The 72,089-nt window shown below is 42.8% G+C and overlaps 2 protein-coding genes across 2 annotated transcripts; one reads left to right on the forward strand and one right to left on the reverse strand.

Moving 5' to 3' along the window:
• The first annotated feature begins 5,839 nt into the window (after window positions 1-5,839).
• LOC139570909 (inhibitory synaptic factor 2A-like) lies at window positions 5,840-54,365 on the forward strand. Its single transcript, XM_071393225.1, has 4 exons — window positions 5,840-6,357; window positions 20,543-21,728; window positions 40,569-40,640; window positions 53,210-54,365. Exons 2-4 carry the CDS (start codon window positions 20,548-20,550, stop codon window positions 53,391-53,393), a joined length of 1,437 nt encoding a protein of 478 aa, XP_071249326.1. The 5' UTR covers window positions 5,840-6,357; window positions 20,543-20,547; the 3' UTR covers window positions 53,394-54,365.
• LOC139570908 (myb/SANT-like DNA-binding domain-containing protein 4) lies at window positions 28,233-31,973 on the reverse strand. The gene is made up of 11 exons (XM_071393224.1): window positions 31,583-31,973; window positions 31,217-31,287; window positions 30,953-31,129; window positions 30,801-30,862; window positions 30,632-30,718; window positions 30,503-30,544; window positions 30,261-30,434; window positions 30,146-30,181; window positions 29,493-30,047; window positions 29,100-29,211; window positions 28,233-29,005 (listed from the first exon to the last, which is right to left on the reverse strand). Exons 1-8 carry the CDS (start codon window positions 31,738-31,740, stop codon window positions 30,146-30,148), a joined length of 807 nt encoding a protein of 268 aa, XP_071249325.1. The 5' UTR covers window positions 31,741-31,973; the 3' UTR covers window positions 28,233-29,005; window positions 29,100-29,211; window positions 29,493-30,047.
• Window positions 54,366-72,089: the final 17,724 nt, after the last annotated feature.

Genomic DNA, 72,089 nt, shown 5'->3' on the forward strand with positions numbered 1-72,089 from the left:
ATTCAGACCCCTTGACTTTGTCCACATTTTGATACGTTACAGCCTGATTCTAAATGGATTTAATAAAACATTTCTCAGCAATCTACACACAGTGCCCCATAATGACAAAGCAAAAACAGGATTTTGACATTTTTGCAAATATATAAAAAAATAAAAAGAATAATAACTTATTTCCACAAGTATTCAGACCCTTTGCATTGAGCCAAAAAATGTTGCTCAGGTGCATCCTGTTTCCATTGATCATCCGTGAGATGTTTCTACAACTGAAGTCCACCTGTGGAATATTCTATTGATTGGACATGATTTGGAAAGGCACACAACTGTCTATATAAGGCCCCACAGTTGACAGTGTATGTCAGAGCAAAAACCAAGCAATGAGGTCGAAGGAGTAGAGCTCCGAGACATGATTGTGTTGTCATGACTACACGTGAGGATCACATTGGGTCAGATCAGCTTGGCAAGGGCTGACAATCACCAGATCCTCTCCCAGACCCTTTACTACCTCCACACACTGGTCAAACATTTTATGTAGCAGAGGACTCCCTGGCTCTCTAGAATTGGGATGGGAATGTCTTTGTATAGAGAGAGGTTTACCAGCCCAAAACTCTAGCATCCAAAAAGTGAACACTGGAACAATATTTCTAACATAAAGAATGTGGGAAATGGTCAGTGGGGACCTAAATAATAATAATGTTGCTTTTCATTTTGTGATGTAATTAAAAACTGTATGAACCAAATACTGTAACTTAGGAAGGACACCCCCTCTAGCGGTCAAGTTTCCATCCAATATGTTTTCTATGTGATATGACAATTAATGAAACTATTTTTTGTAAGATAGGAATGTGATTTTAGGAGTCACAAGAGATAACTTCTAATCATATCCTTTGCACATTAAGTAGCCACGCCCCGAATGAGGTCAGAGAGCTTGTCAGCGTGATGGAACTGCCCTTTTCGACATTGGTGCCTGACTAAGAATTAACAAATCATACCAGAAGACGTGAGACTGTGGTCCACACGTTGAAATCGTTAGAAACTCTGAAACTCTCAACCTCAACACTAGATGAGAAGATAACCTCACCTGCCAGACCAGGAAACGGGGAGTGTTAGCTACATGTGGGAAATGGTTGAAACAACACAAGATGAAGAAGATAAACTCACCAGACTACCTGAACATGAACAGATTGCAGCTGTCCGTGTAAAGGGGTTCAAACTCTGACTATCCACACAAGCTAAGAACAAGTTCTGAACAAAAACAGCCCATTGGAGACCGGACAACTAAGAAGGACATTGTGACATATGGTGGACAATCAGAGCATATACAAGTGGCATGTACAACGGCATTCAAACACGTAAATACATTCATTGCTTCTTATTCCAAAACGGGTGGCGGTTCGCATGCAAAGTATATGATTATTGTGAAGAAAGTCCTAGAATGTATCCATGATAAATGTCCTTTTTTCTCCATCTCTCTATTTTACTCACCCCCTTTTCCATCTCTGTGTAAAAAGCTGTAATAACTTGGTAGTCCACTAGGGAATTTTGTCTCATATAAGTGTGTATGTGTATTCTGTGTTATTATTTAGTTAGTTAGTAAATAAATGATTAAACCAACTTGTGTTTTACTGAATGATGAGCAACGTTTGGGGTTCCTGCAGATCCAAGAAGGTTACAACTGATCAGAATGAGACTGATATGAGGTAATGATTAATAAGTGACTGCTAGTGATATGTAACTTCTTCTAGAGTTTAATTTGGGAGACGGTAACTCGTTAAACAACTTCTTCCGTGTTTTCCCAAATGCCTAATGAGTTAATAGTTACATGGTTAATTGAATCGGGTAACAATTAAACATAGTTAGTGGATTAAATAAATCTCAGATTAACGAAAATCATGTCACGACAGTGTCAAGGAACAGATCTGGACAAGGGTACCAAAACATTTTTGCAGCATTAAAGGTCCACAAGAACACAGTGGCCTCCATCATTCTTAAATGGAAGAAGTTTGGAGCCACCAAGACTCTTCCTAGAGCTGGACGCCCCGTCAAACTGAGCAATCGGTGGAGGGAGAAGGGTCAGGGAGGTGATCAAGAACCTGATGGTCACTCTGACAGAGCTCTAGAGTTCCTCTGTAGAGATGGGAGAACCTTCCAGAAGGACAACCATCTCTGCAGTACTCCACCAATCAGGCCTTTATGGTAGAGTGGCCAGACGGAAGCCACTCCTCAGTAAAAGGCACATGACACCCCGCTTGGAGTTTGCCAAAAGGCACCTGAAGACTCTCAGACCATGAGAAACAAAATTCTCTGGTCTGATGAAACCAAGTTTGAAATCTTTGGCCTGAAGTTGATTTAATCAATTTAATCAATTTTGAAATAAGGCTGTATTGTAACAAAATGTGGGAAAAGCAAAGGGGTCTGAATACTTTCCGAAGGCACTGTATTCATTCAGAAACGGAGGAAGAGAATATCTAGCTTTTTACAACGGGTGGGTATAATCCTGAATGCTGATTGGTTAAAACTGCATTCCTGTCTGTGTCACGTTGGTATAAATGGGTCGAGAGACAGGCCCAGGAATGCGTAATAGGGGTTTTTATTTCCCAAATTACAGCGTGCCGTGTAAAGGCACGGAGGCGAAGACCCAACAAACACGTATACAAAACACAGGGTAGAAACCCAAACAAAAGAGCGAGGAGTACCTCGAATAAATACACAATCGCACAATGATTATCACACGGGACGAGACCCGTAATCATCTGCACAATATACTTGGCACGAAAGCCAAAACAACATAGCACAGGTACTCACACGAACCAAATGACATTGTAACAATAATCGACGGGACAATGGTGAACAAAGGTTACACTTATACAATTACTAATCAATGGGAATAGGGGCCAGGTGTGGGTAATGAAAGTTCCGGAGGGATCTGTGACAGTCGGTGTTTATTCTACAAGTTACCACCGGCTAAATCTATGACATTAAAATACCTATTTACTCTGTTCCATCTGACTGTGCGATCCACTGTCTCATCAGCCCAGCCAAGCAATGTATAAACTTGATCTCCACTATACAAAGTATTTAGACATTATCTCACATTTATTTTAGATGGGCAGGTAGCATTTCTCAGCCAGTCGAAATCATGAATTAGATGGCATCAGTTTAATGGATATATACAAAGAAATGTAAATTGAAAAAAGGTAACTCGAAATGAACTGCAGCTAGTTTGCAGTCTTTCCACCTTCAGTTTGAAGTGATTGTGTTAACTGTGTTGTTGGCTAGCTCTTCTGAACGATAGTGTCCTGACGAATGAGCAGATTTTCTATGCCAGGCGACATCACGCTTCATTAGCTCATTGTTATGGATGTATCCAAATACAGTAAATGTCCCACGTGACTGTAATTTAGCCATAGTTGGCTAGCTAGCATGCAAGGCATAAGAACGTTACGTCCATAGATACAGAACAAAAAGACTGAACGACTGGGTTGCGTCTCTAGCAACCAAACCGAACAAACGACCAGCCGACTTGGGTTGCAACCCTAGATTTGTGTCAGGACTATAGCTTGTGGAAGGATGAAATAGTATGAATAAATTCCTCCAAATACTGTTTTTAGTGAAAATATGTCAACCATTATTTGAATATGTTGGTAACCCGTTGTATAAAAGTGATAATGCACTGGAAAGACAACCCCCGTACAACCCCCGCATTATCACTTAATTATCATTAATCATTACGTTAGCTGCTGTCTCATCAACAAGAAGCAACTGTGACAACTTTAATCCTAACATTTAAAAAAATAAACGTTCCAATTGAGCAAAATCCACAATATATCCTTCCAAAGAAGGCCTGAGAAGCACCGGAGCCAGGCTATGGATCCGCAATCGGATCTATGGCCTAAGTGTGTCATATCAGTTTAGCCTGCACATGGCAGGCTGTATAGAAAACTCCCCTTTAGCAACAGAACGGACGAATTACCGCAACTTGCAGCCCCACAATGCGCAGCCCCAGTATATTCCATATTCTGTTGCTAGAATCTGCCATCAGTTCTGTGTAGGGAATATCTTTGAGATGCCCTAACCCATAGCAGATGTCTGCTGGAGATGTCGCATCAATCCATCAGACGAGCTATCCACACACACAGTTTTGGCCCCAGACATTGGGCTCTATACAGTAACATTGACCTCCGTAGCGGCCAAAAATACTCTTTCCCATCTTGTACTATCTACAATATGACAGCACCAGCAATTAGCTATCAACAGCTGGCAGACATGTCGACATTTGGTTAGTTTTACCTGTCTTATGTAGATGGAAGACATGAGCTAAATGCGGTAGCTCTATAGCTAGTTAACGTTAGCATCGAGGTACCAAGCTAGTTCTTTCACTTACCCTTATTGCTTTCATTCTCACTGAAGCCCGTGATAATTCTCGGTTTCTGCTGGTGCAGCTGGCTGTTTGAGATGCTTTAGAAGCCACATTGATGGTAGGGACAACATCTACTTTGAGAAGCAACTTCTTGATGAAGCCCTCCTTCCGTTGTTGATGACTGTGAAAGTTCTCAGGGATGAAATGTGCCCCTCAGATTGACGAGTAGATGTCCAATTTGCCCGCCTCATTCTCACACATTTTAAAGAATCTTTTCATTCACTGTGTGACGTTCACCACGGGGCATTGTGGGATTGTTTCCCGAAGTTAGTGCTGATTTGGAGAAAACCTCAAACCCAACTTTTAGAACAACATTACAATATTATAACAATTGATTTAAGAATTTGTCATTTGTGAATGTTTTCTTTGGGTGCTCTAAGTTACTATTATATGCATTCCTGGCATTGAGAAATAGGTGCTACACTCCCTTTAAATCAATAAGACAGCAGTCAGCAGATTACCATTCCGCCTCCTCCTCAGCTCTTTGCAAGACAAACGTTATTTGGAAAGGTTTTCTGCAGGTTGCTTACACAGGCAAAGCACAGGCAAACTTTTAGTCATACTGTCTGAGAGCTCTCACAGCAGTCACTTGTGGTGCCTTAGTGTCTCATTTCGGCTGTATTTCAACATTGTTATGCAGTAGCTTACCCAGCAGAGGAAAACAAAACATACAATGGTGGAGGATTTTATTGTTTTGAAGATCCTTTCCAATCGCATATCACCATCTTGATATATCACATATCACCCTCATGATATGCACACCACATTTCACTGCACAATATCTAGCGTGTATCACAGCCAACTGAGTTAAGTATTTCACAACCCACAGGCAGAATGGAAGTATTGCCTGTGCACTTACCTTGAATGCAGAGAAAAATAATAGAACACTTTACACCAATCAAGAACTCAAAGGGAGATGGGCTTTGATATACTGTAGGCGTTGTTTTTCTTGCTAGTATATGCAAATCCCAGTAACATGGTAACACGGCTGCAAGTCAAGTTCTCTTTGTGAGGTCAGCGATCAGCGGTAGACATGCAGAGTTGGATACAATTTATTAATTCTCCTTTTGTGTCCACATCTCTTCCTCTCTTGTTCTCTCCTTCCAGACTACATACTAATACTCTCTCAACTCCTCTCTCTCCCCCAACGTTTCCTCTCCCTCTTTTTCTTCCTTCCCCCTCTGTCTCTTCTCTTCTCCTTTCACAAACAGGGTGTCAGATATCTAAAAGTAACGAGGGAAGGAGACATCCAATTAAAAACACAATGCATTATTATTTCAGAGCCTTCCCCACAGGCAATCTGGGAAGCCGTTCAGATGATATAACAGCTCACCAGCCCCTATGCCACTACGCCAGCTCAGAAGACATGATAAGGAGGTTTTTACTGTTAATGCATGAGCTCACCAGCTGTGGCAACTATGGACTTTCCCCAGCAGCTTGCGCTTTCCCCCTCTCTCACCCTCCCTGGCTCTCATCCTCCCTCTTCCCCTCTCTCTTGCTCTCTCTCTCTCTCTCTCTTTCTCTCTCTCACTCACAAACACACACACTCCCAAATGCACAGGGATTGCAGCAGCAGCGTGAGATGGAGATCTCCGTTGCGTGTACTGTACGAGTGCCTATTGCCGGTGAGAGCAGGAGCACCAGCGGACGAGTGTCAGTGATGCTTGAATGAGGTGAAAGAGAGAGAGAGTCAGACAGAGAGAGAGAGAAGTAGGGAGGACTTCATTGTGGACCTTATGGGGTTGGAGGCAGTTTTTTTTCTATCCTGAACCTTTGCCGATGTGCCACAACTATCCAGCCGTCACTGCAGTGGCTGTCTCTTTGGTACCCTATCCTCTCTCTGGACGGAGCTCTCTATGCCACTACATGAATGGATATGCACCAGCTCAGTTGGAGATCTCTGCTTTCTCATCCTTTGCTCCACTGATTTGTTTCTCAAGGTAAGTGTTTAACACTTAAGTCTGTATAGTAATAACGATAGGAAGTTAATGTAGAAAGATAGGAGAACCTGCACTTAGTGTCAATTTATCAGCTTTGATTTGTCAAGATACAGCAGGTGCCTGAGTGGTTTGAATGTCTTTACTGTATTTGATCTGATATACTGTAGTGGTGTATGTTTGGTTGCTTTATTGTCTAGACGCTGATATGTGGAGGATTCAATGGGGGCATTCTAGCCAAGCAGTAAAAGGCTCACGATTTATCTGGAGAAAGCAATGATGTTGTCTTTATGTTATCTGTTTCACTTTTGGCTGATACTATCTTATTTCCTGTTTAGAAAGTGTAATGAACAGATTACTGGACAAGGAAATGTTCAGATGAATATTCAGTTAGATTTTACATATTGATTTAGTCTTGTAGCATTGATCAATTGCACTTAAGGGTTGACCATTATTGCTCTTTTCAATGGGCTAACACATGTGATCATTGGCATTGTATAATTCTTAGGGATATCAATAATAGTGCTCAAGTGCTTGTGACAGTGAGATGTAGTTGGTGTTCAGTGTTGAACACATACCATAGCTACAGTAGTGCTGCTGAAAGTACAGCGAGTATCATGAGCGATGGATGTGTTCCTCAAGGCTTCATGTGAGGAGGAGATGAGCATCCCACCTGGGACTCGCAACTTATCATGAGTAATGACGTGTGATCTTGACGCTCCCGGCAGAGCACTGCATCACATAGAGGGCAGATCAGATTTTCTCTCTCTCCTCTCTCTGTCTATTAAATACTGTTTCATAGTCATCCCACCCTTCTCTCTCTATAGCCCTGTTTATACCTGGTGCTAACATGCTAACATGTCCTGATCTTGTCCATATTCTGATTGTGCCCAAATTTTTGGGCAGGTGTAGATGATTAAAAGACGCATTGTGATCTGATCTTCCTGACCAGCTCCGGAGGTATTCAGGGATCCAATGTATCTGGATATCGATCAAGTGTAAACAAAGCTGGATGGTCAAGCCATTTAAATCATTATGCAAGCCTCTAAAATAATTGACAGGTAGCACCACTGATGTATTGCATCAATAATTGTCAATAATTCATATGAGGCAACAGGAAATCTGGTCACAATGCAGACATAGTGGATGGATAAGAGACACATTTTAATACCATGTGTTGATGTGACACTGATTGGATCATATTGATCAGATCACGAAATCCACATTAGCGCAAGGTGCAAACGGGGCTTCTGAAACCAGTTCAGAGGGTTTGTTCTCCCCCTGCCTCATTTCAAACCCATCTCTGTCTCTACAGAAACCTCTATCTTAGAAACCAGCTTATGGTGTGCCCAAACCATCTTCTATCCTAGGCCCCCATCTCTGTCTCTCTCAGTCTAATAAAATATTGTATTCTCCCTCGGCTCTGTTTTTGAGAAACCAACCACTTAGTTCCTTCATCCTTTTCTGTTGTTGGAGCAATTCAAATTATCTTACTCTTTCTTTGAAACATCAGTAGCCATACCCTCGTCAGTGAGTGAGTACAAAGGGTGGCTCACAGTAACCTGTAAATATGGTACAATTGGGCAAGGAACAGCTACTGTAAGGCATGGGAACATTAACCAATTTGCCATCTCACTCTCCCCTGCTTCCGGGAAACACCCCTCAGTTCCTCACAGCTCTCTCTCCCTTGTAACCATGTCAATGTGTCAGGTGTAATGCACTTCTCCTTGTCATGGCGATGCTAAACTTACTCTTCGGAAGATCCATTTCATAGCACTGGCTTTCAGTGAGCAGATGAGCAAATTGAGAACTTTTTAAAAGCTCCCCTACTCCTCTGTAAAATAAAGTGCTGTGCAGTGATGAATATTTTAAGCCAATGCCATAAAGCACACTGTCTCAGGTGTATCCTGCAGCCCAGCAAGTTACTAAGAATTCACCAGACAGACAGAACCGAGATATGAGGATGTGCATTACTGGGGGATACCTAGCCTATAACTTGGTGGGAGTGTAAAAAAATATATAATAAGTACCACACATATACCACCGTGTGTAGTATAGTATTCTACAGTATACAAAAAAATAATATAGTAAGTACTAAACATGATCGAGGGATACTGCAGTGTGGAGTATAGTATTCTACAGTATACTACAATTTGCTACAGAATTCTATAGTAAGTACTATAATATTCTATAGTAAACTGTAGTATTTTTTCATGTGGGGAAGGCCAGTATGATAATGATAAGAATTACCAATGATAATGATAAGAATTACCAAAAAGATACCAATTCTTACAGATGTCCCCACATCACTCACATTATTCTCAAATCACATATTGTGCAATGGATGGCGAAGTGCTTCTGATTAGGTAAACCTGCATGATCAAACAGTAGATACAAAGTACCCAACAAAGAGTTATGGCCCCTCCTCTTTTGGCATCCTAAATGGGCTTAAAAAAGGGTGCCAATATGCTATGCAACACACACATCTGGCGTGTGTCCTCAGATATTCCCAATTATAAACTGGGTGGTTCGAGCCCTGAATGCGGATTGGCTGAAAGCTGTGGTACTGTATATCAGACCGTATACCAAACATTTATTTTTACTGCTCTAATTACATTGGTAACCAGTTTATAATAGCAATAAGGCACCTCGGAGGTTTGTGGTATATGGCCAATATACCTCAACTAAGTGCTATATCCAGGCACTCTGCAATGCATCGTGCGTAAGAACAGCCCTTAGCTGTGGTATATTGGCCTTATACCACACCATCTCAGGCCTTTTTTTTCTTAATTATCTCTCTCTGTATAATGGGTTTTTCCAAGATGGTGTCATGGGGGAATTTGTGCGTTGGGGCAGTCGAGGCTCCTCAGAGGAGCAAGGGGAGGACCATCCTCCTCAGTGAATCAAATAAATAAATAGTGAAACATTAAAAAAGTTATATTTTTTTGATAATATTGAGAAACACCCTAGGTTTACAAGTAGCTTTTCCTTTTACCATTTAGTTACCAACGCCATATCATATTCTGCGATTAGGTTCTTCAGTAGATAATGCTAATGATCTTTAATCCACAAATAGAGTTGTGAAGTACTGTATGTTATACAAATGAAAAATAACAATTTCATGGTGCTGGGAGCAGTGCTCTGACTGTGCCGTACACACTCAGTAAAAAGGGTATGGTTAGAGTACAGTATTGTTCCCTGGGGTACAAAACGATCGAAATACACATAATGTACCTTCAGAGGTACACATAATGATCTCACATGGTACTGTTTGGTTCCTTTAAGGGTACATGTGTGGCAGTGGAGGCTCCTCAGAGCAGGAAGGGGAGGACCATTCTCCTCTGTGAATTTTATAAAAATAAAAATAGCGAAACATTAGAAAAGTTGTCTTTTTGAGATACAACTGTACTAAATATATTCACGTTACCAAAACATTGATTTTAAACACACTGTTTTTCAATGAAGGTCTACAGTAGCCTCAACAACACTCTGTAGGGTAGCACCATGGTGTAGCCGTAGAACAATTAGCTTCCGTCCTCCTGTGGGTACATTGATTTCAATACAAACACCAAGGAGGCTCAGGCTCACCCCCTTCCATATACTTACACACTAATTATGATAACTTCTGGAGGATGTCCTCCAACTTATCAGAGCTCTTGCTGCATGAACTGACATGTTGTCCACCTAATCAAAGTATCAGAGGATGAATATAGGACTGGAAGCATAAGCTACAGCTAGCTAGCACTGCAGTGTATAAAATGTGGTGAGTAGTTGACTCAAAGAGAGAGAAAAACAATAGATTTCTTAAAAAATGAAAGAGAAGCGAGAGAGGGAGAGAGAGAGGGTGATAAAGAGAGAGCTATCTATTAGTCTATATTTTTACTTTAACTTTCACTTACTTGTTTAGCATACTCAAACACCCGGCTCAAACAGAGAGGGATGCTATGTTAGCTAGCTGGCTATGGCTATCCAACACTGGCACTCTTCCAAGTCAAAGTACATTTTTGGTTGAATTTTTTTATTGCCACCGGGGCCCACCGGTGTAACTGCTAAGCTGCTTTATCACAAGGATGTAGGCTGTGTGTAGTGGTTAATGGTTATGATACGAAGGTTTGGCTTGGAAAGGTTTTTTCACCTGGCCACAGACAACTGATGTGTTGTGCACTGAAGACCACAAGCAAAGGGAAAAGGTGAGAGGAGGAGAGCATACAGATGTAAGAAGGAATTATACAACGAGCAAAGGGATCATACTGTTTGTATGTGGCTGCTATGAAAGTGAACTGTGTTTGTGTGTATTCATTCCGCCGATTCTATTGAAAAACATTTCTTATAAGGAAGCAAGCGTAATATAACGGGGATAAACTTACCTGAATTTGTCCAATAAAAACTCTTCTTTGCAACTGTTGGACTAATGATTACACTCTAGATCAGCTACATGTAGGCAAGAGTGTGCAAGACGGTATTGAATGTGTCACTGTTTGTCACCTTGACTACAAAAAAAACATCTCGACCTATGCTGTAAACTTTCAATCATGGGCTAGGTTGTATCAATGATGGGTATAGGGAAACTGTGAGTATAATGTACTAGCCTAAACCTATCAATGTTACATTGAGCTGGGTGAATGGAATATGAATGACAGCCATCCAATATGCTTAAACAGCACCAACCGCCACTGTGTTGGGGAATTAGTATATGGTGTCACAACATAAATATTATGGATTGTTATGATTTGATGCACTGAGAGAACATGCCTTGGCAGCAGATAGACAGCAAACTGCAAGTGAGATATGGGTTTCCATTCACTGATTATATGCATCACGTGTGCTGTGTCAAGGTCAATGCCATTGATAGTGCTGCTATCAATGCCTCTGTAATACCATTGCTATACCATTTATGAGAGTGGATAGGCTGCATTTTAATCCTACAAACACGCCTTATCAGGAGAGCTTGTCAATCACTACACCTCAAGAGAACCTCTCTAGAAGCATGTTCACATGCTGGAGCTGAATATCGTAAGTCAGCAATGTTATAGATTTGCTAGCAGGGATAGTGATACATTCATATATATATATATATATATATAACCAGCCAGCTCAGTCCTATGTTCAAAGAACTGACAGAAAACACTAGATAATTATGGCGATGACCACTCAATCATAGCATCTGATGTGGAGTTTTCTATCTAACATTTTTGTATGAAGAACTGAAGGGCAATTGTAACAGACCGCATGGTCTGCCAGAGTTCATAAGGAGATTTAAGAGGATTACTTTGCAATTTTAGAGTCAATGCATTATTCATAATCTCCTGTATGGTTGGGGCCAAACCAGGGAAGGACCTCTGGTCATTAGCAGCGATAGGTAGCCCTGGGAAGTAGGGAGTGAGTAGGAAGAGGAAAAGTAACTGGTTATTCAGAGGAGTTGTGGCAGTGACACATACTCAGTTGTCTTTAAAATTATCATATGACACTCCAGGTTTGCTCAAGAACCTCGAGGGAATGAGGATTTTTTAAATATACAGTATTTATTCTCTATGTGTGAATTAGCATTTAGCTTCTTTACATGCTTTGGCTTGTGTCTGAATATAAAGTAAGGACAACTTGAGAGGACTTTGTATGAATCTAGATACAATTCAAAGGTTTGAGATGGCTAGAAGAATATATCTAAAAAGGCTTCCCTTTCATCTGTAGTCTGAGATACAAAAAAGGTCATAATGTCTAGGCCACAAGGTGAAACACCTGGCACGATTCCCAACGCATTCAGTTGGCCCTTTTATCAGCCCTTGTCCAATGCTATCTTAAAACTTCGTATGGCTGCAATCCCGTTAACGGGATGATATGACAACAGCCAGTGAAAGTGCAGGGCGCCAACTTCAAACAACAGAAATCTCACAATTAAAATTCCTCAAACATACATGTATCTTATATCATTTTAAAGGTCATCTTGTTGTTAATCCCACCAAAGTGTCCGATTTCAAATAGGCTTTACAACGAAAGCACCACAAACGATTATGTTAGGTCACGGCAAAATCACAAAAAAACACAGCAATTTTTCCAGCCAAAGACAGGAGTCACAAAAAGCAGAAATAGAGATTAAATTAATCACTAACCTTTGATGATCTTCATCAGATGACACTCATAGGACTTCATGTTACACAATACATATATGTTTTGTTCGATTAAGTTCATATTTATATCCAAAAACCTCAGTTTACATTGGCGCCATGTTCAGAAATTCCTCCAAAATATCCGGAGAAATTGCAGAGAGCCACGACAAATAACATAAATACTCATCATAAACATTGATGAAAGATACATGTTTTACATAAAATTAAAGATACACTTGTTCTTAATGCAACTGCTGTCAGATGTCAAAAATCTTTACGGCAAAAGCACAATATTCAATAATTTGAGAACAGCGTTCCGCCACAAAAGGAAGCCATACTTTTACCCGCCAAATTGTGCAGTCAACAAAACTCATAAAAAGCATTATAAATCTTCACTTACCTTTGCTGATCTTCGTCGGAATGCACTCCCAGGACTCCCACTTCCACAAGAAATGTTTGTTTTGTTCGGTAATGTCCATCATTTATGTCCAAGTAGCTACTTTTGTTAGCGCGTTTATTACACAAATCCAAACGCTCGTGCAGGTCCAGCTGAACGTCGGACGAAAACTTCAAAAAGTTATGTTACAGGTCGAAGAAACTTGTCAAACTAAGTATAGAATCAATCTTTAGGATGTTGTTATCATAAATATTCAATAACGTTCCAACCGGAGAATTCCTTTGTGTCTTTAGAAGTGTAACGACAATGGGTTTATAAGCGCTGAAATCGACTCTGCCGCTCGAGCATGCTTTTGCGGCAGTCGATAGCACGCCAGACCTCGGGCTAGAAGTTCGAGGGTTCGAGACCTGCTCCCTGCCTGTTTCATTACAGAAGTAATGGAACGCAAGTCGATATCATGTGGAATGCGCGTGACCAGGACCTGGCTCTCTGCCAGACCACTGACTTATTCCCCTCTCATTCAGCCCCACATCACAGTAGAGGCATCAGACAAGGTTCTACAGACTGTTGACATCTAGTGGAAGCCGGAGGAAGTGCAAACAGGTCCATATCCTACTGTGTTTTCAATAGGCGATGAGTTGAAAATCGACCAACCTCAGATTTCTCACTTCCTGGTGTCAGGACCCGGTGCGAGAAACAGTCACTAAATCGGCAGAACTCAGAAGATGAGGCAGACACAGCAGTACTAGAGATGGTGGTTTAATAAAAAATAGATATCTTCCAAAATACAAAGAAAATCCACAAAGTGGTAAAAACAGCAAGGGAAAAACAAACCTCAAAAGACTAATCCAAAATACAAAAGAACAAAATCAGAGAACCTCTGGAAAATCCAACAAGAGAAAAAATATATGTTCACAACAAGGCTTGGGCTGGGGCTGGGTGCTAACATACAAACACTGAGCAAGGAACTGAGGAACACACAGGGATTAAATACTAACAAGGGAACGACATACAGGTGCAAACAATAATTAGAGCAAGGGAAAAACAAAAGGTACAAAAAAGGTGCAATGGGGACATCTAGTGACAAAAAACCAGAACAGTCCTGGCCAAAACCTGACAGAATCCCCCTCCTAGGAACGGCTCCTGACGTTCCTACCAGCCTTCTCAGGGTGGAGGGCCCTGAACTGACGAATGAGGTCAGGGTCCAGTATGTCCTTGGCAGGAACCCAGGAGCGCTCCTCGGGACCGTAGCCTTCCCAGTCCACCAGATACTGCCAGGACCGCTGCACCCGGCGGGAGTCCAGTATCCGGTGGACGGTATAAGCCGACTGGCCTCCGATGACACGGGGCGGAGGGGGAGGTCTGCCTGCCGGAATAAGGGGAGAAAAAACAACAGGTTTTAATAAAGAAATGTGAAATGTGGGATTGATTTTAAGGGATCTGGGTAAGTGCAGGCGAAAAGTAACGGGATTGACTCTCCTGGCAATCTTAAAGGGTCCGATGAATCTCTGGGACAGCTTGCGAGACTCCACCCGTAGCGGTAAGTTTTTTGTTGAGAGCCATACTCTCTGGCCGGGGTACAGGGTAGGACCGGGACGGCGACGTCTGTTGGCTTGTCGTTGGTACTGCTGTGAGGAACGCAGAAGATTAAGACGGGCCTTCTTCCACGTAAGCCGACAGCGTCTGATGAACCTCGAGGCTGAAGGCACTCTGACTTCTGCCTCCTGGTCCGGGAACAATAGAGGAGCATAGCCAAACTGACACTCGTGCGGGGATATACCAGTGGAGGAGGAGCACAAGGTGTTGTGCGCGTACTCAGCCCAAACAATGAAGGATGACCATGTGGATGGGTTGTTGGAAACCATACATCTGAGGGTGGTTTCCAGCTCCTGATTCATCCTTTCAGTTTGGCCGTTGGACTCCGGATGGTACCCTGAAGATAAACTGGCCGTGGCCCCTATGAGTTGGCAGAAGGCCTTCCAAAACCTTGAGGCGAACTGGGGACCTCTGTCGGAAACCATATCTTGCGGGATGCCAAAGACTCGGAACACATGGTTAATCACCAACTCAGCTGTTTCCTTGGCAGAAGGTAATTTGGTCAAGGGAACAAACCTGGCCGCCTTAGAAAACCTGTCGATGATGACTAGGATCGTAGTATTACCATGGGACGGAGGAAGGCCAGTAATAAAGTCCAGCGAGATATGGGACCAGGGTCGGTGGGGAATAGATAAAGGGTGAAGGAGTCCTTGAGGGCGGAGGTGAGAAGATTTGCCCTGGCAGCACACGGAACAGGCCTTGACGAAAGTGGCAACGTCTTCTTTTATGGTGGGCCACCAGAACTTACGCTGGATGAACTCCAAGGTGCGACCTACGCCCGGGTGACAGGTGAGGCGAGAGGAGTGCCCCCACAGAAGGACTTGGGACCTTGCTGCCTTGGGAACAAACAACCGATTAGCAGGACCTCCTCCAGGGCCCGGTTCGATGGCTTGAGCTTGTTTCACGGTATCCTCCACTTGCCACGAGATCGGAGCCACGATCTTAGCGGCAGGAAGAACAGTCATGTCAGTATCTTCTCGAATGGCAGGAGAGTAGACTCGTGACAAGGAATCCGGTTTGAGATTCTTCGACCCGGGTCTATAGGTGAGAATAAACTGGAATCGGCTGAAGAAAAGAGACCATCGAGCTTGTCTGGAGTTCAACCGCTTCGCCTGCTGGATATACTCCAGATTTTTGTGGTCCGTAAGCACTTGAAACGGTTGAGAAGCCCCCTCGAGCCAGTGTCTCCATTCCTTCAATGCCATCTTAACCGCTAGGAGTTCACGATCCCCCACATCGTAATTCCTCTCGGCCGGGGTAAGCCGGTGAGAGAAGAAGGCGCAAGGATGAAGCCTCTTGTCTTCACCCCTCTGAGACAGGACAGCTCCAACACCAACCTCTGATGCGTCTACCTCCACCACAAAAGGTTCATCCGCCGTCGGTAGTGTCAGGATGGGAGCAGAGAGGATGCGCTGCTTGAGTCCTTGGAAGGCCGTCTCAGCTTCTCTTCCCCACAGAAACCTTGTGTTGCCACCCTTGGTTAAAGCTGAGAGAGGGGCTGCCACCGAGCTGAAGTTCTTGATGAACTTGCGGTAGAAGTTAGTGAAGCCCAGGAAACGCTGAACTTCCTTAACGGACTTGGGGGTGGGCCAATCTGCTACCGCCCCTACCTTCTTGGGGTCCATCTGGACTCGACCGGGTTCCACTACAAATCCCAGGAACTGTACTCGAGAGGAATGGAATTCACACTTTTCCGGCTTAACGTACAAATGGCTGTCTAGGAGGCGTTTGAGCACTTGTCTGACATGCTTAGTGTGTTCTTGAAGGGAGCTCGAAAAGATGAGGATGTCATCCAAGTAAACAAACACGAAAATGTTAAGCATATCCCTAAGCACATCGTTTATGAGCGCTTGGAACACAGCCGGGGCGTTGGTCAGGCCGAAGGGCATCACCAAGTATTCGTAGTGACCAGTAGGCGTGTTGAAAGCGGTCTTCCACTCGTCACCGGGTTTGATCCGCACAAGATGGTATGCGTTCCGCAGGTCAAGCTTAGTGAAGACCACTGCTTCCTGGAGCAGCTCAAAGGCTGTGGCCATAAGGGGTAGCGGGTAGCGGTTACGGACGGTTATGGCATTAAGTCCCCGGTAGTCGATGCAAGGACGTAATCCCCCGTCTTTTTTGGCCACAAAGAAAAACCCTGCTCCCGCCGGCGAGGTGGATGGACGCATGAGGCCTGCTGCCAGAGCGTCCTTGATGTAGGTATCCATAGCAGCTCGTTCGGGAGGAGATAGGGAAAAGATCCGACCCCTGGGGGGGCAGGTGCCCGGAAACAGGTCGATGGGGCAATCGTAAGGTCTATGGGGTGGTAGTTTGGTGGCCCTCTGTTTGCTAAATACCGGTTTGAGGTCATGGTAACACTCGGGAACTCGGGACAGGTCGATGGATTCTAGAGACTCGGGAGGGGAACTCGGGGAACTTGGGAAGATACAAGTGGCTTGGCACGTAGGACCCCACTGCTTGATAGTGCCCACAGACCAGTCGATGTGAGGGTTATGGCTGTGAAGCCAGGGGTATCCAAGGACGAGAGGGAACTCTGAACACGAGGTCAGATGAAAGTTCATCACTTCCTGGTGTTGGGAAACTGAAAGACGCAAGGGGGTAGTGACACGAGTGACAAGTCCAGATCCCAAAGGGCTTCCATCCAACGTAGTAACCCTTATGGGGTCACTTAGAGGTTCAGAGGGAACGCCATTCTCCTTCGCCCAGACACCATCCATGAAGTTACCTGCGGCTCCAGAGTCTACCAAGGCTTGAAGGGGAAGCTCGTGGTTGTCCCAGGAAAGGGTAACTGGAATGAGCAGGCGGGAGTTGGATGGATGAGAGGAGGTTATGTTTCCCGTTACCGTCCTCCCAGGCCTGCACGGGAGAGTGCGTTTTCCCTGGAGCCCGGGACACGTGGAGAGGAAATGGCCCGGTTTGCCGCAATATAGACAGCATCGCTCCCTCATCCGGCGGTCTCTCTCAGCCTGGGAGATGCGTCCAACCTGCATGGGTTCCGGTGGAGTCAGCGGGGATAAAGGTGGAGACTCGGAGCTGGGACCGATAGGAGCTAGGGTGAGAGATCTACGGTTGAGCTCTCTCTCTCTCAGACGCTGGTCTATGCGTGAAGCCAACTTGATCAGGGACTCGAGGTTGTCCGGTGGTTCCCGAGTGACCAGTTCATCTTGGATGGTGTCGGAAAGACCCTTCAAAAAGCACACTGTGAGCGCCTCGTCATTCCAGCCACTCGCTGCTGCCACCGTGCGGAACTGGATGGCATAGTCCGTCACGCTGCGCCGACCTTGGCGGAGAGTCAGGAGCTGTTTGGCTGAGTCAGGACCGCTGGTAGGACCTTGAAACACTCGCTTGAATTCTTCAGCAAAGGTAGAGTAGCTGGCACAGCAGGGACTTTGGGCATCCCACACAGCAGTAGCCCAGGCTAGGGCTTTTTCCGACAGCAGGGTGATGATATATGCTATCTTGGACCGGTCGGAGGGAAATGACGAGGGTTGCAGCTCGAAGGAGAGAGAACATTGGGTGAAAAACCCCTTACAACCACTCGGATCACCTGAGAACCGTTGGGGAGGCGGCAGACGAGGTTCAGCCAGGGGGTTAACTGCCACGGGCACTTGAATCTGATGAACTGGAGCAGAAGCGGTTGCAGGAGAAAGTTGATCAGAAATCTGCTTTATGGAAGTCATCATCTCCGACAGAAGTTGAGAATGTCCAGCCATTAAGGCCTCTTGCTGAACCAGAGCAGCTTCGTGACGTTGGACAGTCCCCTCGTGGTGGGACAGCATGGGAAAAAAGTCCTGGGTACTGGCTGCCTCTGGGTTCATTTTAATGGCTCAGTGTTTCTGTCAGGACCCGGTGCGAGAAACAGTCACTAAATCGGCAGAACCCAGAAGATGAGGCAGACACAGCAGTACTAGAGATGGTGGTTTAATAAAAAATAGATATCTTCCAAAATACAAAGAAAATCCACAAAGTGGTAAAAACAGCAAGGGAAAAACAAACCTCAAAAGACTAATCCAAAATACAAAAGAACAAAATCAGAGAACCTCTGGAAAATCCAACAAGAGAAAAAATATATGTTCACAACAAGGCTTGGGCTGGGGCTGGGTGCTAACATACAAACACTGAGCAAGGAACTGAGGAACACACAGGGATTAAATACTAACAAGGGAACGACATACAGGTGCAAACAATAATTAGAGCAAGGGAAAAACAAAAGGTACAAAAAAGGTGCAATGGGGACATCTAGTGACAAAAAACCAGAACAGTCCTGGCCAAAACCTGACACCTGGTTGGATTTCTTCTCAGGTTTTTGCCTGCCATATGAGTTCTGTTATACTCACAGACATAATTCAAACAGTTTTTGAAACTTCAGAGTGTTTTCTATCCAATACATACTCATAATAATATGCATATATTATGACTGAGGAGCAGGCCATTTACTCTGGGCACCTCTGTGCACCTTTCATCCAAGCTACTCAATACTGCCCCTGCAGCCATAAGAAGTTAATATTGTGTGAGAAGTGAGAGGACCTGAAATACTGACAGACTCTCTTTAAAACGTTGGTAATGCGGCTTCCTTTCTTCCTTCTTTTATTCAGGTGACATTAGGGGTAGTGTGGTAGAATCAGTGTTCATATATTGCCCACATGGACAGAAGGCAATGCTAAGGCTAATACAGGCTCTTGGATAACTCCAAAATATTAATGACTTACATATGATTTTTCTACATAACTTCATAACCTCATTACAGTCTGTTTCATTATAAGCAAATTGTGTGGGGTAGTGCTTTGGACTTATAAGGAGTTTGAGATGAAAAAACAGTATGTCACCAAGCATATTGATGGATTGACTACGTCTCAAAATGATTGAACGTGATTGCGTTCAGAGAAGTGACTTTGCCATGAAGGGCCTGCATTTGTGTAGTAACAAATTCTGCATTTAGGTTTATTTATCACATAGTGTCTCATCGTATAAAGATGATGAACTAGCTCAGCTCTGATACTTCCTTTGAACACAATTTCATTCCCTATAACTGCTTTCCATGTTAGTCCGTTGGTAATGAAATCTAGTACAAATCTCGTACATTATTCCAATGATACAAAGTCAAACATGATTCAATGCAATACAGCCTCTTAAATACGACAGCTCTGAATGTGGAATATCTATAGAAATCTTTATTTGGCATAAGAAAAATAACATAAAATAAGTCTGTGTCTGTGTGTGTCTCATCTGTGACATAAATCGTGATCTCGTATAAATACATCTCTGGGCCCGGTTGCATAAAACATTTAAAGTTATCTTTTCCCTTAAAGTTTCATTAACTTTAAGTCAGTTGCACAAAACATTAAGGTGAATCCCCCCCTTAAATTTAGTGGCAAAGATAAGGATCCCCATGATTTACCTTAACTGCTTAATTCAGTATCGATTTCAATGTAAACGTCATTTGTGGAGTTGAATGTCGCTTTCATCTGCCCTGGTTACAAAAGGAAAACATTAACCAGCTAACTACTTACCTAAACAATGGAAGGTGCACAAACCATGGCTACAAAGCTAGCTGGCTAGTTAGCTATCCACTCTGTAAGCTAGCTTGATGTGCTAGAAAGAAATAGAAACAAGTTGAGAAAAAAGTAACTACAATAAACTTGGTTTATTATCTTCTGAAGCAATTTGGTTATCCTGTCTTGAGTGTAGAAGTTCTGTTCTGCTATCTCACAAAATACATGTAATCTCTTTGAGGAAACATTTAGTCAGTGAATCAGGCCGTCTCCATGGTAACCAGATACTCTTTCAGCCGTACATGCCTTCAAACTACAGTAAAACCCCTTAAGTATGCTCTTACCTAAGGGAATATTTGAGGGGATCTCTTTAACACCCTTAAACAATTATCTTATAATTGGGACAATTATTCCTTAAGGTGAACCCTTAAGGGAAACACTTAAGATGTTTTATGCAACTGGGCCCTGACAGTCTAGATGTTAGTTGCTCAGTAACAGAACAAAGAAAATAAAAACGATCTGCTGCCTAAAGTAAATGTACTGTGATTAAACCCCAGCATAATATGACATACACTGTATATTTCTCTCCTTTCTCCCAGAAACCATGGTGAGCAAGGAGAGCAGCAGGGTCGTGCTCTCCAACTCAGAGTCAGATTCAGAGACAGGCCCGTCACATAGCTTGGAGGCACAATACGGTCCTGACGGCAAACAGCAGGTGAAGAAGAGGAACAAAGCCTTACAAGTCCGCTTCAAGGATATCTGTGACGCCCAGAACGAGCAGCGGGCAGGGGGGCGAGGAGCAAGGTCCATTTCCTGTAAAGTGGCATACAGAAAGTACATGGCGATGCCTGCGCGGCGCTCCATCCCCAATGTGACTAAGAGCACGGGTGTCCAGACGTCACCAGACCTTACGAAACACTACCAGACTTTCCCCTTCGAGCGAAAGAAAGGACACACGATCAAACACACGGCCTTGGTGGAGGACTACAAGGGTCAAAACAATGGGTTTTTGAGTGACTTGAAAGGTCAGGAGGGGGCAGTGAGTTTAGAGGAGTGCTCGTCATCTCAGGGTGCAGGGAAGCATGTGCGGCAGACGCAGGCTCTGCTCCACCACAGGGACGACAGCAGTGGCACCGAGGATCTGTTATCCGGTGCCAACTGCGTAGACGGGCGTGCGTGCCCGGACCCCTCTCTCCTCACAAAGGACACAGAGTGCTTTGCAAATGACCCAACTCCCATGGGAGAGCCGGAGAACCAGGCTTCTGGCGTGAGGACCAAACACAAAGTATTATCCAAAGTGGACACGATGGGTGCCAACCCTTCCGCCAAACGCCAGTTGGCAAACTGCGAGGAACCCTTACAGGACACAAGATCAAAGGTCACAAGTCCTGTTGCCTGGAACTCCCTGACGCAAGTGGAGAGTCTAGGGCTAGGGAGTCCGTCGGCGCACCACAAACGCAAGAAGGCCATGCAGCCTAATGGACAACAGTCTCAGACACTGCCTCACCCCCACAGTGCTGGCTGCTCTGTGGTCAAGGTAAAGGCACATCAGTACCAATCAGGGACTTTACCAGCCCCAAGGAAAACACAGTCGGGCCTGGAGGACCAGGCTTGCCCCCCAGGACGGCAGGGTGCCTGTCAGCAGATAGTGCCCTTACCTGGGAATGGGGATATTAAGGGAAAGCTCCAGGCCATGGAAAACATCATCAGCTCCAGTCAGGAGACCATCAAAGTTTTACTGGGGGTCATCCAAGAGCTGGAGAAGGGCGAGGCTCAAAGAGAAGGGTGAGTTGAACCATCCACCATGCATCAAATGTGTCTAAATTCCTCAAGGTGGGAATTTGACTCCAGTTCTTACTTGACAGGAGGGTGGTTTAAAAATAAAATATATCGATTTTTAAATAATTCTTTTGCGGAATTGCCTTCTTGAACATATGAACTTGTGTCTTGATTACAAACTAGTATTTGATCTGTAAATATGGATACAAATGTTAAATTACGAGCCTAGTTTAGCCAAGGAGAAAGCACTGAGCTATGTAGGGAGAAAGACAGGATCCTTCCTGGTCAGCCATGATTGGCTGAGATAATGGAGGGGCTGAAGACGCCAAGAGATGAGTCCTGATTGGTCTGTCATGTCACATAACAGAATGGGGGCTTACATGGTCAGTTTATAGATAGTCTTGGCTATCACAGATTTTTGGAATGATATACAGTTGAAGTCGGAAGTTTACATTCTGTCACGACTTCCGCCGAAGTCGGCCCTTCTCCTTGTTCGGGTGGTGTTCGGCGGTCGACGTCACCGGCTTTCTAGTCACCATCGATCCATTTTTCAGTTTCGTTTTGTTTTGTCTGTATTATACACACCTGGTTTCAATTCCCCTTTCATGTTCCCTATTTAACCCTCTGGCTTTCATTTCTGTTTTGTCCGTGATTGTTTGTGCGTTAGTGGTTGTGGTTTATACGTTGTGTTTGTGATTATTTCCATTTGTGGAATTTTTGCCATTAATTTTGAGTAAAACACTGTGGTTTCGCTCAACACCTGTGTCCTGCGCTTGACTCCGATAATTCTCCGCACACAACCCTGACAGAATCACGGACCTCTTCAAATGGAGTCAGCAGGCGCAGCCAGACCTTCTCTACCAGTAGAGGAGCAGGTTCAACAGCACGCGACCATGTTGCATAGTTTAGGGACAGCCATGGATTGCGTGCTGCAAACTATAGACAGATGGGAGAGAGGAGGTCTCCCAGTAAATCAGACCCCAGCACCAACACCCGCACCTCTACCTACACCACCGTCCATCCCTCCACCGGTCGGACCCAGTGGGATTCGGCTCTCGCTCCCAGGAGCGTATGATGGAACAGCAGCCGGGTGCCAGGGGTTCCTCCTACAGCTGGAGCTCTACCTGGCATCTGTTCATCCGTCCCCTTCGGGATCCGAGAGGGTGGGCGCCCTCATCTCCTGTCTGACTGGTAAAGCCCTGGAGTGGGCCAACGCCATCTGGGGAAGAGAGGGTTCTACCCTGGATAATTATGATGACTTCTCTCGCCGCTACCGTGCAGTTTTTGATCATCCACCTGAAGGGAGAGCGGCGGGAGAGCGATTGTTCCATCTAAGACAGGGGATGAGGAGCGCTCAAGAATTTGCCCTGGACTTCCGTACTCTGGCCGCTGGTGCGGGATGGAATGAGCGGGCCCTGATTGATCATTACAGGTGTAGTCTACGAGAGGACGTTCGTAGGGAGCTAGCCTCCAGGGACACCACTCTCAACCTGGACCAGCTGGTGGATTTATCTATCCGGCTGGATAACCTGTTGGCCTCCCGCGGGCGTCTAGATCGGGGTCCGCCCATTCCATTACCCAGCTCCTTGGATCCAACCCCTATGGAGTTGGGAGGGGCTGCTAGGAGGGAGACCGGAGGGGGACCCACTCCATGTACCAACTGTGGACGCAGAGGGCACACTGCTGTCCGGTGCTGGGGTGTTTCTCCTGGAAGTCGAGGTAGCAGGCGGAGCACTGGTGGGTCGTCTCAGGTGAGTAGGCACATAACTCACCCAGAGCCTTCTGTTGCACACATGTGGTTACCTATAGAATTTCCTGAGTTTTCCCCACATCCCCAGCATAAGGCGCTAGTAGATTCAGGCGCAGCTGGGAACTTTATTGACCGCTCTTTGGCTCATAGCTTAGGGATCCCTATTATTCCTGTTGATGTTCCCTTCCCTGTACATGCCTTAGATAGTCGTCCTTTGGGGTCGGGGCTGGTTGGGGAGGTCACAGCGCCCATCGCTATGAGAACGCAGGGGGATCACGAGGAGAGAATTAGTCTCTTCTTGATCGACTCTCCTGCGTTTCCTGTTGTGTTGGGTCTTCCCTGGTTGGCCTCTCATGATCCGATTATTTCGTGGCAACAGAGGGCTCTCAAGGGATGGTCCTGTCAGTGTTCAGGGAGGTGTGTAGGTGTTTCCTTAGGTGCCACTACGGTGGAAAGTCCAAACCAGGTTTCCACCATGCACATTCCTCCCGAATATGCCGATTTGGCACTCGCCTTCTGTAAGAAGAAGGCGACTCAATTACCACCCCATCGACCGGGGGATTGTGCGATAGATCTCTTGGTAGACGCTACACTTCCCAGGAGTCACGTATATCCTCTGTCACAGGAGGAGACGGTGGCTATGGAGACATATGTCACCGAATCTCTGGGACAGGGATACATTCGGCCTTCCATCTCACCTGTCTCCTCGAGTTTCTTTTTTGTGAAGAAGGATGGAGGTTTGCGCCCGTGTATTGATTATCGCGCATTAAATAAGATCACGGTAAAATACAGTTACCCGCTACCACTCATAGCCAGTATGACCGAGTCATTACACGGGGCGCGCTTCTTCACAAAATTGGACCTCAGGAGCGCGTACAACCTGGTGCATATCAAGGGGGGAGATGAGTGGAAGACAGCATTTAGCACCACTTCTGGGCATTATGAGTACCTCGTCATGCCGTATGGGTTAATGAATGCTCCATCAGTCTTCCAATCCTTTGTGGATGAGATCTTCAGGGACCTGCACGGGCAGGGTGTAGTGGTGTATATAGATGACATTCTAATATACTCCGCTACACGCGCCGAGCATGTGTCCCTAGTGCGCAGGGTGCTTGGTCGACTGTTGGAGCATGACCTGTACGTCAAGGCTGAGAAATGTCTGTTCTTCCAACAGTCCATCTCCTTCCTAGGGTACCGCTTTTCAGCGTCAGGGGTAGAGATGGAGAATGACCGCATTTCAGCCGTGCGTAATTGGCCGACTCCAACCACGGTAAAGGAGGTGCAGCGGTTTTTAGGGTTTGCCAACTACTACCGGAGATTTATCCGGGGTTTTGGTCAGGTAGCGGCTCCCATTACCTCACTGCTGAAGGGAGGACCGGTGCGACTGCAGTGGACAGCTGGGGCGGACGGGGCGTTTGGTCACCTGAAGGCTCTGTTTACCTCAGCTCCCGTGCTGGCTCATCCTGATCCTTCCTTAGCATTCATAGTTGAGGTGGACGCGTCCGAGGCAGGGATAGGGGCTGTGCTGTCTCAGCACTCGGGTACGCCACCAAAACTCCGCCCCTGTGCATTCTTTTCGAAGAAGCTCAGCCCGGCGGAGCGAAACTATGATGTGGGGGACCGGGAGTTGCTGGCTGTTGTCATGGCCCTGAAAGCGTGGAGACATTGGCTTGAGGGGGCTAGACACCCTTTTCTTATTTGGACTGACCACCGCAATCTGGAGTACATCCGGGCGGCGAGGAGAATGAACCCTCGCCAGGCAAGGTGGGCCATGTTTTTTACCCGTTTTGATTTCACCCTTTCCTACAAACCAGGTTCCCAGAACGTTAAGGCAGACGCACTGTCCCGGCTGTATGATACTGAGGAGCGGTCCACAGATCCCTCTCCCATAATTCCAGCCTCTCGCCTGGTGGCACCGGTGGTGTGGGAGGTGGACGCGGACATCGAACGGGCGTCACGTTCAGAGCCCATTCCACCTGACTGTCCAGCTGGGCGTATGTACGTTCCGTTTGATGTCCGCGATCGTTTGATCTGTTGGGCTCATACGTCACCCTCCTCTGGTCATCCTGGTATTGGTCGGACGGTGCGCTGCCTTGCTGGGAAGTACTGGTGGCCCACTTTAGCTAAGGACGTGCGGGTTTATGTTTCCTCCTGTTCGGTATGCGCACAGTGCAAGGCACCTAGACATCTGCCCAGAGGGAAATTACAACCCCTTCCCGTTCCACAACGACCGTGGTCACACCTATCGGTCGATTTTGTGACGGATCTTCCCCCGTCGCAGGGTAACACCATGATCCTGGTCGTTGTGGATCGGTTTTCTAAGTCCTGCCATCTCCTTCCTTTGCCCGGTCTCCCTACGGCTCTACAAACTGCGGAGGCTCTGTTCACCCACGTATTCCGGCACTACGGGGTGCCTGAGGATATAGTTTCTGATCGGGGTCCCCAATTTACGTCTAGAGTCTGGATGGCGTTTATGGAACGCCTGGGGATCTCGGTCAGCCTTACCTCAGGTTTCCACCCCGAGAGCAACGGGCAGGTGGAAAGAGTCAACCAGGATGTGGGTAGGTTTCTGAGGTCCTATTGCCAGGACCGGCCGGGGGAGTGGGCGGTTTACATCCCCTGGGCGGAGATGGCACAAAACTCCCTCCGCCACTCCTCTACCAACCTATCACCGTTTCAGTGTGTGCTAGGTTACCAGCCGGTCCTGGCACCATGGCATCAGAGCCAGATTGAGGCTCCTGCGGTGGATGAATGGTTTCGGCACTCAGAGGAGACTTGGAACGCTGCCCATGTGCAGTTACAACGGGCCATCAGAAGACAAAAGGCGAGTGCCGTCCGCCACCGCAGTGAGGCCCCGGTGTATGCACCGGGGGATCGGGTCTGGCTCTCGACCCGAAACCTACCCCTTCACCTGCCCTGCCGGAAGCTGGGTCCGCGGTTTGTGGGGCCATTTAAAGTCCTGAGGAGACTGAACGAGGTTTGTTATAGGTTACAACTCCCCCCCGATTACCGTATTAATCCCTCGTTCCATATGTCTCTCCTCAGGCCGGTGGTGGCTGGTCCGCTCCAGCAGTCTGAGGTGCGGGAGGTTCCTCCGCCCCCTCTTGACAGCGAGGGGGTCCCGGCGTATATCGTAAGGGCTATCATGGATTCTAGACGTCGGGCGAAGGGCCTTCAGTACCTCGTGGAGTGGGAGGGGTACGGTCCGGAGGAGAGATGCTGGGTACCGGTGGAGGACATTCTAGATCCATCCATGTTACAAGAGTTTCACCGTCTCCACCCGGATCGCCCTGCACCTCGCCCTCCGGGTCGTCCCCGAGGCCGGTGTCATCGCGCTGCTGGAGCCGCGCGTCAAGGGGAGGGTACTGTCACGACTTCCGCCGAAGTCGGCCCTTCTCCTTGTTCGGGTGGTGTTCGGCGGTCGACGTCACCGGCTTTCTAGTCACCATCGATCCATTTTTCAGTTTCGTTTTGTTTTGTCTGTATTATACACACCTGGTTTCAATTCCCCTATCATGTTCCCTATTTAACCCTCTGGCTTTCATTTCTGTTTTGTCCGTGATTGTTTGTGCGTTAGTGGTTGTGGTTTATACGTTGTGTTTGTGATTATTTCAATTTGTGGAATTTTTGCCATTAATTTTGAGTAAAACACTGTGGTTTCGCTCAACACCTGTGTCCTGCGCTTGACTCCGATAATTCTCCGCACACAACCCTGACACATTCACCTTAGCCAAATACATTTAAACTCAGTTTTTCATAATTCCTGACATTTAATCCTAGTAAAAATTCCTGTTTTAGGTCAGTTGGGATAGCCACTTTATTTTTAAAAATGTGAAATGTCAGAATAATAGTAGAGAGAATGATTTATTTCAGCTTTCATTTCTTTCATCACATTCCCAGTGGGTCAGAAGTTTAATTAGTTCAATTAGTATTTGGTAGCATTGCCTTTAAATTGTTTAACTTGTGTCAAACATTTTGGGTTGCCTTCCACAAGCTTCCAACAATAAGTTGTCCCATTCCTCCTGACAGACCTGGGGCCTGTTGCACAAAACTAGGATAAGGGATTAAGCCAGGATATCTTGGTGATCCTGGCTCAATTGATCCGTAATCCGGTTGCACTAAAGATGGATAGGGGGCAGGAGGATATGTTATGGTATAAATTACCATGGAGATTTATTCTGTGGAGCTAGCCTGCTCCAGACCAGGCTAAATTCCAGGATCTATTTAATCTCATCCCTAATGTCAGTCAGCAGTCACCACAAATGGAAACCAATAGTTATTTCACTGCTCACTATACATTGTTATCACATATAACTAGACCCACTGTTATTATTTAAACGTTTGTGATCATTAATTTCAATGATTTTGGATAAAAAATGATTTTTAGATGATGTTGCTATCATTAGATAATTTACAGTTTCCCATAGACTATAAGGCTATATATAAAATGATAGAATATTAGGGCCACAGAGGGGAAAAAAACACAAGTCATAATATTGTAACCAGTTGTTTTAAAGGAGGACAGTTGTTAAAATGACAGATGTGGGGCATTTCGTGAAATTGTACTTCAGTATGGTTTCATAAACAAAGACATGCTGATGTGCCAGAATATTAAGTATCACATTGTCATAAGTATCAAAACTGTAAAAACAATATGTAGCTTTTCTGCAGAAAGAACCAGCCTCATAAATTTATGACTTTATCCTTTTTCTTCAGTGTGGCCCTAGTACTCTGTCATATAAACAAATACACATTCCATATGAATATAAAAACACAATGTGTAACATTATGTTCCTTTATTGAATAAGGACAAAACAAAGCAGGTAAACCATCAGCTCCTTTCGAAACTGAAGTCACAGTGACTCTACAAGATGGAAAGCACAGAATCCAAGCATATTATACAAAATGATACATACACATTCAAAGGTCTGTATATAACACACCCTGCATGTCTGCACACTAAAATAAATGCAGGACAAATCCATACACATCAACTGAACAGACAAATGAATGGATGCAGTAGCCTCCCTGCAGCCTTGTATTACACACAGTATACCGCACAAACATCATAAGAGGCCAAATTCGTCAAAAAACGAACCCAAAAAAACCCAAATTCCTCTGCCACCGCAGGACATATTTAACCAAAATTGAAAGGACACATACTAACTAAAATAATTCAACACATATTGGTCCCTCAGCAGCCGACCACTGTCGTCATCAGGGAAGATTGCCGGATTGTCCCAGTCCATGGCTGGTGGCACTCTGGGGGCCCTCTCCTTCCTCAGGCAGGCCACATTGTGGAGGACAGCACAAGCCACAGTAATATCACATGCCCTAACAGGGCTGACCCTTAATTTGTGAAGGCAGTGAAAGCGTGCCTTCAGGAGGCCAAAGGTCATTTCAACTCTGGCCCTGGTCCTGGCATGGGCATGGTTGTAGGCCTGCTGTGCTTCCTGGGGGTCTGTGAAAGGTGTCAGGAGAAAAGGCTGGCAGCCATACCCCCTGTCTCCCAGCAACACACCAGAGAATTCACCTGTCAACACAAAATCTCATCATTACTACCTCATAAACACAGTGATATTCTTGACACAGCCATGATGGTTATAAATAGGGGTTGTGTGGCTTACCTTGTGATAGGCACTGATAGATTTCAGAGGCCCGAAAGATTCTGGAGTCATGGACTGAGCCAGGCCATTTTGCCACAACATTGCTGATCACACAGTCAGCATTGCAGACCATCTGAAATCATAAGATGAGGAATATTACACCAATCAATGCACATCACTGGCAATGCAGAGTGTTCGTCAATGGACAATATCAAAAAGTTATGTTCACCTGAACATTGATGCTGTGAAAGGATTTCCTATTCACAAAATCGGCCTCATGGGCACCTGAGGGGGCTTTTATCCTTATGTGTGTGCAGTCCACTGCACCAATGACATTGGGGAAACCTGTCACACAAAGTAATGAGTATCCTACTATGTGTTAACAGTTGTCCTGTAATTTGTAGATCCTCTTACCTGCAATCCTATAGAACTCCTCTTTGATGTCACAGAGTCTTCTGTGGCCAGGGAAGGAGATGAAGACATCTGCTAATGCTTTGATAGCCAGACACACACTCCTTATTGTGCGGCAAATTGTGGCCTTGTTCAGCTGTTCTGCATCCCCCACTGAGTACAGGAAGGCTCCACTAGCAAAAAAGCGCAAGGCCACACAAACCATTTGCTCCACACTCAGTGCATGGCTCCGTGCAGTGCGGTGCTTAATCCTGGGACCCAGTAGTCTGCATAGATACCTGATGCCATCTGCAGAAAACCTGTATCTTTCATATAGATGGTCATCAGGGAAGGCCAGTGGGTCCAACCGGTCCCTGAAGACCCTTTCTCGCCTGAAGGCTCTCCTCAGCACAAGTGCTTCTTCATCCACCACATCTCGCACGAATGGGCATGCCATTGTCAGAGCAGAAAGGAACACACAATTTTGGGCCTTCATATAGGCTAGTGGCCACACCTGGTGCTGGGGGGGTGGGCAAAAGAGGGCGATGCCTTATAACGATGACTTGGTTGTACTGATTGCTGGGAAAATAAAAAAAACCTTAGAAAGATGCCACCGTCCTGTGTGCTCACAATAAGAGCTCATATGTCATGGCTCACTTGACTTTACGAGAATATACCTAATTTTTATTTTGAGCTGTGTCATCTTCTTGGAGCTGGGGGAGGAAAGAAAAATAATGATTAATACATTTGTGTTACAGTTAGCATACAGTGTACATTGAAGGCATATCTCACCTCCCTCTCAAGTTTTTTTATTTCAAGGTCCAGTTTCCTAATTGTCCTCTTTTTTATTTCGGACTCCAGTGCAAGATTTTCCATCTTTTTCTTCTTGTACTGAATGTCTATGTCTGCCAGTTCTATTTGGCGCCGGAGGTGGTTGCCATACAACTTTCTGATAGCTTGTGAGCTCTGTGAACACAATACAATTAGCGCAGCTGGAATTTGGCAGGATGTGGTGTCCTTTTATTAATACGCACTATGTTGCCAGGCTGGTTTTCCCACTGTATAGCATCTGGGTCCTGTAAAAGAAATTAGATTTTTTGATTTTGATGAGGACTCCTCACCATTGTAGAGTAAATAGTACTTTCACAGTCTTAACATGATACCTCATGCCTTCTGGAATCCAGAGAGATGGTCTCCTCCTCATCATCGTCTCCATCATGTGCTGTTGCTGCTGCACTGGGGCCTTCACCCTATCACATTTAATCGGATTCATATTGAAGCTAGTAGACAAGACATGCCAGGCCTACAGTATGCCTTTGATGGAGTACTCACTGGATCAGCATCGTCTGGTGCTTGTGCTGGTGGCTCTAACAGGAACACAGTGCTGCCAGACACTGCAAGGCAATAGGTAAACCAAAGTCAGACAGTCCAAATTGATTCAATATGAATGTGGTTGTATCCCATGTAGAGATGGAAGGACATACCTTGAATGAAGCGGGTGGCATCTTGGGAGGAACCTATGCTCGTCTCTTTCCCCCCAGGGATCCCCTCTAAGACGGGCCTGCCTTTATTTAGCTCCAAGGCCATGTCCTCTGCTGGGGTAAGGTCAGCCTTTGGTGACCCACCACCCGTGCCTTGTCTGTGGGTATTCTTTTTCACTGCTAAAACAGTACAGACAATGTGTGAGCAGGCACCTTCTGGGTACAATATATGCTTGTGCTTTGTTAAATATTAGTCAGGGACCATACCATTCTGCAGAATGTTCTTGTATTTGATTTTGACCTGCTGCCATGTCCGTTTTGGCCCGTTCATGTTTAATCTACACACACACACACACACACACACACACACATTTAATGGAGTCACACTGCAAAAAATTACTTGGTATTTTTGTCTTGTTTTCAGTAAAAATATCAAAAAATGTATCATAGCTTTATACAGTGTGATGGAGTTACTTTACACAATTTCACTCATATCTGCAGTGCATTTCAATTAAAAATTTAACCGTTTCATAATTACAGTACAACTGCATTTTTGGAGATGTGAATTAAATATTTGAATTGTAATTGTGATGTTTCAGCGGAGCGGTGAGTGTGTAATTGTGCACTACTTACGCATTCAGGCGGTCTGCAATACTTTGCCACGCTTTTTCTCTTTGCTTTATCACTGTGGCGGTGTTGCCTTTCTTCTTAATTATATCTTTTACCTCCTCGTATGCCTCCATGAGGATTTGTGCTTCCGACGGGGAAAAGTACGCGGCTCTAGTTGCCATGGTAAATCAGTTAATCTGTGATCTGTGGCGGGGTCTATTTGAGTGAGCCGTGAGCGCGCACCTATCCAGGATTGGTTTCACCTGGCTTAATGAATCCGTGTCTGCTCATCCTGGCTTGGTCTTTGTGCAACCAATTAAGCCTGGACGCACATGTTTTGGCTTCATTGAGCTCAGCTGAGTCATTTATCCCGGATGTCTTAATTCTACTTTTGTGCAACAGGCCCCTGGTGTAACTGAGTCAGGTTTGTAGGCCTCCTTGATCGCACACGCTTTTTTAGTTCTGCCCACAAATTGTCTATAGGATTGAAGTCAGGGCTTTGTAATGGCCACTCCAATACCTTGACTTTGTTGTCCTTAAGCCATTTTGCCACAACTTTGGAAGTATGCTTGGGGTCATTGTCTATTTGGAAGACCCATTTGTGACCAAGCTATAACTTCCTGACTGATGTCTTGAGATGTTGCTTTAATATATCCACATAATTTTCCTGCCTCACGATGCCATCTATTTTGTGAAGTGCACTAGACCCTCCTGCAGCAAAGCACCCAAACAACATGATGCTGCCACCCCCGTGCTTCACGGTTGGGATGGTGTTCTTCGACTTGCAAGCCTCCCCCTTTTCCCTCCAAACACAACGATGGTCATTATGGCCAAACAGTTCTATTTTTGTTTCATCAGACCAGAGGACATTTCTCCAAAAACGTACGATCTTTGTCCCCATGTGCAGTTGCAAAACGTAGTCTGGCATTTTTATGGCCGTTTTGGAGCAGTGGCTTCTTCCTTGCTGAGCGGCCTTTCAGGTTATGTCAATATAGGACTCGTTTTACTGTGCATATAGAAACCTTTGTACCTATTTCCTCCAGCATATTCACAAGGTCCTTTGTTGTTGTTTTGGAATTGATTTGCCCTTTTCGCACCAAAGTACGTTAATCTCTAGGAGACAGAACACGTCTCCTTCTTGAGCGGTATGACGGCTCCGTGGTCCCATGGTGTTTATACTTGTGTACTATTGTTTGTACAGATGAACGTGGTACCTTCAGGCATTTGGAAATTGCTCTCAAGGATGAACCAGACTTGTGTAGGTCTACAATATTTTTCTGAGGTCTTGGCTGATTTCTTTTGATTTTCCCAAGCAAAGAGGCAATGAGTTTGAAGGTAGGCCTTGAAATATATCCACAGGTACACCTCCAATTGACTCAAATGGTGTCAATTAACCTATCAGAAGCTTCTAAAGCCATGACATAATTTTCTGGAATTTTCCAAGTTGTTTAAAGGCACAGTCAACTTAGTGTATGTAAACTTCTGGCCCACTGGAATTGTGATACAGTGAATTATAAGTGAAATAATCTGTCTGTAAACAATTGTTGGAAAAACTACTTGTGTCATGCACAAAGTAGATGTCCTAACCGACTTGCCAAAACTATAGTTTGTTAACCTCTCTGGCCAACATCCAGTGAAATAGCAGAGCGCAAAAATTCTAAATACACCATTCGTAATATTAAACATTCCTGTAAATACATGTATCTTACACCATGTAAAAGCTTAACTTCTTGTTAATTCAACTGCTGTGTCAGATTTCAAAAAGGATTTATGGAGAAAGCATACCATGCGATAATCTGAGGACAGCGCCCCGCACACACAAGTATTTCTAGCATTTTCCAACCAAGCATTAGCATCACGAAATTTAGAAATAGAAATAAAATAATCAATTACCTTTGAAGATCTTCTCCTTTTGGCAATACAAAAGGTCCAATCTTCACAATAAATGGTCGTTTTGTTTGATAAAATCGATTTTTATAGAATAACACAAAACATTTTGTAAATGGCTTGTGTCATGAATTCCGTCTCCTTCAACTTTCGACGAACCATTCTATGTATTACTCACACTAAACTTACGTTTATCTAGTCATGGTTGGTTTCATTGCAATCCTCTGTTTGTTAGTAACAAAACCATACTTGATGCTTCTTTTTGAGGGACGTATTGACCGAAAGGAACTGATTTGGACACACCAAACAATGACCTCATTGCCTGCCAAGGATATGACCAGTGCTTCGTTGATTGACTGTATTTCGGCCCAATGACCACTGATCGTCTTGAAATCTAGCTTGGTAGATAGCCAATGAGCTGAGGTAAACGGCAATATCTAATGGTTATACCCGGAAAGACCAGCTCTTATACGATAGTCGAGCGTAACACAGCCATTCGCCATTGAAATGTCTACCTGAAGGAGCCACGTTGTTTGCGCTTAACAGTATTGAGTCGAGATCATTTTCCGCTATTTTATCGAAATAATTATGGCGAGTAAATCTGGAAAATCAAAGGCAAATTCCAGGTATACAGATCTACACGATATTATTGACAAAATTGATAGAGAAAGTGACACTGAGTTGCTTGAAGATGAGTCAGATTGTGAGACAAGTTTGGACACCCAATTTGAGGAAATGTTTTTGCACGGAGAGGATGCAATTTTGGACTGGTAAGTACCTCTCATGCCGTTGTTTGAAATTAATAGTATCAAATATTATTCATGTGAGTTGTTTTGGAGATATTTTTATTTTATTTGACATATATAAATATATAATCAGTAATGAAATGTGTGAAGTACACATGGTTCTACATTATTGGTAGGGGGTATGTATGTCTGTGTGTCTGTGTCTGTATATATTAGATATTTATTTACATGTATTTTATCTAAACATGGAATGGAACAGCACCTCACCATAGTGATTGAGGTTCCCTACTCTATATAGAATCTATGTCTGTCTGTGTCTGTGTCTATTAGATATTTTTTACATGTATTTTATCTAAACATGGAATGGAACAGCACCTCACCATAGTGGTTGAGGTTCCCTACTCTGTATAGAATCTGTGTCTGTCTGTGTCTGTGTCTATTAGATATTTTTTACATGTATTTTATCTAAACATGGAATGGAACAGCACCTCACCATAGTGATTGGGTTCCCTACTCTATATATAATTTGTGTGTCCGTGTCTGTGTGTCTGTGTCTTTATTTCACAGTCCCTCCGATTCTGATTGGGAGCCTCCACTGCCAAGGTGCCCATCCCCCACAGGAGCTGGTTCATCTAGCTGGACCCCTGCTGTCTCCGGCTCCACACCTACCCCCGCCCGACCAGGTGTGAAGTCAGTAACAAAGAAGCGGAGGTGGGGAAGAGATAAACCTGCAATCAGAGAGGAGGAGGGTCGTTGGCACTCTGTGCTGGAGGAGGATGTGGCGCCACCACCTCCAATATTCAGACCGAAAAGGCCACCAGGACTTCCGCTGGACATGACCTCAAAGTATAGCCCCATGCAACTTTTTCAGCTGTTTTCCACCTCGTCAGTTGTTGATTCCCTTGTGTTGAACACCAATAAGTATGGTGCTAAGAAGCAGGCAGGCAAGAAAGAGCGATGGAAGCCCATTTCCATGTCAGATCTTTTTTGTTACCTGTCAATGGTCATTTACATGGGTCTTGTGAAGCTGAAAACCCTGAAAGACTACTGGAAAACTGCTCCCCTCTATCAACTGCCTTTCCCCTCCACTGTCATGTCATGCAAAAGGTTTCTGACAATCTCGCGGGCGCTTCATATCAGTGACCCAGAAGTTGATGAGGACAACGAGAAGAAGCGAGGCACAGCAAGGTTTGATAAGCTCTGCAAAATAAAACCTCTCTACCACAGTGTGGTTGAGGCCTGCAAGACCTATTTTCAGCCCGCCCAGAACCTTTCTATCGATGAGAGGATGGTAGCCTCAAAGGCCAGAATTAGCCTAAAACAAAACATGCGTAACAAACCAACTAAATGGGGTTACAAACTGTTTGTTTTGGCGGATTCTGTGTGTGCATACACATGCAATTTTTGTGTTTATGAGGGGAAGAGCAGTTTTGTGACCGGTAAGGGACTCAGTTATGATTCCGTTATGGAGTTATTAGATTTTCAACTGCTGGGGAAGGGCTACAAACCTTTTGTGGACAACTTCTACACAAGCCCTACCCTGTTCGCAGACCTGAGGAAGCTGGATGTGTGGGCTTGTGGCACCATTCGGACCAACAGAGTGGGCTTTCCGAAAACCAAGGTGAATGACATGCCTAAGCGGGCTGAGCGGGGTACCATGCGATGGATTCGCCAAGATGGCCTGCTCTTTGTAAAGTGGATGGATACCATAGAAGTGGTCATGTGCTCCAGTATCCACAAGTCCTTCAATGGAGATCACGTCGTCAGGCGTGTGAAGGGCGCTACTGGGGCATGGACCACCAAAAATGTCCCCATTCCTGCAGCTATCAAGGACTACAACAAGGGCATGGGAGGTGTGGACCTGTCAGACGCGCTGATAGGTTACTACAATGTTCTCCACAAGACAATGAAATGGTACAATACATTTTTGTATCATTTCATCGACATTGCTGTGGTGAATTCCTTCACCCTAGAAGGAAATGGCTAAGAGCTGTGGACAGCCCCCCATCTCACAGCTAGCCTTCAGAGAGCTGCTCATCCGGGAGCTTGCTTGCTACAGCAAGTCCACTGCAGCACCTTCTGTCCCCTCTACCTCTGTCCCTTCTGCTCCTTCAACCAGTGGTGTTCACCTGCCCAAATTCATCTCTGCAGGCATGAATGTGCCTCAGGGCAAAAAGGGCACAGTGGGGAGGCGTCGTTGTGCGCTTTGTCATAGGAAATGCTCCATCACCTGCACCACTTGTTCAGTAACCCTCTGCTTTACAGCAGAAAGAGACTGCTATGGGGCATGTCATCAGAAGCACAATATTGTGTAGAGGACTGAGGGTCTTCACAATATTGTACATTATACATTGAATGTGTGTACATTTTTATATATTTATACATTTTTCTGTAAAAAAATTTTGGGGGGTGTGTTGGAATATAATTTTTGTATTTTGTATTTAGTTATTTACATCAAAATGTATCACTGTACCAATTCGGCCACTTGGGTACATTTGGACAACTTGTGTGGGACACCTGGATGACTACATGCTCAATGTCATGTAGCTCACTCATTCCTGAAGATATCTGTCTGAAACTTTTCTCAAATCCTGGTGCCCTCTTATGTTCTGCATCGAAATTATCCCCAGCATCATATCTCAATGTTTGGCTTTTCTTGTTCAGTTGAAAGATGATGCAACAACAATAAAAAACAGAAAATGTATGTTTATTTCCTTGTATTTTCTTCGACCAGATCTATTGTGTTATATTCTCCTACATTCAATTCACATTTCCACAAACGTCAGAGTGTTTCCTTTCAAATGATACCAAGAATATGCATATCCTTGCTTCTGGGCCTGAGCTACAGACAGTTAGATTTGGGTATGTCTTCAGGCGGAAATTGAGAGAAGGGGGGTATCCCAAAGATGTTTTAACAAGAAATTTGTTGAGTGGTTGAAAAACGAGTTTTAATGACTCCAACCTAAATGTATGTAAACTTCCGACTTCAACTGTAGCTATGGAAAATTTGTTGCTACATCTCTCAACAACATTGCTGCCCTGAATTTAGCTGGTGCAATAGACAAAGCTCAGTTGTGAGAGATTGCTTTCTATAGTAGAATTCCATTCTGACTCGTGTGTTTACATGTCAATTCTTGAAGAGATGGGTGGCGCTAAGAGAGTGTGAACGATGCTGAATGGCCGTAAACAAAGAAGAGCTCTCTAGCAGGTGTGAAAATTGCAGCAAAACTTAAAAGGGCTTTTTCTCAAAATTTGGTATCCAAGTTTATCAACTTTAAAAGCAGCATTACTTTCTCCAATTGCAGTGTATGACATACCATTTTGTACTTTTCAGGTTCAGACATTAACGGGGCCAGTAAAAACATGTTGGCAAATGGATCTCGTCGTGCCAGTAACTTTTCAGAGCATTTTTGCGTTCCAGTTCAACATTTACCTGCTCTGTTGCAGTCTACCATTGAAAACCATTATAGACTACACACAGAAAAATTATGCTATTGGTTTTTGAGGTATATGATTGGACACTCATTCAAACACCACCACATTCCCGCGAGTCACAACTTCTCGAAGGCTCGAGCTGTACATGAGTTGTTGCCTTCACAGCACACGCAAGCTGTCCAGAGCAAAAAGAAGCACCCATCAATCTACCCGAAGAGCTTATTTATTTTAGGGAAAGTTATTTTAAAAAGGAAACTTTCAATAGTGAACATACTCTACTAGCAATATGCTGGCTACTGTCGATAGTCTGCTAAAAGAAAGATACAAAAAGACACCTAGCATTCGTCTTGGCTAGCCTACTGTAGCCATGTTGATATGTTTTGTCTTAAAGGGTCAGCGTCCTATTTTTTATGTAAAACAAAAGCTCTAAATTACAGACACTAGTGTATGTTAGAAATAAAAATGAATGAATTAATACAATGAATTAATACAATGCAATTCTAAAGAATAGAGTAATGCGCTCCAATGCGTTTTAAAACTACACTGTGACAAGCATTTCTCTACACCCGCAATAACATCTGCTAAATATGTGTATGTAACCAATACAATTTGATTTGATTTGCTGTCCCAACCAGTAGAAATTCTGTCTGGGCCAGTAGATCTTTGGCCAACTGAGAAAAAAAGTCAACATTGGACCCTGGTCCAAATTTCAATAATCCTAGTATCCTGTAACCAGTCACATATGGAATTAACATAACTGACATACTCAAGTGAGCACTTACATTGTGTGTGTGTGGTTCAGTCATCACTGAGATTTGATGTTCTTGGTAGTCCTGCAGCCCTTCAAACTGCTGTAGTCTAACAGTATGTGTAAGCTAAATTGAGCTTGTGAATACATACATCAAGGCTATCTGTGTCATCTCATTCCAATAGCAAGGAAGTAAGTGGTCTCTGATTGTACTGTAGATATCATTAAGTATATTTTCTCAGTTGTACAGAGGTACTAACAAGTGCATGAAGTTTATGTGCCAACTCCAAAAGGCCAAACCACTTCAGCATTAGACTGAATGCAGAAGGCTGTCTGCTCTGCTCCATCACTAAAATCCAGAGTGGCACAAAGCAAATTGCATTAAGCCTTCGCCACAGCCTCCAGAGAACACGGTACCCCTGATGTCGCTCCTTGAAGCCTAGTTTAAAAGGACCAATTATCAACGCATCATAAAGCACTGGCTTTCATCTCCTCTGAAATATGGGCTCATATGGCCCTTTAGTATGTTTCACCACTATTATTAGAGCCTGCTAGTCACCACAAGGCCCCACCTTCTCGCTCCCTGCCAAGCCATTCTAAAGCTGTCTGTCTTCAAAGTGATGGTCACAGATTTCTGGTGGAACAGAAAAGTGTCTGAAAGCCAGTCTTATTCTCACCGGGATAAAGGCATTACAGTGTGTGGATGGATTTCTCAGGTGAAAGCTCTGCTTTTAGAGCACACAGTGATGCGGAAGTCAGCGCTATATGGACGGTGAGGATATCTTATTTGCACAGTGAGGACGAGCAAATAACACCGTAGTGAGCCTGTGCCAGCAAACAGTGGCACAGCTTAGAGATGACGTATAGTGTCAGAGCTTAGAGAATGACTTTCCGACACAGTGTCCTCACATAAAGTCATCTGGCCTAACACAACATTGGTACATTGCTAGATTAACTGAAAATACAGTTCAGTAAATACAATTGTAGTTTAGATTTACAGTAGACGATGTCGTGCTAGAAATGTGATGACCTTGATTATGATGGTAATACTCAAATATCTCAACAAAAAACCTCCCTTCTTTTTGTGTGACTCAAAGAGTTATTGTGTATTCAGGCCCTCAACTCCACATTCAAGAGCAACCTCTAAGGTGACATGGACAGATGAACTTGGTGACCTTGCATTCCCATCAGCAATTTCGATCCATCCAAGACAGATAAGGTCATCCTTATGACATGGTGAGCAGCAGAGTTCAACCCCTCTAGTTCTCATCCATCATCCCCCAGTGACAATAAGCAATTACATGTCCTGGTGGACCCAGTTGCCCCTTCTGCTTTCCAGTTGACCACTCCCTACCAGTGGAGGCTGGTGGGATGAGCTATAGGAGGACAGGCTCATTGCAATGGTTGTAATGGAATAAATGGAACGGTATCTAACCCATCAAATATATGGAAACCACATGTTTGACTCCTTTCCTTTCATTCCATTCAAGCCATTACAATGAGCCTGTCATCCTATAGCTCCTCCCACCAGCCTCCACTGTTCCCTACACATCCTGTGAACAAAATGAATGAGAAATCCCAACACTGCCACCAATGTATGTGACATGATGGACGGGACTGTTGACACTAGGAGAGTACTGGAGAGATTTATATAGATGCCATCAAATCTCCATGCATGTTCAGTTCACACTTATGTCTGCTAACTGTAAGTATGCCTCAGGAGCAGAATGTACATACAATTGTGCCGAAGATGGAGGAAGCATAGCAATCTAAGTAATGACAATACAGGGCGAAGACTGGGCTTTAGGACTCTTTGGAATGCCATAAAGAACACAGACAGCATTTGTCATGTTGATTGTCTTTTGCCTCCCTAAATCTAATTATTTTCTGAATACATTCAGTTGGATGGAGCACAGAGAGATCACATATATTGATTTTTCTTTAGTATTCAATAACATAGTTAATAATGCATTAGTTCTGTTAGAAAGTCAGGTGAAAACAATATTATGAAAACCACTTGTATACTGTGTCATAAGGATAGAGATGAGCACATTACATCTAGTGAGCATGTCTATTACCTGACCAACCCAATCTCACAAAAGACTAGCATTATTAACACAAATCCATGTCAGTTTGAAAAGTAGATAAATGAAAATGAAATGAATGCATCATCCATTCTTCCACCTCTCCCCAGGCTTTCCTACCGAACGGGACAGGACACAGCCAACTGTGACACGTGTCGAAACAGTGCCTGCATCATTTATAGGTGAGTACTTGTTTACAGCTTGTTTACAGCTTGAAAGGTCACTTACACCTGCAATGGCACAACATGGCATGAGAGATGCTTATATTTATGTGTGAGGTGATATACTGTAATGTGGCAAACCAAGTGCTAAGAGTCAATTGAGTAGAATGTGTTTTCCGGTAATGAGTAGAATAGAATACTTTACTGAACTCAGAGGATATCATTCTTCTCACTGCATGGTGTTAATGGTATTACATGAAGGGTTAATGGGCGTAGCTCGATTGTGAAACGATAATGACAATTGATAGAATACTTCTGTCAGAGTGAGATCAATTTATTGAGCACCATCCACGTGAATCTGAGGTGGAAATAGATACTAGGAAATGGTGTGACTGAGATCAATGATAAGTTCACTGAAGGAGAAGAGAACACTCCTATCTGAGTCAGATCAATTATGAAAATAAACTTTTGATATCCTATTACAATTATGTATAGACATCCTCAACTGTTATTTCAGAATCTGGTGAGCATTTAAATAGAGGAATGTAGTGAATGTAGAAAGGAATTAACACATAAGCTGAATTAGAAGCAGCAAATTGAGTTTAATTTCTAGATGCAGGTTGTGCAGATATAACATTGTCATTGTTGAAGGTAATAAAAGAAAGAAAGAAAACTATAGATGTTCTGACTTCTCCACTCATCTGAGAGATCTAAATGATCCTCAGGCAGGTTGCAAATACGTTCACACTGTGACTCCATTTTTCCCAAGAGTCTAATTCCTTCACTGTAACTTTGCCTTCAGAGACAAGAATAAAAACATCCATCTCAGAGATCGACTCCAATTTAAACAATATACAATATTACAGAATATACTGAAGCATACCATCTGAATCATGGTACTGAGCCTCCAAAGTTTGTCACCATCAAGATGTTAGTTGTTTTTGTACCCTAGTGTGCCAGCAAGCACCTTCCATTCAGCATGCTGCTTCTTCAGCTGTACGGCTTGTTCCAGCCTTACAGGCAGGGAAAGACTCACAGGGGAAAACATCAGATAGCAGGGTTTGTGATGTCACTGAGTTGCAAATGAACACCATAACAGAGACTGCTATAGCAGAGATCTAAATTAAAAAAGTGAACAAATTTCAACAAATATTTTCATGTCCATTTTTTGCACTCATTATTGTCATCTTAGTAAACAACTCATGCTTAAGTACATCCACTTTATCCAATGACAAAACAGCATGCATTTTTTTTACTTTGGCTAAGGGAACTTCTAAATAATTTGACCAGGTATAGACTCTAGTCTAGTCCCCAATTACTAGAGTTGATATTAGATGTTAGAAAAGGTCTCTAATGCTAACAGAGTGACCTGAACATTGACTGGTTATCATCTAGTTGTCTTCTCAAAAGGAAGCTTCTTACCGTGACTAATGACTGGAACATGACTCAAGTTATCACTCAACCAACTTGAATGTATATCAATAGTAATGGATCTGTGACATCCACTTACAGTTGAAGTCGGAAATTAACATACACTTAGGTTGGAGTCATTAAAACTCATTTTTCAACAACTCCACAAATTTCTTGTTAACAAACTATAGTTCTGGAAAGTCGGTTAGGACATCTACTTTGTGCATGACACAAGTAATTTTTCCAACAATTGTTTACAGACAGATTATTTGGAGGTTTTTTTATCAGAAAATAAATTGTAGACCTCCACAAGTCTGGTTCATCCTTGGGAGCAATTTCCAAACCTAAAGGTACCACATTCATCTGTACAAACAATAGTACACAAGTATAAACGCCATGGGACCACGCACCCGTCACACCGCTCAGGAAGGAGACGCGTTCTGTCTCCTAGAGATGAACATACTTTGGTGCGAAAGTGCAAATCAATCCCAGAACAACAGCAAAGGACCTTGTGAAGATGCTAGAGGAAACAGGTACAAAAGTATCTATATCCACAGTAAAACGAGTCCTATATCAACATAACCTGAAAGGCCGCTCAGCAAGGAAGAAGTCACTGCTCCAAAACTGCCATAAAAAAGCCAGACTGCGGTTTGCAACTGCACATGGGGACAAAGATCATACTTTTTGGAGAAATGTCCTCTGGTCTGATGAAACAAAAATAGAACTGCTTGGCCATAATGATCATCGTTATGTTTGGATGAAAAAGGGGGAGGCTTGCAAGCCGAAGAACACCATGCCAACCGTGAAGCACGGGGGTGGCAGCATCATGTTGTGGGGGTGCTTTGCTGCAGGAGGGACTGGTGCACTTCACAAAATAGATGGCATCATGAGGTAGGAAAATGTTGTGGATATATTAAAGCAACATCTCAAGACATCAGTCAGGAAGTTAAAGCTTGGTCGCAAATGGGTCTTCCAAATGGACAATGACCCCAAGCATACTTCCAAAGTTGTGGCAAAATGGCTTAAGGACAACAAATTCAAGGTATTGGAGTGGCCATCACAAAGCCCTGACCTTAGTCCTATAGAACATTTGTGGGCAGAACTGAAAAGGTGTGTGCGAGCAAGGAGGCCTACAAACCTGACTCAGTTACACCAGCTCTGTCAGGAGGAATGGGCCAAAATTCACCCAACTTATTGTGGGAAGCTTGTGGAAGGCTTCCTGAAACGTTTCACCCAAGTTAAACAATTTAAAGACAATTCTACCAAATACTAATTGAGTGTACATAAACTTTTGACCCACTGGGAATGTGATGAAAGAAATAAAAGCTGAAATAAATTATTTCTCTACTATTATTGTGACATTTCACACTTCTTCGGGATCAGTGTCCCTTCCATGGGACGGTTGAGCTAACGTAGGCTAATGCGATTAGCATGAGGTTGTAAGTAACAAGAACATTTCCCAGGACATAGACATATCTGATATTATTTGGAGAACAAATACAATTTTGTTTTTCAAAGAACAAGTTAACTACTGACTTTCAGCATGTACCGTATATAGTGAAGCGCACTCAACTTGTACTGCACTGACTCAAATGACTCAAATTAACAATAAGGCCTCCCGGGTGGCGCAGTGGTCTAGGGCACTGCATCGCAGCGCTAGCTGTGCCACCAGAGACTCTGGGTTCGCGCCCAGGCTCTGTCGCAGCCGGCCGCAACCGGGAGGTCCGTGGGGCGACGCACAATTGGCCTAGCGTCGTCCGGGTTAGGAAGGGTTTGGCCAGTAGGGATATCCTTGTCTCATCGCGCACCAGCGACTCCTGTGGCGGGCCGGGCGCAGTGCGCGCTAACCAAGGTGGCCAGGTGCACGGTGTTTCCTCCGACACATTGGTGCGGCTGGCTTCCGGGTTGGAGGCGCGCTGTGTTAAGAAGCAGTGCGGCTTGGTTGGGTTGTGTTTCGGAGGACGCATGGCTTTCGACCTTCGTCTCTCCCGGGCCCGTACGGGAGTTGTAGCGATGAGACAAGATAGAAATTACTAGCAATTGGATACCACGAAATTGGGGAGAAAAGGGGGTAAAAAATGTAAAATAAATAAATAAATAAACAATTAACAATAAGATGATAGTTGGATGTGTATTGTTAGATTTCAGTGCAGCCTTTCAGTGCAGCCTTAGATGTCATTGACCATAATTTGTTACTTTAAAAACAAACTTGTTATGGTTTTACATCACCTGTCATCACATGGTTGGAAAGTTACCGTTAGAACTCAGAGAGTATTCTTCAATGGAAGCTTCTCTAACATCAGATATGAACAGGACAGTATCCCTCAGGACAGTTGTCTTGGACCGTTTAATTTCTCTTTTCTTTTTTTTACAAATTATTTGCCATTTGTCTTACAAGAAACTATAATGACAATGTATGCTAATGACTGCACACTCTACAAAGCTTCATTAAATAGTACCCACAAAACACCAATCTCAACGGCAACAGTGAAGATGTGATGGATGCAGGACTTCTAGGCAGAGTTGCAAAGAAAAAGCCATATCTCAGACTGGCCAATAAAAATAAAAGATTAAGATGGGCAAAAGAAAACAGACACTGGACAGAGGAACTCTGCCTAGAAGGCCAGCATTCCAGAGTCGCCTCTTCACTGTTGATGTTAAGACTGGTGTTTTGCGGGTACTATTTAATGAAGCTGCCAGTTGAGGACTTGTGTTTCTCAAACTAGACACTCTAATGTACTTGTCCTCTTGCTCAGTTTTGCACCGGGGCCTCCCATTTCTCTTTCTATTCTGGTTAGTGCCAGTTTGCGCTGTTCTGTAAAGTGAGTAGTACACTCTTGGCAATTTCTCGCATGGAATAGCCTTCATTTCTCAGAACAAGAATAGACTGACGAGTTTCAGAAGAAAGTTTTTTGTTTCTGGACATTTTGAGCCTGTAATCGAACCCACATGCTCCAGATACTCAACTAGTATCTGATGCTCCAGATACTTAACTAGTCTAAAGAAGGCCAGTTTTCTTGCTTATTTAACCAGGACAATAGTTTTCAGCTGTGCTAACATAATTGCAAAAGGGTTTTCTAATGATCAATTAGCTAATCCAAGTTTACAGTTTTAAAAGGCTAACACAACGTGCCATTGGAACACAGGAGTGATGGATGCTGATAATGGGCCTCTGTACGCCTATGTAGATATTCCATTAAAAAAAATCTGGTGTTTCCACCAACAATAGTCATTTACAACATGAACAATGTCTGCACTGTATTTCTGATCAATTTGATGTTATTTGAATGGACAAAAAATTGGCTTTTCTTTAAAAAACAAGGACATTTCTAAGTGACCCCAAACTTGTGAATTGGTAGTGCACTCTAAATAATATGTGTGAAATTTGTTTTGAATTAGAATGGACCATTATCATGCACCTGTATCAAAACAGGGGCATCAACGCACTTAAAAAGCGAATGGAGTATGCTTTTCCCGTGGTTCATTTTCATGCCAGCCAGGTAGGCTATACTCCTGTTGTAAGTATAAGCAATTTGCTTAATATTAGGAACGTTGAGAAGTAAATATTGTAAGCCTATAGAAAGCTGATGGGATCCTTCTCTGTTTAGTAGAGGCCTTCACTCTGTTTTCTCGCAGGATTGCATAGACTATAGAAATGTTGCTCAACATGAGGTCATGGGCTCTCATGAAGTGTTTGATTCCATTTTTGATTCCATTTGTATTGATGTCAGAGTGATTAGAGGGACAATTGAGTGCTGAGTACCAGGCATTTAGCAAGTTTGGTAGGCTACTAATGACCAGCATCAGCATCAGACCTTGGAGAAGTCTAATTACTGTGACTAAATGGTCACCTGGAATTTGTAGGCCTTCATGACTCGTGACCGCCGGTGTGGCTTTTCATCAAGGATCTCTCTGTACTTTGCTCCGTTCATCTTTCCCTCGATCCTGACTAGTCTCCCAGTGCCTGCCACGAACAAACATCCCCACAGCATGATGCTACCACCACCATGCTTCACTGTAGGGATGGTGCCACACGTACTCTAGACGTGATACTTGGAATTCAGGCCAAATAGTTTAATCTTGGTTTCATCAGACCAGAGAATCTTGTTTGAGTCCTTTAGGTGCCTTTCTGACAACTCCAAGCGGGCTATCATGTGCCTTTTACTGAGGTGAGGCTTACGTCTGGCCACTCTACTGAAAAGGTGTGATATGTGGAGTGCTGCAGAGAGGGTTGTCCTTCTGGAAAGTTCTCCCATCTCCACAGAGGAACTGGAGCTCTTTCAGTGTGACCACCATGGTCACCTCCCTAATCAAGACCCTTCTCCCTCGATTGCACAGTTTGGCCGGGCGGCCAGCTCTACGAAGAATCTTGGTGGTTCCAAACTTCTTCCATTTAAGAATGATGGAGGCCACTGTGTTCTTGGGGACCTTCAATGCTGCAGAATTGTTTTGGTACCCTTCCCTAGATTTGTGCCTCGACACAATCCTGTCTTGGAGCTCTACGGACAATTCCTTCGACCTCATGGCTTGGTTTTTGCTCTGACATGCACTGTCAACTGTGGGACCTTATATAGACAGGTGTGTGCCTTTCCAAATCATGTCCAATCAATTGAATTTACCACATGTGGACTCCAATCAAGTTGTAGAAACATCTCAAGGATGATCAATGGAAACAGGATGCACCTAAATTTAATTTTGAGTCTTATAGCAAAAGGTCTAAATACTTATGTAAATAAGGTATATGTTTTAAATATTTATAAATTAGCAACATTTCTAAAAACCTGTTTTTGCGCTGTCATTATGGGGTATTCTGTGCAGATTGGTGAGGGCAAAAAATGTATTACATTTTAGAATAAGGCTGTAATGTAACAAAATGTGGACAAAGTCAAGGGTTCTGAATACTTTCCGAATGCACTGTATATGGACCCCAGGAAGAGTAGCTGCTGCATGTGCAGTAGCTCATGGGGATCCTAATAAACTAAACTAGAAGTTAATCTCCATCTTAACCTGAGTTAACCTAATCAGTACCTAATCAATGAATGTTCTCATCCAGACAAAGCCTCTCATTTTGTTCAGCCCTGTTCTCTTGTGGCGTCCGTAAATAATGCATCATATAACAGCCATTGTGTCAGAAATTGACATGCAGGAATGATCAATGTAATGATGTGTTTTTTCTTGCAACTTAGTCTCATGAGCGATATGTTCCATTTTCTTAAGCGATGATCTATAATCTGAGATAACTAATGTGACAAATCACATTTGCTAGTACAGTATCTAACTGTAGACTAATATGGTATGAAAGAGGATTTGAAATGATTCAATTCCTACCATAAAGGCTGCTATGAGTCACATTGCTTCGTGTAGTCTGCCTGATTTACAACCTATGTAATCTAATTAGTTAATGTATGAGCCGTTGTGTGCTAACAAAGTGATTACAGCTGTTGATGTCTCACAATGATTCAACAAGAATGCTCCTTCTTATTTGTGATGCTATGCATTTGGTGTGATATCACTATGGGATTACTTCAAATAAACACAGTTTCCACACTAATACAAGAATGCATGTCATAACAGGAAAAAACAGAACAGATACAGGATATAGGCTTTTACGTGGGTAATACTGTATGTATGTAGGCAGCCTAATGTCCTTGGGTATGTGGAGTATATGTACTAACTAAAAGAACAAACGATGTGTTGAAAAACACTTGTAATTCTGGGAATATAAGAGGGGATAAACATATCTACACACTTTGCTCCTTTATTCATGAACCTTGGTTGGAGATATGTAAAGATGTTACATGAATTATGAATAGCTTTGCTTCAGTAGAGGTTGATTGTAAGTGAAATCCTGAAGTGGTGTTTGATTTAAGTCACAAGGTCACATAGAAGGAAGCAAATAATATACGGTTTACCAACACTGCAGATGACTTACAGTGCATCACACCATAAACACTATTGGGACAGAGATACATAAATCAAACAAACAAGGACTAACTAAACAATATACAGCCAGGAAGGATAAAGGGCAGAGAAGGAAAACTGCTTTGATAGAGACAAAAATATTCTTATCTTTATCAATGCACTGATCACAGAGAGACAACAGCTTTACGCTGACCCAGGTCTAGAATGCATGATAATTATGCTCAAAACTTGTCATTGTCAATAGATAGCTCTCAATCCTTAAAAAGGAAAATACATTTTCCACTGGAAGTGCCAGGATGTAACCTAATCACAGCCGTTCCATGAAAAGTCCATGCAAATGATTCATTTTGTTATTAGAAAAAGGCCTGTGGAATATATACAAAGGAAATTATTATCATTCCATCTGTGTTCAATAGGTTTTTCAGCTCCTAAATGGTGTGCCTCTGCGGGGGGTTTTGACTGTCCTTGAATAGGACTTGGGAAATGAAAGCAAGACGACCATCTATCAAGTGCTATCTGTCTCTGTCAGCGCAATGGGCAGTAAATATATCAAAAAACTTTGCAAATGATCTTAGTTCATTTTTTTCTCTGCAGTATCCCCTTACTCCATCTTGCTGATTTACAGACTGGATTGAGTGTCACACCCAATCCCCCAATATATATTTTTAAAGTCTACAAGGCGAATGATGATTCTTTCTACGAGTGTTTACCATTTTCTTATATCATTAATTTGATCTACTTCACATGTTACAGTGTATACTTTATGTTTAGCCATTAATTTGCTACTATTCTTTATTTTCTGGGATTTTTGTTGATTTCTTGAACTGTTACGTTAAGACTGTGGCTTTCAGCGCTAGCTATGTGAATAAAAATAGATATCCAACCTAAAATGGACAAACAGTAGAGGTTTGAGTAGACCATTCTTTGTTATGACAGGCCTATTCCTGCCAGGGCCTGTGGTGGTGACTCATAGTGCTGATAGGGCAGCCAGCAATAATCACCTTGCTGGGCAAACCATTCTTTGCTTCCACTTAATGAGCTGGCCAGGATACAGTGAGCAGAATTAAAAAGAGCCGAACTAAAAAAAAAAGTCTGAACCAAAAGGCCAATTATTCCTCAAACTTGGACAGTAACTGCTCATTGCCAAGATTAGCAGCAGCAGAGATGTGGCCTCTAATTCCGAACAGCAAGTCAGTTCCAATATGGCTAATCAATCCAGGGCTTGGGCTCCAAGCCCTACCCAGAATTCAACTCCCGCCTGACACTCCCAGCCCCTCCCTCTTGTATACTGCAGCATCCAGTGCATCACTGCTACTGATACAAACAGAGCAGAGAGAGGGACAGGGGGGGTGGAGAGGGAGGGAGATGAGAGAGAGCATAAATGCCTCACTGCTGTAGTCACATCACATCCCATTGAAAACAGTGGACGTAGAGATTATGGCCCAGAGTGTCTAACCTCTGCTCCATACAGTTCCCAGCCATGCTAATGTCCTTCTGGAGCTTAGGGCTCTATTCAGTCTATATCGCTGAAGTGTTACTGATTGCGCAATAGAAATGTAAAGGTAATTTCTGATTGAGCTGACATATGCAGTGTTTACCATGAATGCAGTCGCCGCCAATTTGGCAACATTGCCTTTAAATTTCAATCACGCTGTAACACTGAACATCCGCGATTCGTATTGAATAGATCCCTTAGAGTACTTAGTATGACTCTGCAGTAACATCAACAGTAAACAGTCCAGGGTCTTTGCCCATATTCCATACTAGGAGAGCACAGATGAAAAGCCTGATTTCTGATGCACACCCACACGGATTGGGTTACTAGTTCTCGTTACTAGTTACTAGTTACTAGTTCATAATGCATAACATAGGTACAAGAATCAGAATTCAAAAAGAAGGTGAGGGTTGAATCTTGTTTGCAGGGATTTTTTACAAGGCTAATTTTTGGCTAATAATGACTTCACAAATCAGTGCTAATACAGTTCCTGGTTGTATGAGTTGGGTTTAATGAAGATGTTATATAATTACTTTTAAGAGCAAGTAGCTAATTAGGTTAGCGTGTATGCCCCCTGCTTTTAGCAAAGATGCAGTAGTTTCATTGGTGTTGAGAGGGCTTGTAGTATCGCTGTGATCAATAAAGTATGTGTGTGTCATTCTGTGTGCACATGACTGTGTTACTGTAATGTAGTCAACCATTAAATAGAGCTGGACCTTAGCTGACATTTTAACAAAGAACGTACTATCAAAATGGCACCTTGTCAGTCAAAGATATATATGTTCAGTGGTTCCAAGTGAGTCATTTGTACTCTGGTGATTTAAATAAATAAACATAGGCAATTGAAGTATATTAGTTGGATATTTTTTAAATCATTTATGGGGGGGGGGGGGGGGGGGGGGGTGCCTGCACCATTCATGTCAGTAGCCCAGAAGGAAAGACAAATAAGGAGCATTGTATAATATACTGTATTCTGGAGGTGATATGGGAAGGGGAGAAAATATTGAGAACATTTACATCTTCATTTAGTAGATTATCAGAATAAAACCTACAGTAATAGTAAAGTAATGTGGTACCAAACCATCAACATTATAGAATTAGAAACCAACTGGAGAAGGAAGACAGTGAGAGCATGTAGGAGACAACATCTGCCATCACCACCCTCCTATGATGAACAATCATTAAACAATGTTCACTCCACCGGGATCACAGCTAAACAATCAGGCACCAGTGATCACACACACAGCTATTCACAGACCGTAGCTAAACAGATGATTCATCTGCTTGTGAATGATTGAAAATGCTATACCCCATCTCTAGCTGTCCCAATCTGTTGGCAATGAGATGATCTGAGATCTGTGGTCTTTGTTTACTCAGTCACCTGCTCCCCAGGGCCACCCGCACAGCACAGTGTGCCTCTGGCTCCCTGATGAGCCAATTGTCCACAGCATACAGTAATTGCAGCTCTCTGCCAAGTGCTTCATTGCTTAATAAGTGCCAAGACCATTCCATAGTGTGCTGCGCTGTTGTGCTTTGTGCTGTTTCCTAGCGAAAGCTTGGCATCAACAAGAGCCCTGAAATGCTGAGCTTTCAGAATGGCTCTAGAAATACTGGGTAATAAGAGGACGTCTTCTGTACATATACAAAGCGTGCAACTCATTTCAAAGTTGTGGCAATTCAATCTTGATGGAAGTAAGAAGCAACTGATCGATGTAAAATCTCGACAACCCAAAACAGAGGTACAGTATGTGCTGGCACATACTACGTCATTGAAGTGCTCATTATTTCACAATTCTGTTTTGGGGGAAAAGTTCAAGTATCAACTACCTGTATATATTCAAGATTGTATTTATAGTCACGTTTATATTCCTGTAATCAGACCTTTATTGATTGATTCAATCCTCTGCACCGCCAAATTCCTGTCTGGCACCATGTATCATTTTCTCTGAAGGTTGTCATAGTTGAATAACTGACACTTATCTTAAGGGTAAGGAGACTTCCTAAGATTCATTCTGTCATTTTTGAGCAGAGCATCTCCTTCAGAAGACTAATTGGACTGCCTGTCATGCCGGTGATTGTGAAAAGGGCTGATCAGGGCATTGTACATCCATCTGTCTGCCTACACTGTGTATACTTATGTTTGACCTTGGAGGGTTTAATGTAATTTCAGAAGGTTTGACTCCTCTTTAACTTCCATCTGTTTGACTGGCAAAAACATGCCGCTTCAAATTGTTCTACGCTTTCAATGAAACAATTTATCAACGATAAATAAGATCAGTCTTAGACAACATTGTGTGATGAGGTTAATGTTACTTGCCTGTTGGAAAATTAAACTTTCTGCTACTGCTACTATTCTACTGTTGCTTCTAGTACTGTACAACCACACATTGCAATCTTCAGAGAATGGATGTTTTTGATTAAATTGCAGAGGCCTGGAAAATATAATGACTTCGGGGGAAATATTTTTTGTCAACATGTATTAAATTGGCAGTCAGGTTTGACAGTATGAATCCTACTTTACTCATTCCAAAATAGTATTTTCCATATTTATTACACATGCCAATGATAATACGTAAATAAATAGATTAACTTAATCAATAGCTATAGATGTAGTACGTCTAGGCCTGCTCGGGTTGTGAATGATTTCATTTGGTTGGGATAAAGCTCTGTGCGTCTCCCAGCAGTGAGATATTTAGAATCAGCGCCCGAATGGAATCGGATGATGGCAGCCAGGGATTACAGCAGAGGATGAGGAAATCAGACATCAGAAACCACCCACATCCCGACTACTAGATGGACATACTGTATCATGTTAGGGAATACCCTTCACTATGCACTGAAACATACAGATGTTCATACTTTTTATATACATTAGTCTGATGTCACATCCAGTACATTTCAGTGTTAGAGGAAATTATTTGTGGTGCTATGAGAATTATCAGACTGTACTGTGCGCTTCCCAAACAATCCATCTGGAGTCTATGGCTAGCGACTGCCCTGGATTATCAACGGACAAATTGAATGCCGGCGAATTGGCAGTACTCCTGAATCATATTATTAACTTAAAATCACTTTTATGGGATAAAAATCCAATGTACCAGATTGTGCAGAGTCATGGTTCATATTTGAGCTGCTTCATTCATGTTCAATTTGTGATACCCACAATTAAGACTGGTTTGAATGTTATTCAATCTCTTAAATCCTGGTACTCTAAAAGCTAAAACAAAATAGGATTGACCATCTTTCCACAGTAGCTTCTCTAAGAGAAGGAAAATATCACAGAACATTTGTAGCACCATAATTGGGGAGTATTAATATGGAGTTGGTCCCCCCTTTAATGCCATAACAGCCTACACTCTTCTGGGAAGGCTTTCCATTAGATGTTGGAACATTGCTGCGGAGACTTGCTTCCGTTCAGCCACAAGAGCATTAGTGAGGTCGGGCACTGATGTTGGGTGATTAGGCCTGGCTCACAGTCGGCATTCCAATTCATCCCAAAGGTGTTTGATGGGGTTGAGGTCAGGGCTCTGTGCAGGCCAGTCAAGTTCTTCCCCACCTATCTCAACAAACCATTTCTGTGTGGATCTTGCTTTGTGCACAGGGCCATTGTCATGCTGAAACAGGAAAGGACCTTCCCCAAACTGTTGCCACAAAGTTGGAAGCACAGAATTGTCCAGAACATCATTGTATGCTATAATTTAAGATTGTTTTTTATTATATGTTATTGTGTTAACTCAATGTTATTGTGTTGTTTGTGTTGCAGTGTGGAGCTGGACTTCAAGCAGCAGGAGGACAAGTTACAGCCCCTGATTAAGAGACTGTGCCCCTTGGACAACTCTCAATACCCTGCTCTGCCTTACCCCCACGAGGTGTTCACTTCAACCCCCAAACGCAAGTCCAAGACGGAGTCCAAAAAGCATGGTCGCTGGAAACTCTGGTTCCTTTAACTTAGGGAAGACCTTGGCTTTTGGAATGGCCTTTTGGATCTGTTTTTACACATCTACTATCTTCCCTCAAAGGGATCTATAACAACAGTAGATGTTCTGCTCCAGGGAACGGATAATCTGATAACAGTAAATCATCTAAATCAGGATTTTCAGTTGGAACTGCACTGGAAATCAATGGGTGATTTTTTTTAAACGATCTTAGCTCATGGAGGTTTAGAGTCTGCCAAGTCTTCAGTTTTTGGTTCAAAACCGGAGAAGGTCAACTTATACCCTGGCTAAAGGTTAGCAGAACTACATGGTGAGACTGGATATATTTTTGTCATCATGAAAGGTAGCCCACAATATGAAGATGGATATTATTTATTTACTGGGCAAATGTTTCTCACACTTTTTAAAAATGATTTCCAATGGCACACCTTTTGGTCTCTGCTTGACCAAAAGAAGAATCCCCATGTGGAAGGCCTGTTTCTCTAAAAATATACTTTAATCGTACATCAGCCTGTTGGAAAAGCACAAACATTTGGAGACTGAGAACATCATGGAAGAAGAAGTTATATACAGTACATTACACTATATTAGTGAACCGACTCTACATGAACCCTTCTTGCCTCTTCTCTCCAGTCTTGAGAGAGCCCAGTTACTCTCTCTCCCCTTTCTTTCCCTTTCTCTCTTTCCCTTTTTCTGTCTGTCTCGCTCTCTCTCTTTCTCTGCACACAGACATGCACTTCAGGAGTATGTAAAGGAAGATTGGGATATATGGGATCCTAGACTGCTTTGTTTTTTTAGAAACAGGATATAGTCAAGGTTATAGTTCTCCTCGAAGCTGTTCTAATCCATCAATGTGCATAAATAGGTGTTGAATCCAAGCTTTGACTATTGCATATAGAAAAAATATAGACTTATTTTAACATATTAAAGTTTGTTGATTATATTATATAACACATTAAAGTTTCTTATTACTGTGTTGTTCAACATGCAGACTATTTTATGAAAATATTATTGAATTTCAGTTGAAAAAGTAAGCATGGTTTTGACACTTCTTTCTCAATTCACATGCACCAAGCTGTCATTGCCTTTCACTTACACATAGGTTAACATCTCACTAACTTACTCTAACCCACAGAAAGGAAATGTACTGCAAGGCCAAGACGAAATGCATCACTATTCTCTCTGGAATATGCATTTCACATTATAAACTGGGTGGTTCGAGCCCTGAATGCTGATTGGCTGACAGCCGTAGTATATCAGCCGTATACCATGGTGATGACAAAACATTTATTTTTACTGCTCTTATTAGGTTGGTAACCAGTTTAAAATAGCAATAAGGCACCTCGTGGCTTCGTGGTCTATGGCCAATGTACCACGGCTAAGGGCTGTATCCAGGCACTCCGTGTTGCGTTGTGTGTAAAGAACAGCCCTTAGCCGTGGTATAATGGCCTTATTGTTTAATTCTAACTCACTTGGCTCAACTGATCATCATCACAGACCATATGGTCCTTCACGTGATGCCATAATTCTGCAACTCACCAATAATTTTGATTAACATTGATCAGCACCGAACACCTTTGATTACTATCTCCTATATGATTACATTAGGGGTGAAATCAACTCACGACCCAGAAGAAGCAATCCATGCACTGAACTTACAACAATAAAGAAGGGCTATTTACAGTATACATAAGCATGTAGGGTATTCAATCTTTATATTTCTAGGCCTTTGACAAATAGTGACTTTGGATCAGATGGATTCATTTGATGTAGCAACTTAAACCATCCACTTATTGCACCTAATATTTATGGATGATAATTTCAATCTTACATAAAAAAGTCACACTGACAGCAAGTGATTCAATCACACATTTGTTCTTCTTGACTGGGTTACCAAGTCCTTCAATATTACTGTACAGATGTAGGAAACTAATTTGAGCCAGTGTGCTACTGAATGAAAATACACCTGCAGAAACAGGCAATGTGAATTATTATGTGGATTATAATTAATATTTTTTTTTGTCTGGGTTGATAGATTTTTCATTAGGGCAAATCAAGTCTGACATTTTAAAGTGGAAATTACAAACTTTAGAAGCCTTTTTAAACCTCAAATACACAACAAGTGTACATTTCTTGCTGTGCAGGAAAGTTCTCCGCAACAAAACAGTGATCAAATTAAGAGCCTACATCTGTAACATATTGAAGGACAGACACATAGCTATACCTTAAGGAAGTGCAATTCATTGATTTGCAATATTATGCATTTTGTACTGTTTTTACCTTAAAACAAATGCATTTTCAATAAAACCAATATAATTATAAGAGGTGTGCTGACATTATTCTAAGGTATACTATGTGAATTGCAAGGCAGTGACAATATGATACAACACAATGTTGACGGAACATACATTTGAAGTCGGAAGTTTACATACACTTAGGTTGGAGTCATTCAAACTCGTTTTTCAATCACTCCACACATTTCTTGTTAACAAACTATAGTTTTGGCAAATCGGTTAGGACATCTACTTTGTGCATGACACAAGTAATTTTTTCAACAATTGTTTACAGGCAGATTATTTAACTTATAATTTACTGTATCACAATTCCAGTGGGTCAGAAGTTTACATACACTAAGTTGACTGTGCCTTTCAACAGCTTGGAAAATTACGGAAAATTATGTAATGGCTTTAGAAGCTTCTGATAGGCTTATTGACATCATTTGAGTCAAATGGAGGTGCACCTGTGGATGTATTTCAAGGCCTACCTTCAAACTCAGTGCCTCGTTGCTTGACATCATGGGAAAATCAAAAGAAATCAGCCAAGACCTCAGAAAAAAAAATGTAGAACTCCACAAGTCTGGTTCATCCTTGGGACCAATTTCCAAACGCCTGAAGGTACCACGTTCATCTGTACAAAAAAATAGTACGCAAGTATAAACACCACGCAGCAGTCACACCGCTCAGGAAGGACACGTGTTCTGTCTCCTAGAGATGAACGTACTTTGGTGCGAAAAAGTGCAAATCAATCACAGAACAACAGCAAAGGACATTGTGAAGGTGCTGGAGGAAAGAGGTACACAAGTATCTATATCCACAAAAAAATTTGTCCTATATCGACATGACCTGAAAGGCCGCTCAACAAGGAAGAAGCCACTGCTCCAAAACCGCCATAAAAATGCCAGACTACGGTTTGCAACTGCACATGGGTACAAAGATTGTACTTTTTGGAGAAATGTCCTCTGGTCTGATGAAACAAAAATAGAACTGCTTGGCCATAATGACCATCGTTATGTTTGGAGGAAAAAGGGTGAGGCTTGCAAGCCAAATAACACCATTCCAACTGTGAAGCACGGGGGTGGCAGCATCATGTTGTGGGGGTGCTTTGCTGCAGGAGGGACTGGTGCACTTCATAAAATAGATGGCATCGTGAGGAAGAAAAATGTTGTGGATATATTGAAGCAACATCTCAAGACATCAGTCAGGAAGTTAAAGCTTGGTCGCAAATGGGTCTTCCAAATGGATATAAAGTTGTGGCACAATGGCTTAAGGACAACAAAGTCAAGCTATTGGAGTGGCCATCAAAGCCCTGACCTCAAACCTATTGAAAATATGTGGGCAGAACGGAAAAGCGTGTGCGATCAAGGAGGCCTACAAACCTGACTCAGTTACACCAGCTCTGTCACGCTCAACTTATTGTAGGAAGCTTGTGGAAGGCTACCCAAAATGTTTAACTCAAGTTAAACAATTTAAAGGCAATGCTGCCAAATACTAATTGAGTGTATGTAAACTTCTGACCCACTGGGAATGTGATGAAAGAAATAAAAGCTGAAATAAATAATTCTCTCTACTATTATTCTGACATTTCACATTCTTAAAATAAAGTGGTGGTCCTAACTGACCTAAGACAGGGACTACATACAGTATTTAGACCATCTGAGAACCAATTGGTACAACATGCTACTGTACAGCTCCTAATCCATGCTCCCTTCCCTGTCTTGTTGATAAAGACTCCTAGCATGAACAGGGCTCAGCTGCAGTGTTGGATTTCTTTGAGGTCTGCCTAGTCACTCTCAGAAGTCTCTATCTCTCTCTCTCTCTCTCTCTTTCTCTAAATGTGATTGGCTCACTCTCTGGCAGGGCCACAACTGGCATGCCCTGAGGTTGGCCAGTTTCCAGCCTGCCACTTGCTGCCCAGATGCCGTCAGCTTGGACGACTAAACTCAAGGGTGTAATTTCCCTCTCTCTACCTTCCTATATCGCTCCATCCCTCACTTCCCCCAGCTACAGTACAGTGAAACCATGGTTACCATGGTGAAACAAGTTAGATCATTGACACAAGCTCAGTGGCTCAGGTCCCTAAGAACCATTATAGTGTCGGAGTTAAGCTGGGCTTTTTTACGTGTCACCTTTCCAAGCAAAAAAAAATGGAATAGAAAATCGCCCTTCATCATCCACATCCCCACAACTGGAGGATAAAGTCGGGCAATGATGACATGTCTGCCCATCCTCGCTCTATCCACTACCGGGATATCTAGGGCTCTATTCAATCAGATCTGCTTTAGCCGACATCCGCATAGCCGTTGTTTTGACAGGTTCAGAGGTAGAATTACGTTAGAGCTGTCCAATCCCCTATTGGCTCCTGTCATTATACCTAAAGCAGACATTGCCATTGGCTGCACAGAGTCGCATTGAGAGAAATCCCATAGAGCCATTACAAGTTTGAACACCGTAATGTGAAATGTAATTTAGGGACATTTTTTACAGTCAGCATCACTCCATCAAGGGAAATATAGTAATCTTTCTAACAAGGACATCTACATATATTTCAGGATGTTGTGTATCCCTGGAAATAATCAGAATTAATGTATACATTACAGTTCTGAAAATATAGCTTTTTGGGGAGGATAAATTGATCCGTGGGACAGGGTAAATTCATCCGCCAACAAATTTCTGTACTGACTAAAATATGACCACTAACTGTTTAAAACTTTATTTCCCCAAAACAATTAAACACTATTGCTTTTTGGTCTTTTACATTTTTTAAAGCATATTTTAACACAGGCAAAACTTTTAACATAAGCCATGCACTTTAATTTGCTCAACTTGCTATTGACTCAGCCATTGGCTCAACTTACCTGAAGGCAAACATTTTGACTATATTAACCCACACAGCTACAAGGATGCACTTTCATGCTAGGTTTAGGACCTCATATTGAAGCTTATAGAGACCCAAACTGATGTATAGAACAAGCTTAATGCTATCTACTTTGGTTTAAATACAAGCATCATGAAACCTCAACACAATAAATTAATTAATTTGACTTGGTGAAATCAGTTATTGGGACCAAACTTCCTTGCCACTTTTTCCATGTGGTTTCTTCCTTCACAGACTCGATGAAATTATGACCGCTTCCTAATTATTCGGTCAAATTATGCATTTTGTGTATGGTTTCAATTTTAGCGTAATTATTTCTATAGCTTACACTTTCTTGTTCTGGACTTCTGACGCGAGTAGGACGGGTGTGGTTTTGTGACAATGATCAAGAGCAGCGGCTCACCAATTTGACAGCTCCAATGCAGTTACACCTCAAACACCTCCAAAACATCAGCTAGGAGGGTGTCGGCTATCGCCGGTTAACGCTTGATCTAATTGAATCTAGTCATAAAGGCTACTGGATAAGGGAAGACCTCTCAAACTGCGTACTGATGTTTAGAGTTGAAATGTGAAGCAATGCTGAGGCATGTTGCCAACTGCAGTTTACCACATCAGTGAAGGATTTGTATTGGGATCAGCCAGGTCTCCTATCCTGTTAGTGTCCTGTGTACATCACAGTACCATTCACTTTCAATCTCTTTTACCAAGCCGACCCAGTACCGTGACCACTACTGCACAGAGATTACCATAACACACATCAGTGAATGAACATTATTTTTTGGGGGCCATGTGAGACCAGATACAAAAGCATGGCTGGTAAATCCATGTGGTCTATCTACTGTACGCCAGCCTACATCACACCGAAGGGTTTCTACTCAAGCATAGAATCCCTTAATCTATGAATCCCATAACTACTGGCAGGTTAAGATGCACTTTGGGTAGAGTTGGAGCCCCACAATGGAAGTAACAAGGCAAAGTGGTTTACAATTCAAGACCTATGACAGAAACCACCACTATAGTGTCACACAACAAAGCATCAATGTTTTCCATTTCTGTCTGGTATGTTTTTTAAATTTGTATTTAACCTTTATTTAAGTTAAGAACACATTCTTATTTACAATGACAGCCTACCCGGGAACAGTGCAGTGTTCAGGTGCAGAATGACAGATTTTTTACCTTGTCTGCTCAGGGATTCGATCCAGCAACCTTTCGGTAACAGGCCCAACACTCTAACCACTAGGCTACCTGCCGCCACCCTTATGCTAGTGTGGAGATGTCTTAGGTTGTAATTTTTCCACAACCATAAAGTTGTGTTGTTAGGTCATAAATAACTGGCACATAAAGCATTTAACTGTGTCGGCTTAGTTGATGGCACTACATCGTTTGCTTGGTTATTCCTAGTAAAGTAGATCATCTTACACAAATGCCCCAGGCAGTGTTGGAAGTGAGTCGGCCCTTGCCAGAACTTGATTTCCAACTAGTTTGAGTAATAATATTTAGAAGAACTATGTAGTGTTTTAAGCAAGAAAACTGAAGTTATAGTCAAGCATTGGATGACACTGGAAACCGGCGGCTCCAGGCCACTGCCCTTCCTAAAGAGTATATGTGATGCCACCCAGAGAGCACTGATCTCACAGACATGACTCACACACAGTCAACACTGATAAGGATACATCACTATCTTTTGGTTACATATACAATATATACATATGTACAGTACCAGTCAAAACTTTGGACACACCTACTCATTCAAAGGTTTTTCTTTATATTTACTAATTTCTACATTGTAGAATAATAGTGAAGACATGAAAACTATGAAATAACACATATGAAATCATGTAATAACCAAAAAAGTGTTAAATCAATCAAAATATATTTTATTTTTGAGATTATTCAAAGTAGCCACCCTTTGTCTTGATGACAGCTTTGCACACTCTAAACATGCCTTAAAACAGCTTGGAAAATTCCCGAAAATGATGTCATGGCTTTAGAAGCTTCTGATAGGCTAATTGACATCATTTGAGTCAATTGGAGGTGTACCTGTGGATGTATTACTCAGTGCCTCTTTGCTTGACATCATGGGAAAATCAAAAGAAATCAGACCTCCACATGTCTGGTTCATCCTTGGGAGCAATTTCCAAACGCCTGAAGGTACCACGTTCATCTGTACAAACAATAGTATGCAGTATAAACATCATGGGACCACGCAGTCATCATACCGCTCAGGAAGGAGATGAGTTCTGTCTCCTAGAGATGAACGTACTTTGGTGCGAAAAGTGCAAATCAATCACAGAACAACAGCAAAGGACCTTGTGAAGATGCTGGAGGAAAGAGGTACACAAGTATCTATATCCACAGTAAAATGAGTCCTATATCGACATAACCTGAAAGGCCGCTCAGCAAGGAAGAAGCCACTGCTCCAAAACCGCCATAAAAATGTCAGACTACGGTTTGCAACTGCACATGTGTCACGATCGTCATGGCAAGAAGTGGACCAAAGGGCAGCATGGTACGTGTTCATTCATTCTATTTATTTATTTATTTATTTAATGAACACCGACAACAACAAAACAAAATACGAACGTGACGTTCTGCAGGGTAAAATAACAACCAATGCAAAAATAAGAACCCACAAATGAAAGAGGGAAAAAGGACTGCCTAAGTATGATTCCCAATCAGAGACAACGATAGACAGCTGCCTCTGTTTGGGAACCACACTCGGCCAAAAACAAAGAAATAGAAAACATAGAAATAAAGAAACTAGAATGCCCACCCTAGTCACACCCTGGCCGAACCAAAATAGAGAATAAAAACCTCTTTATGGCCAGGGCGTGACAACATGGGGACAAAGATCGTACTATTTGGAGAAATGTTCTCTCGTCTGATGAAACAAAAATAGAACTGTTTGGTCATACTGACCATCGTTATGTTTGGAGGAAAAAGGTGGAGGCTTGCAAGCCAAAGAACACCATCCCAACTGTGAAGCACAGGGGTGGCAGATTCATGTTGTGGGGGTGCTTTGCTGCAGGAGGGACTGGTGCACTTCACAAAATAGAAGGCATCATGAGGTAGGAAAATTATGTGGATATATTGAAGCAACATCACCCAAGTTAAAGCTTGGTCGCAAATAGGTCTTCCAAATGGACATGACCCCAAGCACACTTCCAAAGTTGTGACAAAATGGCTTAAGGTCAACAAAGTCAAGGTATTGGAGTGGCCATCACAAAGCCCTGACCTCAATCCCATAGACAATTTGTGGGCAGAACTTAAAAAGCGTGTGAGAGCAAGGAGGCCTACAAACCTGACTCAGTTACACCAGCTCTGTCAGGAGGAATGGGCCAAAATTCACCCTACTTATTGTGGGAAGCTTGTGGAAGGCTACCCGAAATGTTTGACTCAAGTTAAACAATTTAAAGGCAATGCTACCAAATACTAACTGAGTGTATGTAAACTTCTGACCCACTGGGAATGTGATGAAAGAAATAAAAGCTGAAATAAATCATTCTCTCTACCATTATTTTGACATTTCACATTCTTAAAATAAAGTGGTGATCCTACCAGACGTAAGACAGGGAATTTTTACTAGCATTAAATGTCAGGAATTGTGAAAAACTGAGTTTAAATGTATTTGGCTAAGGTGTATGTAAACTTTCGAATTCAACTGTATGTTTCGGGCCACGGCAGAGAGATGGTAACTCTGCAGATCCACCAGGGCAAACCAACAGCAGTCATAGGACAACGTCACCTAGAGGGGGACAGCCAGTCGGCATCTCTATCAGCTGGCAGTGGGAAAGATGCTGTACATGGAGAGATGCAGAGGAGGAACGACCGAGGAGAAATTAGGAGAGTGAAGAGGTGAGATCAGAGGGGAGATACGCTTTGGTTAGAACCCAAATTGAAATATCACTGAAAATTCACTTGACTTTTATATAGAAAGAGAGGCTTATCTGGTCAAAATGTTGCCATACCAGCATTGTCGTCATGACAGATGCCCAGTAGAGCATCAAAGCATTGAATGGTGGAACTCTGTGCAGCACTTCCCCCTGACATCATCATTGATTCATCCCCCACACAGCAGCCCTCCTGAAGCATGGGGTTATCACTCCATCCACGACAGCACTATATATACACTATATATACAAAAGTATGTGGACACCCCTTCAAATTAGTGGATTAGTCTATTTCAGCCACACCCGTTGCTGTCAGGTGTATAAAATCGAGCACAGTGTATCCAAGTTCCTATATTCAAAACCACATGAATAGTGCATGGAAACCACATAAAAACAGAACCGAAAACAGGAATTTACAGGAGATAAATTCAAATGTACTTGTCATGATAGTGTATCTGTCATATTCACCTAATCTTCATGTCCCTGAAATGACAAGTTTAAGAAAGAATGTCAATCAGTGGAGGCTCCTCAGAGGAGGACGGGGAGGACCATCCTCAGTGAAATTTCATTTAAAAAAAAGTGAAACATTAAAAAGTTATCATTTTTAAATAAAACTACGTTAAATATATTCATATTTCACCAAATAAATGATTACATATTTTTTTTGCGATGAAGGTCTACAGTAACTTCAACAGCACTGTCTGTGGTAGCACCATGGTGCAGCCAGAGGACAGCTAGCTTCCGTCCTCCTCTGGCTACATTGACATCAATACAAAACCTAGGAGGCTCGTAGGCCTCACCCCTTTCCATAGAATACATGGTAATTATGACCACTTCCGGAGGACGTCCTCCAACCAATCAAAGCTTTTGCAGTATGAATTGACATCCAATCATAGAATTAGGATCAGAGAATGAACCTATTGAGTTGTATTGGGACTATGCCATAGAGCATTATGGGGGTTCTATGTTGAGGATTTGGTTACATAGTTGAGCATTTTTTGGTTATTATTCAATTCAAATGAGTTTTCAAATTACAGTAGACTGAATAGGTATATTATTTATTGGTTTTAGAACTTTATTTTTGTGTCCAGTTAGTGCAATTGCCTAGCTAACGTACCAGCGCGAGTGTGCAGTTTTCTGCGCCAGAATGGTAGAATAACCAACGCTGCCGAAAATGTTGTGAACTTTTTGTTGAAGAACCCCTTTCATTCTCTCGCATACATGGAAAAGGTGCGAATTAAAAGCGAGTGTCGACCTCCACCTGAGATCAGTTTCATGAAGAAAGATGAAAAGGTGAGGGCGTTCAATATCACCTGGTATCAAAAGTATAGCTGGTTAACAATGAGCCTTTCATCAAGCCGCCTGTATTACTGATCTTGCCTGCGCTTTTGAGTATGCAATAATTTGCTTTTAGAGGACAAGATGAGATGGGAAGTTCCGCCGACAAGGGCACCCTCAAGGAGCTTGCCGAGGTAATTGAACGTTACGATGCTTTACTTGCTGAACATATCAAACTTTCGACTGTCTTTTCTGGGATGTCGAAAACAATTCCGAATGATTTGATATCTTCCATCGCATCATCCATTAAAAGATTAAAGAGAGTTTGACGCAGCACATTTTTTCGTGTGTGCTCAAGTAGACTTTACACTTTCCTCCGGTATTTATTTAGCAAAGATGATAACACAAGACACAAGGAAAAACTCATGATATAAATGTTGCAGCAGCCTAGGCTACACCTAAACATTAGAAATCTGAAATGGTGTATGGGATGAAAACAAGACAATTTGTTCAGTCTAATCAACTGTAGGCTACTAATAAGAGCAGCTGCATACAGCCTATGCGCCCTGTCCATCTGGTCAGGGTAAACTAATTGGTAACGTTATGTATTTATAGTCCATTTGTGTGTCAAGAGAAAATGTTAATGTGATCAAATGTAGTTTATATTCAAAACTGGGCTGGCTAGGCTGCCTATACCCTTTCAATTCAAAATGATTAACTGGAATGAATGAATCAACATAATAGTGATGACGGATGTGAGTAAATGTTTTACAAGGCCTACAGTTGCATAGGCCTGCATGATGCAAACATGCATAAAGCAAGCTCAGCCCTGTGAGTTCTATTGTCTATCAGTTCTTGTATCTGTGTCTGGGTAGAGGAAATCCCCCTCCTAATCTAGTCTAAATGTAATGTATATGAACAAGTATAAGGTTTTTGCAGTTGACAGGGTTTTCATCCCCCCAGGGCCAGGAGTTTTTCCAGTTTTTTAAAATCATGTGACCTGATTAGGATAAACTGGTCCCATCATATCCCATATAAAACCTTTTTACAACTGATTATTCACTGTCATACCTTATATGGTCCAGAGTTTTCCTAGTTATGTTAACATGTAAGGAAAAACTGGATGATCAGGGCTTTATTCAGGAAAGTTTCTTGGGATACTTTGATGTGTCAAGTGGGCGGATGCTGTGTTTGACTTTATGAATTTTGAGATGTCTGAATTTAAGTTTATAGAGAAAGTCATTGTCCAAACCTACGATGGCGCAGCTGTAATGGAATGTGTCTGCTATAAGTCCCCTGCTGTTCCCTGATTAAGAGGTGATGACTACTCCACTCCTCTACCTTTGTCAACTTTCTCCTGACATGAACTAAAGCCACGTCTCATGTGCCCGCTCATCCACTGGCACATTGAACGTTTCCCCTCCAAGTACTGTGAGTACCCCTATACATTTTCTCTAATTTCTGTATGTAGAGTCAATCACATACGCACACACAATCACATTATTACACACCAATGATTTTACTCCTTGCTTGGACTAACTCATTCTTAGCTCTTTTGTCTAACTGTGTAGTGTGTTGTGTTATTGTGTTTTGTCTTCCCAGTCAAATCCTGTCCTGCGCTGGTCAAGCCTCTGAACACCTCAACTCATGCCCTCATTCAATCACTGCTGTGGTCCCTTTCCAACACTGTAAGTAGCCCTCGCATTCCTGTTCCCCATAATATGGTACTATAAATGTCTTCATTAAATGCTTTAGGTTAAAATAATTAGTCTTTGACGATTTTTGAAACACACTTCATCGTCTCTGTGCGTTACGCTCCTATACTGTGGGTCACCCATCCTCCTCAATGTTTCAAGTCACCAGCCTCCACTGATGTCAATACATTTGTTTCCTAAACAGTACATGGTCCTGTGGTGTTAGTAGAATTGATGGTAGAGGATAAGGGTGTAGTGGCATTTTGGGTAGGGGTTGAAAGGAAAGTGTTGAAGGGGGTAGAGTTATGGGGTAGTGACAGACCAGGGGGTAAGGTTCTAAGGCCCAGCTCACCCTGTAGGTCATTTAGTCTCCATTTGGCCAGAACAGAGTCTGCATAGGTCAGGATGGGGGGCAGGCCGAGTCTCTGGGAGACCAGCCAGTAGGGCAGAGCCAGCAATTTGGGGAGAGTTTAATCAACACAAACAATGCCAACAATCAATGGGACATAGTTCAAGTCTGAGGTTAAAGTTATGCTGAGCTGTTTTTTACCTGGGACGGCAGGTGTTGCCCCTCCTGCCAGACATAGACCAAGGTGAGCCAACCTCAGCTTCCGATGGCCCTTCAGGTGATGGGGACTCAGCACGGGCATCTGTGTACAACAATGTGTCTGTTAGTATGGGGTCTATCAGCAACACTGGGACATTCACAGACATCAGCATGGCCATCACAAGCCCAGACACATACAAAGTCACATCACCGCTGAAGCCAAAATCAACTGTATTTGATTGTTGACAGATACATGTGGTTTCTCACCTCTTTTACCAGGTGTCATAGCTGATGTGTTTGGATGAGGGGTGTGAGGTTGCTGGCCAAGTCCATCCATACCCGGTAGTATTGTGGAAGGTCTGTCTAAAATGGGCAAAGGTCATACAACTAGATATGAGTGTACACTGATTTATCGGTGCACTATACACAAAACAAGAACGTTTTGTGCTCTAGAAGTTCAAAAGTTCAAGCAAAATATATGTTTTTGGCTCTACAATCGGAATGTACTGTAAGTTAATAAGGTGTGATGGGATAAAAATATCAAAATTTGAGAGTAGAACTTGATCTAATGTTGACATTGAGCACACTCTTTCCCATGTAAGTCAGTAGAGACCAGAACATACCAACTGTCATGTGCTCACAGCTCAGTGTGTGCTGGAGGGAGAAAGATTGATAGGTGTCCATATAACATTAATCAAAGCAAACCTATTTATCAGTTTAAAACCCTGGTAGCACATGGTATTTGTGGATCAAGAGTCACTGGAGGAAATACCATGGGTCACTGAGACTGAAAATAATTGCAACCTTCTCATATTATTGCTGCGGAATCTACAGACTGACATTACATGTGGAGGGAAGTAGGTCCTCTATGTTGCTTTTCATATCTCAAAACCAAAACCAGGCAGTTATTTGAAAGATGACTTAGGGGATCTAATTTGTAGAGAGCAGAGAAATCAAGCTTGCTTCATCAGCAAAACAAAACAGCCCTTAAAGGAAAATGTACCGATATTGTAATAAATAAAATGCCAACAGATGAAAACCTGAAGTCTCACCATTAATATAATTCTGTTAACAGTAATTGCAGTCATTTTGAGACATTTTCTGACAACATGCTGAACTCAAATGACATGTATAAAGTTTGAAAAATATGCCTTACTGCTGGCTGCTGCAGGAGGAATCCAAACTCATAAAACACAAAGAAACAGTCCAGGTCAATCTGCAGTGATGTGCTGGTGTAGCTTTACTGTATCTATGTAAATCTATCACTCACTTACACTTTATGTATTTACTATTATTGAACACATCCCTTTAATCATGATTTCTGACATTTTTAAGTCCAATCCTAGAATGCTGTGTACAATATCATGTGACACCAAGCAGTTCCTCAAATCTGGGATAGGATTTGTGTGCGTTTCCCAGAATTAGGAACCTTATGATTGTTATATTGGATTTAGATTAAAAATGAAAAGAGAGACAGCTTGTCAAGACTAGACTGAATTTTAAACCTGACCCAAACGACTTCAAAAGTCAAAGCCATCCTTACAGCTCATGAAATAATAATGGACTGCTTCGGAACAGCAAGCTTTAAAAGCTAGCAGTCGCCCTGCCCCGCCCCCTTTGGTTACTATTGCAACCTCGGACAACAATTTCCCGGAAAGCCCAATTCCCCCTTCTAACCACTGGTGAAATCCCCTCACAATGATCTCAAACTGTGTTTCTAATACACAATTAAATTAAAAACAGACAACCCTTTGCTTATCTGGAAACGTAGGTATGTTGTGGTGGACTGTCAATACAATTGCTTCACGGAAACCTGGTAAAATTATGTTTAGTGTGGCTAGCCACGGAACGGTTCTGAATTCACTGTCAGCTTGCAGTCAACGCTATAACTAGGCAGGTTCTGTCAACACTAACTAAGCACGGAAAACCTGCCTAGTAAAAGCGTATTGGTGATTTCTCGAATATCATCAAAATAAATCAATCACGGCACAGTTTTTGACTCATTCAGCAGTTTTTGCCTGATTAAGTACAATACATTGGAAATTAATGTTGGAAGTTCAATTTATATTCCTAAAACTTAAGTTGAAAATGATGTCGCTGCTTCCTGTTGACAAGACATTTTGATAATACCTCCCAAACAGTTTTAAAGTGTCCTAATCAATAACCAATATGTAAAAACAGTTTGATGTATTGAAAACATAAACATAAAATGTTCTCTCTACATATAATCTCAGCAAAAAAAAGAAACGTCTTCTCACTGTCAACTGTGTTAATTTTCAGCAAACTTAACATGTGTAAATATTTGTATGAACATAACAACACTCAACAACTGAGACATAAACTGAACAAGTTCCACAGACATGTGACTAACAGAAATGGAATAATGTGTCCCTGAACAAAGGGGGGGTCAAAATCAAAAGTAACAGTCAGTATCTGGTGTGGCCACCAGCTGCATTAAGTACTGCAGTGCATCTCCTCCTCATGGACTGCAACAGATTTGCCAGTTCTTGCTGTGAGATGTTACCCCACTCTTCCACCAAGTCACCTGCAAGTTCCCGGACATTTCTGGGGGGAATGGCCCTAGCCCTCACCCTCCGATCCAACAGGTCCTAGACGTGCTCAATGGGATTGAGATCCAGGCTCTTCGCTGGCCATGGCAGAACACTGACATTCCTGTCTTGCAGGAAATCACGCACAGAACGAGCAGTATGGCTGGTGGCATTGTCATGCTGGAGGGTCATGTCAGGATGAGCCTGCAGGAAGGGTACCACATGAGGGAGGAGGATGTCTTCCCTCTAACGTGCAGCATTGAGATTGCAGGCAATGACAACAAGCTCAGTCCGATGATGCTGTAACACACCGCCCCAGACCATGACGGATTGTCCACCTCCAAATCCATCCCGCTCCAGAGAACAGGCCTCGGTGTAACGCTCATTCCTTCGACGATAAACGCGAATCCGACCATCATCCCTGGTGAGACAAAACCGCGACTCGTCAGTGAAGAGCATTTATTGCCAGTCCTGTCTGGTCCAGCGACGGTGGGTTTGTGCCCATAGACGACGTTGTTGCCGGTGATGTCTGGTGAGGACCTGCCTTCCAACAGGCTTACAAGCCCTCAGTCCAGCCTCAGCCTATTGTGGACAGTCTGAGCACTGATAAAGGGATTGTGCGTTCCTGGTGTAACTCGGGTAGTTGTTGTTGCCATCCTGTACCTGTTCCGCAGGTGTGATGTTCGGATGCACCGATCCTGTGCAGGTGTTGTTACACGTGGTCTGCCACTGCGAGGATGATCAGCTGTCCGTCCTGTCTCCGTGTAGCTCTGTCTCAGGTGTCTCACAGTACGGACATTGCAATTTATTGCCCTGGCCACATTTGCAGTTCTCATGCCCCCTTGCAGCATGCCTAATTCATGTTCACACAGATGAGCAGGGACTCTGGGCATCTTTCTTTTTGTGTTTTTCAGAGTCAGTAGAAAGGCCTCTTTAGTGTCCTAAGTTTACATAACTGTGACCTTAATTGCCTACTGTCTGTAAGCTGTTAGTGTCTTAACGACTGTTCCACAGGTGCATGTTCATTAATTGTTTATGGTTCATTGAACAAGCGTGGGAAACAGTGTTAAAACCCTTTATAATGAAGATCTGTGAAGTTATTTGGATTGTTATGAATCATCTTTGAAAGTCAGGGTCCTGAAAAAGGGATGTTTCTTATGTGCAGCAATAGTATTCATAATACTTGTTTTTTTTTCACCAAAAACCCTGTTGTTTTTGACAAGTGACAATAAATCACTCATCTATTATTGGGGAGATGAGGTTGCACATCCTGTTATAACTAACACAGCTCAATCTGGGAATAATGTGTACATCACTGGTTAGAGGACAACATGTAGAAGACAACTTGCTACATTATGAAGTGTTGCATTTAGATTAAAGTGGGACACCAAGTGTAACGCAACACCTTTTTGTTGACCACTTCCATCAATATCACAGCGAAATTAAGTCAGTTTAAGATTATAGTATACAATTTAGATTATAGTATACAGTAAGTTGCCCACTCAAACTATTGCAAAAATGACATCCATTTCTCAGTTTAACCATTCCCATACAAAAAAGTAATATATGGCCTAATACAGTTGAAGTCGGAGGTTTACATACACCTTAGCCAAATACATTTAAACTCAGTTTCACAATTCCTGACATTTAATCCTAGTAAAAATTCCCTGTCTTAGGTCAGTATCACCACTTTATTTTAAGAATGTGAAATGTCAGAAAAATAGTAGAGAGAATTATTTATTTCAGCTTTTATTTCTTTCATCACATTCCCAGTGGGTCAGAAGTTTACATACACTCAATTGGTGTTTGGTAGCATTGCCTTCAAATTGTTTAATTTGGGACAAGCGTTTTGGGTAGCCTTCCACAAGCTTCCCACAATAAGTTAAGTGAATTTTGGCCAATTCCTCCTGACAGAGCTGGTGTAACTGAGTCAGGTTTGTAGACCAACTTGATCGCACACGCTTTTTCAGTTCTGCCCACATATTTTCTATAGGATTGAGGTCAGGGTTTTGTGATAGCCACTCCAATACCTTGACTTTGTTGACCTTAAGCCATTTTGCCACAACTTTGGAAGTATGCTTGGGGTCATTGTCCATTTGGAAGACCCATTTGTGACCAAGCTTTAACTTCCTGACTGATGTCTTGAGATGTTGCTTCAATATATCCACAACATTTTCCTACCTCATGATGCCATCTATTTTGTAAAGTGCAACAGTCCCTCCTGCAGCAAAGCACCCCCACAACATGATGCTGCCACCCCCGTGCTTCACGGTTGGGATAGTGTTCTTCAGCTTGCAAGCCTCCCCCTTAGACCAAAGCCTCAGACCAGAGGACATTTCTCCAAAAATGTACGATCTTTGTCCCCATGTGCAGTTTCAATCCGTAGTCTGTCTTTTTTATGGCGGTTTTGGAGCAGTGGCTTCTTCCTTGCTGAGTGGCATTTCAGGTTATGTCGATAAAGGACTCGTTTTACTGTGGATATAGATACTTTTGTACCTGTTCCCTCCAGCATCTTCACAAGGTCCTTTGCTATTGTTCTGGGATTGATTTGCCCTTTTCACACCAAAGTACGTTCATCTCTTGGAGACAGAACGCCTCTCCTTCCTGAGCAGTATGACGGCTGCGTGGTCCCATGGTGTTTATACTTGCGTACTATTGTTTGTACAGATAAACGTACCTTCAGGCGTTTGGAAATTGCTCCCAAGGATGAACCAGACTTGTGGAGGTCTACAATTTTTTTTTCTGAGGTCTTAGCTGATTTATTTTCAGATTTTCCATGATGTCAAGCAAAGAGGCACGGAGTTTGAAGGTAGGCCTTGAAATATATCCAGAGGTGCACATCCAATTGACTCAAATGATGTAAATAAGCCTATCAGAAGCTTCTAAAGCCATGACATCATTTTCTGAAATTTTCCAAGCTGTTTAAAAGGCACAGTCAACTTAGTGTATGTAAACTTCTGACCCACTGGAATTGTGATACAGTGAAATAATCTGTCTGTAAACAATTGTTGGAAAAATTACTTGTGTCATGCACAAAGTAGATGTCCTAACCGACTTGCCAAAACTATAGTTTGTTCACAAGAAATGTGTGGAGTGGTTGAAAAACAAGTTTTAATGTCTCCAACCTAAGTATATGTGAACTTCCGACTTCAACTGTTAAAAAAAAAAAAAAAACTCAACATATATATTTTTATTTATTTATTTTCACCTTTTATTTAACCAGGTAGGCTAGTTGAGAACAACCCATATATAAACATGACATACATTTGAAAACATATAATCATATATTTAAAAAATATATATAAATCTCACACCTACCATACAAAAAAATACTATATGGGTATGTATTTTCATCATGAAAAATGTACTTGGAACGTTTTCTTTTTTGAATGCATTTATTGCTTTGAAATGTGTTCCAGAATTGCTATGTTTACATGACATATATTTAAAACAATATCAATCTCACATGTAGGGATCAATTATTTTCAAATTGCATTTAGTGATAGTCAGCCTTGACTACTTTTTCATATCTTTGTATCTACTCTAGATGTTGCCATTTCATTTTTGAGATTAGATTGAGATGGTTGTAGACTATT

Source organism: Salvelinus alpinus, chromosome 3 (assembly GCF_045679555.1).
Source record: "Salvelinus alpinus chromosome 3, SLU_Salpinus.1, whole genome shotgun sequence".
NCBI classification, from domain to species: domain Eukaryota; kingdom Metazoa; phylum Chordata; class Actinopteri; order Salmoniformes; family Salmonidae; genus Salvelinus; species Salvelinus alpinus.

Bases quoted from the DNA above. Each gene is read 5' to 3' on its own strand.
- LOC139570909 (XM_071393225.1), top strand. From the start codon at position 20,548: ATGGTGAGCAAGGAGAGCAGCAGGGTCGTGCTCTCCAACTCAGAGTCA. The intron at 21,729-40,568 runs GTGAGTTGAACC...ACCTCTCCCCAG, and splicing joins GGCGAGGCTCAAAGAGAAGG to GCTTTCCTACCGAACGGGAC. The intron at 40,641-53,209 runs GTGAGTACTTGT...TTTGTGTTGCAG, and splicing joins AGTGCCTGCATCATTTATAG to TGTGGAGCTGGACTTCAAGC.
- LOC139570908 (XM_071393224.1), bottom strand. From the start codon at position 31,740: ATGGCAACTAGAGCCGCGTACTTTTCCCCGTCGGAAGCACAAATCCTC. The intron at 31,288-31,582 runs GTAAGTAGTGCA...GTGTGTGTGTAG, and splicing joins ATTGCAGACCGCCTGAATGC to ATTAAACATGAACGGGCCAA. The intron at 30,719-30,800 runs GTGAGTACTCCA...TAAATGTGATAG, and splicing joins CACCAGACGATGCTGATCCA to GGTGAAGGCCCCAGTGCAGC.